Source organism: Salvia splendens, chromosome 13 (assembly GCF_004379255.2).
Source record: "Salvia splendens isolate huo1 chromosome 13, SspV2, whole genome shotgun sequence".
NCBI lineage: Eukaryota > Viridiplantae > Streptophyta > Magnoliopsida > Lamiales > Lamiaceae > Salvia > Salvia splendens.
The window spans coordinates 7,913,812-7,985,900 of NC_056044.1; the positions used below are offsets into that span (position 1 = coordinate 7,913,812).

General features: G+C 38.2%; 4 protein-coding genes and 1 pseudogene across 7 annotated transcripts; 3 read left to right on the forward strand and 2 right to left on the reverse strand.

The window, feature by feature from the left end:
* The first annotated feature begins 9,113 nt into the window (after positions 1-9,113).
* LOC121761969 (protein SPIRRIG-like) lies at positions 9,114-18,969 on the forward strand. Of its 2 annotated transcripts, none has more exons than XM_042157686.1 (7): positions 9,114-9,758; positions 11,123-11,192; positions 11,310-11,395; positions 11,844-11,979; positions 12,068-12,124; positions 12,641-12,814; positions 18,607-18,969. In XM_042157686.1, the coding sequence occupies exons 1-7, from the start codon at positions 9,562-9,564 to the stop codon at positions 18,784-18,786; spliced, it is 900 nt and encodes a 299-aa protein (XP_042013620.1). In that variant the 5' UTR covers positions 9,114-9,561; the 3' UTR covers positions 18,787-18,969. The 2 variants fall into 2 exon arrangements, with proteins under 2 accessions (XP_042013620.1, XP_042013621.1); XM_042157687.1 differs by having other exon boundaries at positions 12,641-12,815; positions 18,561-18,777.
* Positions 18,970-19,185: 216 nt separating this feature from the next.
* On the forward strand, positions 19,186-34,950 carry LOC121761968 (protein SPIRRIG-like). The gene is made up of 13 exons (XM_042157685.1): positions 19,186-20,469; positions 20,589-20,654; positions 21,986-22,100; positions 22,380-23,545; positions 24,087-24,786; positions 24,871-24,973; positions 25,076-26,175; positions 26,303-27,953; positions 28,104-31,151; positions 32,048-32,356; positions 32,505-32,811; positions 32,907-33,053; positions 33,408-34,950. The coding sequence occupies exons 1-13, from the start codon at positions 20,302-20,304 to the stop codon at positions 34,584-34,586; spliced, it is 10,059 nt and encodes a 3,352-aa protein (XP_042013619.1). The 5' UTR covers positions 19,186-20,301; the 3' UTR covers positions 34,587-34,950.
* An 862-nt stretch (positions 34,951-35,812) lies between these two features.
* On the forward strand, positions 35,813-43,574 carry LOC121760429 (annotated as a pseudogene).
* LOC121761686 (serine/threonine-protein phosphatase 7 long form homolog) lies at positions 40,157-41,925 on the reverse strand. Its single transcript, XM_042157321.1, has 2 exons — positions 40,750-41,925; positions 40,157-40,682 (listed from the first exon to the last, which is right to left on the reverse strand). Exons 1-2 carry the CDS (start codon positions 41,604-41,606, stop codon positions 40,574-40,576), a joined length of 966 nt encoding a protein of 321 aa, XP_042013255.1. The 5' UTR covers positions 41,607-41,925; the 3' UTR covers positions 40,157-40,573.
* A 210-nt stretch (positions 43,575-43,784) lies between the features above and the next one.
* LOC121762113 (protein transport protein Sec24-like At3g07100) lies at positions 43,785-52,081 on the reverse strand. 3 transcript variants are annotated; one of them, XM_042157884.1, is made up of 14 exons: positions 51,929-52,080; positions 49,508-50,731; positions 49,282-49,417; positions 48,933-49,123; positions 48,018-48,125; positions 47,736-47,939; positions 47,309-47,540; positions 46,719-46,868; positions 46,401-46,557; positions 45,980-46,107; positions 45,497-45,819; positions 45,245-45,418; positions 44,347-44,587; positions 43,785-44,202 (listed from the first exon to the last, which is right to left on the reverse strand). In XM_042157884.1, exons 2-13 carry the CDS (start codon positions 50,693-50,695, stop codon positions 44,354-44,356), a joined length of 3,225 nt encoding a protein of 1,074 aa, XP_042013818.1. In that variant the 5' UTR covers positions 50,696-50,731; positions 51,929-52,080; the 3' UTR covers positions 43,785-44,202; positions 44,347-44,353. The 3 variants fall into 3 exon arrangements, with proteins under 3 accessions (XP_042013818.1, XP_042013819.1, XP_042013816.1); XM_042157885.1 differs by having other exon boundaries at positions 45,245-45,819; positions 47,736-47,795; positions 51,929-52,081; XM_042157882.1 differs by having other exon boundaries at positions 45,245-45,819; positions 51,929-52,081.
* Between the last annotated feature and the right edge of the window lie 20,008 nt (positions 52,082-72,089).

Sequence of the window (72,089 nt, forward strand, 5' to 3'; positions counted from 1 at the left end):
ATGGTGTTTCCAACACTTTCACGAATGCTATCGACCTGTTTCGCAACTCTTGTATCTTCCGATCTAGGATTGCCTCTGGCCTTTCCTCGTAGCTCATGTCGGGGTTTAGGATCACTTTTTCTTGACAAATCACATGCTTGGGGTCAAACACGTACATTCCCAAACTGGGAGGTAACGCCAAACTGGGAGGTAACGCCAAACGATACGCTACAGGACCTACTTCATCGATAAACTCGTACGGTCCTACAAAGCGCGATTTCAACTTGCCCTACATTCCAAACCTCACAACTTCTTTCGTCGGGGGTACTTTCAAGAACACTTTATCACCAACGTAGAATTTGATTTCCGTTCGACGCACGTCAGCATACGACTTTTGCCTATCTTGAGCTTTCTTGATCCTTGCGCGGATTTGATGCAAAACTTCGGTCATTTCCTTTATAGCGTTGGGTCTTAACATCTTCCTCTCGCCAACTTCATCCCAATATAGTGGGGATTGACACTTCCTGCCATATAAAGCTTCATACGGAGCCATATCGATCGTAGTTTGGTAGTTATTGTTGTAGGTGAATTCAACCAACGGTAGAACAGTTTTCCAACTTTCCCCTCAATCTAAGACAATGGCTCGTAGCATATCCTCAAGCGTTTGAATCGTCCTCTCTGACTGTCCATCCGATTGCGGGTGATAAGCAGTTCTGAAGTTCAATTGCGTGCCCAAATCTCGTTGCAAACTCATCCAAAACTTTGATGTGATTTTCGTATCGCGGTCGGACACAAAAGTCTTTGGCACTCCATGCAAACGTACAATCTCACTCACGTAGATCTTAGCTAATTTTTCCGATCCATAGGAAATCTTTAATCGGTAAGAAGTGCGCGCTTTTAGTCAGTCGATCGATAATCACCCAAATCGCAGTGTTGCCCTTATGTGACTTTTGCAAACTCATCACGAAGTCCATGGCTATATGCTCCCACTTCCATTCGGGAATTTCGAGCGGTTGCAACTTCCCATATGGCCGCTGGTGTAAGGCATTCACTTGTTGGCACGCTAGACATCGTTCCACATGTGACGCTACGTCTCCTTTCATCCCATTCCACCAAAAACGTTGCTTCAAATCTCGATACATCTTCGTACTTCCTAGGTGAGCAGTATAAGACGTATTGTGCTTCACTTATAATCTCATCTTTTAGCGCCTCATCGCTCGGCACACCCAATCGTCCATCGTACGTCAAAACATTACCCGCCTCCTCACGATAATGATCGAGTTTCTCGGCTCTCACCTTCACACGAAATTCTTCCAACTTCTCATCACGTCGTTGGGCTTCTATGAGCTTGGTTCTCAAATCTGACTCAATCACTAGCGTCGCTATTCTTTCTCCTACTGTCTCGGGCGCTTTTACTATTTCCAACTGCATCTTATCGAACTCACGGATAAATGCTTCCTCCTGAGTTAGCAACAAAGCCAATTGAGGTTGGTCCTTCTTACTCAAAGCATCTGCCACTACGTTCGCCTTGTCCGGATGATAGTGAATACCACAGTCATAGTCTTTCAAGACTTCTAACCAACGTCATTGTCGCATGTTTAGTTCCTTCTGCTCGAGTACTTGAGACTCTTATGATCCGTATAAATCTCACATCACACTCCATAGAGATGGTGTCTCCAAATTTTCAGTGCGTGCACTACTGCTGCTAGTTCCAAATCATGGGTCGGAAAATTCAGCTCATTCGATCTCAACTGTCGGGAAGCATATGCTATCACTTTCCCATCTTGCATCAACACGCATCCAAGTCCTAGTTTCTGATGTATCAGTAGAGACGGCGAAGTCCTTGTTGGCTGTCGGCACCGTTAGAACAGGTGATGTGGTCAACTTTTCTTTCAATCGTTGGAAACTCGCCTCGCATTCCGGCGTCCAAACCTCTTTGATTCATTTCTTCAACAATTGTGTCATTGGTCTCGCGATTTTAGAGAATCCCTCGATGAAGCGTCGGTAGTAGCCCGCCAATCCCAAGAAACTGCGGATTTCACTCGGCGTTTTCTGCGATTTCCAATTTTGCACAGTCTCAGCCTTTGCGGGGTCTACTTGAATCTCATTTGCCGTCACGATATGACCAAGAAAGTTCACTCGAGTCAACTAAAATTCACACTTACTAAACTTGGCATCAAGCTTCTCCCTTCGTAACGTTTCCAACACAGTTTGCAGATGCCCTCCATGTTCCTCCTCGTTCTTCGAGCATACTAAAACATCGTCGATGAAGACTAACACGAACTTGTCAAGATACTGGTGGAAAACTCGGTTCATCCAGTCCATGAAGACGGCCGGGGCGTTGGTCAGCCTAAATGGCATCACTACGAATTCATAATGGCCATAACGAGTGCGAAAAGCAGTCTTAAGTACATCCTCTCGTCGGACCTTTAGTTGATGATATCTCGACCTTAAGTCCATTTTTTTGAAAATATGCCCGCTCCTCGAAGTTGGTCAAACAAATTATCAATCCTCGGCAGTGGGTACTTATTCTTCAAGGTCATCTTGTCGAGCTCACGGTAGTCGATGCACATCCTCATCGTTCCATCCTTTTTTCTTTACGAACAACACTGGCGCTCCCCACGGTGTCACACTAGGTCGGATAAAACCCAAGTCTAACAATTCTTGCAACTGAATCTTCAACTCTGCCAACTCTTTAGGGGCCATTCGGTATGGCGCCTTCGATACTGGCGCAGACCCTGGTTCCAAATCAATAGTGAACTCTAATTGTCTGTCGGGTGGCGGTCCAGGCAAAGCTTCGGGAAAACACATCGAGAAAATCTCGTACTACTGCCACGTCTTCCACTCTCAAATCCTTCTTTTCCTCTCCGTTCAAGTACACAAGATACGCCGGACGCCCTTTCCTTATCATCATGGTTGCTTGCAATGCGGAGATTATAGAGGGTTGTCGATTTAAAGAAATCCAATACAAAAATAGTCGGCTCGTCGCCAGGGGTTTGAAAAGAAATTTGCCTCTAGCTGGTGTATCACTTTTACGCATGTCTGAGTATAGAAACTTATTTCCCCGTGTGCATTCGAAAAGCTCAACCCCACCCTTTTCTCCAAGTCTAGTATCAAGAACTCGAGAATTGATCAAGCAGTCTTACTTGGACATGAACTGAATTCAAAATGGTAGCAACACTGCTGAAGGTGTCTTAATCAGAAAGGTTGCAGAATTAATCAAGAAACAAGAACAACACTTCTAGTTTGACTCTTTTATATCTCATCACCAACTTGCAGAAATTGGTTCGAAAAAAATATGGCAGGGTCTAAGTTTCATTGATCTTGATCATGTTCATTCTGGAAATTAAGGTTTCAAATAAACTCATAAAGATTGAGACTTTACTTTTGACGAGAGCTCGAAAGAATATGAGATAGGCCTTGAAAACAGGATGAAACTGAATCAGGTCTCAAATTCCATAGTAGGCTGCCAAATAAGATATTTCAATTGTCAAATCAAATTTACAAAATCAATGAATGATGGTTCACACATGTCATGACACGAGATGATCAATCGTGGGAGGATTTAGAAGCATAGACAAATGTCATGAGGTAGCACTGATCATGGTTCGACGACATCATGTTATTGAATAATGATGTCACATCAATGGATTCACAGGGTTGCAACCAACGTGAAGTGAACTTTTTTTAGGAAGATCGGCTAGATCAACCACGTTAAGGAAAAAAGAGACACAATAGCCTTAACTTGGTGTTGCAGAAAGAAAATCATTGAGCATGAAACAATATGTGTAGTGAAACTGAGCTAAAAAAAAATTTCACTTCTGCAAGGAAGAACTTGCCGCATGCATAGTTACGAAATAAAAAGGTGTACAAAAGTTCCAAGAAGAATATTCCATCCTTTGAAGAAACATGTTTGGGAATGGGATCGTACTGAAAGTCATAACTGCAAACAACTTTAGAAATGAAGCTCAAAGGCGGAAGTTCATAAAGTCAAAATATTGTCCTTACAAAAGATGAATCAAAGAAGACTACTAATCAAGATGTCCAAAGTTACAAAGACAAGCACAAATTTTCAAGAACTGAAAAATGAGTCTTGACTTGACATAGGAAAAAGAAATAATGAGCATTACTTGCAAGGTTTGAGTCAAACAGAGTCTTAAATTGAACAGGGCTCCCCGTTAATCGAAAGAACATAGAAAGAATTTCTTAGGATCCAAGTAAGTACTGTTGATTAAAATCATTCATTATAGCCACGAGGGTCACACTCTCTCGTTCATCTTTCTGAGGCCGAACATGGTAACATCGTTCTACGAAATTGCGGATTCCAAGTTGAGATTCATCGTGTCGTTACAACTAATAACAGTAGTCGAAAGCCATATCTTCATATATTCCTTGCACGTGATAATCGTCATTTTCTTAAAACGTTGTAGTTATACTCGCGCTCTCAACATGCTATAACGGTCGTTTTCACCGCATCGCTACTTTTGACCGAAGATCGGATTTATCTATTAGATCGCAGGTATGATCTCTACATCCGTTGTAGGATCATTTCGCATCTCTTCTTGCCTCGAACATTTTCTCGTTTGGAACATCTCTTCAATTTGCACTTCTTCTTTTCTTAAACTCTTTATCATATGCTACGTCCTTTCGCATTCTCCTTGTTCTTGTCATTCAGGGAAAAACGATTCTGAATTTGTAATCATTCGATAAAGTTCGAGTTCACACCACATATTTCCATTTGTCCTATCACTCGGAAAAGTGATATTGCAGTTGTCAACAACTAAATTCGATATCTTTTAATCTAACATACTTCTTAGGCACTCTATGTTCGCATACAAAGTTCATAGCGTCATTCCAAGAAATAGAAAAATTTCATGGTCCACTGGTCTCCATCCTCTATCTCGATACTCTAGTCTCGTATCTCGATAATTTGGAAATTTCGCCCCACTTTTCATTTTCGTTCGTTTTCATTGCTCGGGAAAGCAATATGTGAGTTTTCAAATTAGAACTACGGTCCGCGTGGTCAACTAGGTCTACATCTTCGGCACTCTAAGTTCACAACACATTTCATCATCTCGTAGATAGCAAAATATCACAACAAGTACTATAACACACGACATTTTCACATCTCAAAGCAAAACACTTTCACACTTCTCATTATCATTTAAAACTTTTGAAATAAAATTTTCTTCAGACTCTCACACTTTCATCAAAATTTTCACATCTCACTTTCAACTTTAGAGTAAAAGTTTTGACTCAAAACTCAAAACATACTTGAACATCCACTTTCATCACTCGTATAAAACACTCCATAGAATAACGCTTCATACTTCGCACCTCATAACATATATAACATCACACTTCCATAGCTAAATTTTCCAATCGAAAAGGAATTTTATTTTTTTTATTTTTTTTAACAACTTTCCACAACATAAACATTTTTTCCTCAATCAAACTCCTCTAGACAACGAGTCATTAATATTACAAAACATCAACCACAAAATCCTTTTTCCATTTTTTTTTCTACATATCAAACCATGCAAATCTTTCAAAACTCATAGCACATTTGTATTCCAAACAAAACACTCATGCACTTCACATATATGTTTGAAACAACATTCTTAGATTACTCATTTATTTTCTAAAAATTTTAACATTCTCAAAACAACTCATCAACTTTCGTCATTCATGTAAAACACTCCATCATCCTATGTTGACATGCTCACGTCGTAGAGTACTTTCACACATATAAAACATACTTAGTCATCATACTAGTCTTGCTCATGCTCCATATAATCACATCATAACAATCTCATGATCAACATACCACACGTGCTTAGATCATCTTGTCAATCATGCGCATACTTCACATAATCATATTATCACAACATCGTGTTCACATATATAACACGTGCTTAAATTTTCATGTCAATCGTACTCATATTCCACATAATCATATCATCAAAATTTAGCTTCACGTATAACATTCATTCACATGCGTACACTTGCCAAAACATCCTCATCATCATCAATTTCATACATCGATCTCACATTCTTTCAACAACTTAAAACATACCTCACTTTCTTTAGTTGAGCGTGATGCTTTGGATGTTGAGCCTTCGTGACACTTCCAGTTTAAGGTTTACCATTCTAGACTTAAGGTGAAAGAAGACTCTCGGACCAGAGCGAAAGAACGAAGCTCTGATACCACTCTGTCACGACCGCCCATACTAGGGGTGTTACAAACGAGGCGATCGTGACCTAGGGTCAAACATTTAAGTATAGCATTTAAGGATAACAGTTCATAATAAATGCTCAATTAGCTTAAAAGAATAGTATTTTAGTTCAAAAATATATATAGCAGCGGAAATAAGGTTTCAAAGAGAGTCAAGGATGACGCCTATGTATGAAGACACAACGCATCCAAATTCCCTATGCCGACTCAACATCCACCGCAACATCCCGCTCAACCTGCACATAGGGAAAACACATGCAGGGCTGAGTACTTGTTGTACTCAATGGGCTCATGCCGAAAACATTTTTAATAAAAACAGTTATGTCATCCATACCAGTGATCTCGAGTTTTATGTAGTTAAGAAATATCACGAGAACACAAAAATATTTCAAAGTCTGGCCAGACAATCAATCTCCCCACTTTCTCATCAATCATTCAATCACATTCTCTTTCCATAGTGCGACGAAAGTGTGGCCACACTATTCGCCCACGAGACCGGCCGACTAGCAAGGACGGCTCACGATCCCACCTGTGTACACTAGCCTGATAGGGTTTGCGGCCCTACTCAGACCCGAATTCGTTTAACATAGCCCTATAGCCTAATGGAGCGCACTCAGACGAACTAGGCATCAGGCACAATCTCATCATCAAAACAAACATAGCATGACATAACACTTTAAACCACCCTTATTACACCATAATCATACTTTTGAAATCGTAAAAGAGTTTAGTAAAAGAAAGCCCACCTCGTTCTCTTAGCAATTCACACCCCAACTTAGCAACTCTCGATCCTCGAGTTCACGAGTACACAACACCCTTGTCAATGACAACACAAGTCAGCCTCACACAACATCATCTTACTATGCATGTCCTATCGCTTCTCTCTCGTCGTTTTCCTCAATTTCCCAAACCCAGCATACGTCACATAGGTGTAAGACACGCGTAACACATTTCAACTGATCACAAGTGATTTCAACATTTAAACACGTTTCTTGGACATACATGCATCATATAACACTTTTAAATCTTGAAACTAGGTGTCATTTTAATAAGGCAGAAAACTGGCAGAATTGCGCGACCGTTTTGTAAAAATTACTATAAAATCACCCAACCTCAAAAGATGCTAAATTTTGGTCACAATACAGAGGACACATTCAAGTTCATCCATGAAAATTTTCATATCGAAATCACGCCATTTAGTCAGTCATTTCACATATTGAACTCTCTGGTCAGAACATATAATTTCTGACAGTATTGCGCAGTAAATTTCAAAAATTCACCAAAAATTCATCCTTCCTCATATGATGCTAAAATTTGGTCACAACACATTAGACACATTCAAGTTCACCCAGTTAAAATTTCACACCGAAATCATATCATTTGGTCAGTCAAAACATTTATGCAACTCTCTGATCGGAACATAAAATTCTAGCAGCACTGCGCAGTTCATTTGAAAAATTCACCGTAAATTCATACGATGTCCAATAAGGCTGAAATTTTCACAAGACTTAGAAGACACTTAAAATTATATCTAGTTCAAGAATCACATCAAACGGAGGTCATTTGGTTAGTCAAACAGATTTCGAAACATTCTGGCCGAGAACACACGTTACTGGCAGAATTGCGCAGTCGACTTCAAACATTTTTCAAAATTTCATTTTTCGACAAAAAGGACTGAAATTTATACGAGACACAGAAATCACCTTGAAATTTACTCAGTAAAATTTTCGTATCAAAATTCGACCGTTTGATGGGTCAAATACAGATCATAAGTCACTGGTCGTGCATCACAGATTTCTGGTTCAAGTTCGAAAATAGGGTTTTTTAAAACTTCCACAACACAAACACCGATTTTTCATGCTCGAAAACACATAATCATGCTTACACGTTCCTCATACACATATTTGCACATAAACTCATATTATTCACCAAATATTTCAATCCAACACACATGATTTCAATCAACAGCGCAAAATCAAACAAGTTCTTACGAAACACACTTTCCCTCCCGTTAAACTTGCGATCTATCAAACCTACACCCTCTACATGCATGTAGGACTCAAGAACATGGTCAAAACGGGTATGATGATAGAAAGTGAACAATATACCTTCTTTGACACAAAACGAATCGGTAGAACAAACGTTGACACGATTCGTCCCTCTCCCTTCACCGCTGCCACGAATCCGCCATCGCGGATCCGCCACCATCGGCTCCTCCTCTCTCTTCTCTCTCTCGGATTCTCGATTTCGAAAGAAATGAAATGAAATGAAAGGAGGTTGTATTTATAGAAAATATTTTCATAAAAGACAAAAATTCACGTTTTCGTTTCGATGTGACGCGTAATTAATGCGGCGTTGAAAAACGTGCCTGATGTGACGCGATTCTTATCCAATTGAAAACGTGCCTGATGTGACGCGATTCTTATCCAATTGGAAAACGTGCCTGATGTGACGCGATTCTTATCCAACTTTTCATCTCGATTTGTTGTCGAAAGTGTATTTGATACGTGGTTTATTCTTTCGTGTAGGTAACGATTTAACTGGTCGTTACAGCTATGACTGAGCTATTGCTGGGCTATTTGCTTGTTTTGATGATGTGACAGGAGGATTGTTAGTGCTAATGATGTGGCAGTGGCTAGGCTATGGCCGGACTATTGCTGGGCTATTCCTATTGTGGATGGCCTTATAACATTTGGCCATACATTTCCTTTTGGCAAGATATCACTAGGGAATTTTTTCAGCTAAAATAACAGCATCGATCGATCTCCATAAAGCCACGTGGCACATTTATAAATGTTGATCTAAGCTGCCTACGTGGAATATCACGAATTTTAGAAGTAAGAATACAGTATGGTGTTTATAGAGAGAATCAAACTTATAGATACAGCGACAGAAAGAAACGAGCGCGAGAATCCGTCAGGAATCAATACAGAAAACACGCTGCCATTTTCTTTTCTTCTTCCCTTTTGCTTTCAACTCCCAATTTCTAGGGCAAAATCTATGATTCAAGACCGCCTCGATAATCTCTAAGAAAATTGTTTGACTGCCATTTTCTATTGCTCCCTTCCACTTCCCATCCCTCACATAAAATAGTATTTTTTTCTTCTGTTAATATGTACTACTACATAAATACCTCTGTTTCTACGGATCCTGCCCAGTTGATCACATTTTGTTTTTTGGCTGTGTCGAATCTTTTATTTGTTCGAGTAAATAAATCTGTGGGATGAGCTGGGAGATCCTTCTACACATAATTGAGATCTGATTGTTGATGTTTCGTACTAAAATTTAAATCTTGGCTCACGGATGAGAGAGCTGTCTTGTTCATCTGTTCCATTTAGTTGAGACATATGTTTGGAAATTCAAGTGGAAAGAAAGCGATGAAATGGGTATCATTGCTTAAAGACTTCAAGGAAAAAGTTGGTCTTTCCCCGCCTCCGCCGTCGGCCCCAACAACCCCGTCTCCGCCGCCCCCGAGAGATAGAATCAGCACCAATGCTAACGATTTGTCGCCGACCACCCCAGACTTTTCGTCATTGCCTTCAAGGTTCGATTTTTATTCAACCAAGGAACTTTGACCGAGCTCGCTCTTTTATTTTTCTCTCTCCGTTTTATGTTGTTGCCAAAATGAACTAAATCAACTGCAGTATTGTGAGCTCAAGGAGCTACCAACACATTTTTAGGTGTTTAGAGTAATGCGCTATAATGGGCTGAATACCTCTTTCAAATATCTTTTTGGATTGTATTTGAGTCTGTTTGTTGTTGATGAGATAAACCGCTTAACCAGTGTACTAAACGTGACCTGTTATTTTTAGTGCGTAACGATTGATGATACCTATTATTTTCTAATACTCCCTCTGTCCCAAGGAAGATGACCCATTCCTTGGGCGGCATGGAGTTTTATGCCGTTTTATTTTGTGTGTTAAATGGAGAGAGTAAGGTAAGAGAGAGAATAAAGTAAAGATAGAGGTGTTTCCATTTATAGTAATGGGTCATCTTGGATGGGACAAACCCAAAAAGGAAAGTGGGGCCATCTTTAGTGGGACGGAGGGAGTACCATTTTGCATTCCCCATTCCCTAAACTTTTTAACTTCTAATGCATTGTAAGGATGCTGAGATATATAATTTGCTAACTGGCATGAGAGGCTTAGGGGAGTGAGAGTGATAGAAGGGGTAGAGGATCAACTGTGGGGAGCATCCAGGTTCCTTTTTGTATGCCTTTCTGTAAGTATCCCTTATATCAGGTTGTGATTTTCCTTTATGAAACTGATTTTGATGGATCCAGAATGTAATACATGTGATATTGGTTAGATGACATCTTTACACTCATATACTTAGAGGATCAAGGTGACATATTTATACTCTGTTTGTGGGGTAGAGTATTGAAAGAGCCAGCGATGCTATAGTCCCTACCTAGTTCAAGAAGAAGGCTGTGTTCTTTGAAATTTGGCATTATAGCAGATTATTTGGGAATCACTGTCCATGCAATATTTGACAAGTTAAAGAATCATGTTGAAGAGATTGAGGATCAAGTTAATAATTTATGTTTGACATTATTCCACAATGGAGCTTAATGTTTTCATGAATCTAATATTTGGTACTCTCAAGTCTTAAGTTCTGGCTTTAGTTGATTTTTGAGGTACTAGATGGAATAGTGGTTGATTGAAAACTGGAAATTTAAGTTCCAAATATTAAGAAGAGTGTTTATTACTACGTTTTTGTTTCCTCTGGTAGTTTTTTTTTCATACTGTATTCCTCTTATACTATATTTATTCTTCTAAAGCCTCCACATTGTTTGCCTTACTATTTTTGTATTTTTTTTTGAGTCTGTTTGTATCATACTTGGCTGTGGCCTGTGTGAATAGAAGAAAGGGATAAAATTCTTGCTGAATTTTTCTTTCCTTTAATCAGAGACAAAGATGAACTGGAATTGGATTTCAAGAGATGCTGGGAAGAGTTCCGTTCCTCCAATTCTGAAAAGGTGTGTCACATGTCATAGGATGTCTCAATGTTTATTTATTTTAGTTGTGTTTTACTGCTGCAAATACTAATGCTATCAATGCTGTTGATATATTCATCATTTCATTTTCTGTCTCAGGAGAAGGAGAGGGCCTTGACTTGGACTGTAGAATTTTTTTGTAGATTAGAGAGAGAACACAAAAATGTCGCCCATTTATTTTCCATGTAAGAGAGACTTTTCTTCTTCACTTCATTTTCATGTAAATACATTTCAAAATGCATTTGACTGGATGCAGATATCTACTATCTGGATATGCTAAATATTGCGTTGCTGCCAATTTATTCTAGCTTTTTGAAGAACTAACTTCAACAGAAGTTTGGTGTATATATTCTAGAAAGTTTAAATGGAACACTACTACGGGAATGATACTATAGTACAATGAAATCAACACACCATAGAAACTACTTCCGAAATCTGTCAGTAATATTATATAAGACATGTTTGTTACCTTCTCTAACTGTTTACATAATTCCTGGAGATGCACAACATACTAAAATTAATACGATAAATCATTATGTATCTTATCCACTACATATTTTTTTCTCTTGCTCTTAGAGACTTTTGAGGCCAGGATGATGTTTATATTTGATATCTGGGCTGCAATTAATACAGATTGGTAGAGACACACATTTTTTCGTTTGTTGTGGGAAGGGCTTTTGTTACTGATATAGACAAGCTGAAGCTTAGCAGTAAAACAAGAGCTTTGGAAGCTGAGAAAGTTTTATTATATCTCTCAGAAATTACGAAGGTATTTTCAGACGTTTACCAATATAAGGTATTCCTATTTTTGTGGGCCATGTTCTTCAATCACAACTTATGCCCATAGTTCGCTGCAGGATGGCATTGCACCTGGTGCAAATCTATTACATGCAGTGGAAGTCCTTGTATCGGGGGTTTGTTCACTGACCCATATGGAGAGTTCAATTAAATAGTTTGGGTTTTACTCTCTTTGATGCTTCATTTGAATATTTAGGATAAGTCAAATTCATGATTTCTATGTCTTAAGTTGACACAAGTTACATGGATATTGTAAAAGAATTAAAGAACCTGGGTAAATATTCCATTTTCAAAATTGCCAAGATTTTGCACTCCAGGCAACTTGTCAAATTTAATCAGTTCCCATTCTTTTGGATGAAGACCTGAATAAAATCTGATACATAAATGTTATGGCTCCATTCATGACATTGATATCAAATAGCCAATGTCAGTTTGTGTATTCTGTATGTGGCAAATTAGGCTTTAATATATGTTAATGGAGTGTAAACTTTCCCCATGTTTCCCACTGAATTACGTGACTGAAGATAGGCTTTGGGTTATATTTACTTGTGCAAAAAGTGGACTTTGTTTATTGTTATCTTTATAAGTCTACTTGTTTGTTACTCATGTTTTTGATGATTTTTGGATTGCAGCCAGTTGATAAACAATCATTTCTTGATTCTGGGATCTTTTGCTGTCTTATTCATGTCCTAAATGCTCTTCTTGCTCCTGATGGTGACAGTCATTTTAAAAAGTCAAGTCACAGTGAAGCCTTGTCAACATTTGTAGAAAAAAATGATGAAACCAGACCTGCTCGCAAGCTTGAGGTTGTTTTTTCCACCGTTTTGTTTTTGTATTTTTATTTAGTTTAAAGAATTACTTTAAATTGAATTTTGAAGTGCTATGCGACTCCATTTACATTTTTTATTCTTTAGCACGCACTAGTGAAGTAGTGAAAGTGGTTTTCTAAGTTCATTTGTTAGCTGTGCTGTTATAGGTTCCAAGAAATCTTGTCTTCACTAGGGGCTAATAACCTTCTCCATTTCTGCTGAAACTGTAAAGTACTGTTGGGAAATAAACACAGGCAATCACGAATATGAAAGAGAATGAACACAAGAAATTGTTAGCCCAGTTCGATACAATGTGTATCTACGTCTGGGGGCGATGCCAAGCCAGGGATTTCACCATATAATTTCAGAATAAGCATAATTTAACAATGAGGGAGCACCTCTATTTATAAGCAACTAGAGAACCCTAATTCTAGTCAAACTAGGAAACATATATTACAAGGAAAAAATACTTCAAGGAAACAAATCCTAAACATGGTAGGAGATAAATTAGGCTCCATAATTAACAATCTCCCACTTGGAGACTAACAACTCCTAAACAACCATTTCCTTGTGATCTCATCCCTTCATCCGCTTAGCATCGCCTAACCTTCTCTTCAAGTTCCAAGGCCAATTGAAGCTATGCATAGCTTCAATTTCTCTAAGGTCACCACCTTAGTAAACATGTCTGCAGGATTCTCACTTCCAAGTATCTTCACAAGTTGCAGGATTTTCATCTCCACTAGGTGTCGGATGTAATGATACTTCAACTCCACATGCTTTGTCCTAGAATGAAACGCTGGATTCTTCGCCAAGAAAATAGCACTCTGACTATCACTGTAGAGTATGCTACTCTTGTTCTCCTTCCCAAGTTCATCTAAGAAACTCTGCAACCACACCATCTCCTTGCTTGCCTCTGTCGCAGCTACATATTCAGCCTCCGTAGTAGACAAAGCAACGGTCTTCTGCAACTTAGAAGTCCATGAAATAGCAGTACCACTATAAGTAAATACATACCCGGTTGTGCTTCTTCTTCCATCAAGATCATTGGACGCCAAGTCTGCATCCACATAACCTGCCAGCTCGACATTCTTGCCATTGAAACATAAGACATTTTCTGTAGTACCTCTCAAATATCGAAGCATCCATTTAACTGCTTCCCAATGTTGCTTGCCCGGATCACCCATGAACCGGCTCACTACTCCCACTGCTTGTGCAATATCAAGCCTCGTACACACCATTGCATACATAATACTGCAAATTGCTGAAGCCTAAGGAATTTTCTTCATTTCAGCACGTTCTTCTTTTGTACTCGGCGACTCCTTCTTTGACAGCTTAAAGTGACTGCCTAAAGGCACACTTACTGGCTTCGAATTATCCATGTTGAATCTTTCCAAAACCTTACTAATGTAAGCAGCTTGCGAAAGATACAATTTTCCTGCCGCCTTGTCACGCTCGATTCTCATGCCCAAAATTTGATTAGTCCAAGATCTTTCATGGAGAATCGTTCAGACAATTGTCTTTTCAACTTATCCATCTCCTTTTGATCACCTCCTGCGATCAACATATCATCAACATATAATAACAGGATAAGATAGCTCTAGTCAAACCTCTTGTAGTAACAACAATGGTCAGCGTAGCATCTTTTATAGCCAATCTCCATCATGAATCCATCAAACTTCTTGTACCACTGCTTTGGAGCTTGCTTTAAACCATACAAGCTCTTCTTCAACTTGCACACAAGATTTTCTATTCCTTTTACTACGAATCCTTCAGGCTGTGTCATGTACAACTCATCCTTCAAATCACCATGAAGGAATGCCGTCTTTACATCCATCTGATGTAACAATAGATTTTCTGCAACTACCATACTCAACACTAAACGAATAGTAGTTAGTTTCACAACAGGAGTGAACACATCTGTATGATCAATACCGTATCGTTGCTCAAATCCCTTGACAACCAGCCTAGCCTTGTAGCGCTTGCTACCATCAGCTTCACATTTAATTCGATAGACCCACTTGCAATGCAATGCCTTTTTCCCTTTAGGAAGTTCCACAAGCTCCCATGTGCCATTCAGGAGAAGAGAGGCAAACTCATCATCCATGGCAATTTTTCACCTTCGTTTATCAGGGCCTTCTCCTACCTCTGCATAACACTCGGGCTCACCACCATCAGTAAGTAACAAATAGAAATTAGAGGGCGAGTACCTATCAGGTGCACGTCGCTCTCTAGTCGATTTAGGCAGCGGAATAGTCGGTGGTGGAGTGCTTGGTTCTTCTTCAAGCACCTCTTCAGCATTCTGACTCTCCTTGCTCCCACTCGAGTTTGAGATGTCTAGCTCGACCACTTGTGGATCAGAACTGCTGGGACTCGACGCCTCCAATCTATCCTTGTACAATACTTGTTCATTGAAAATGACATCTCTACTGCGAATAACCTTACGGTTGCTCATCCCAGAGTCTATAACCGAACTCATCGCCTCCATAACCAATGAACGTACACTTAATATATTTAGCATCCAACTTACTTCTCTCAACGGAACTAACATGAGCATAAGCAACACAACCAAAGATGCGTAGGAAAGATAGATTTACCTCTTTTCCTGTCCAAACTTCCTCGGGTATCCGAAACTCCAAGGGAACTGATGGACCTCTATTAATTAGGAATGCAGCTGTGTTGACTGCATCTGCCCAAAAACACTTTGGCAATCCACTTTTCAATCTCATGCATCTTGCTCACTCGTTCAACGTTCTGTTCATGCGCTCTGCGATTCCATTCTGCTGTGGAGTTCCTTTCATAGTTTTCTCCATGCGGATTCCATTCTCGGCGCATAACTCCTTGAACTTTGCAAGTTCATATTCTCTTCCATTATCGGATCTTAGACACTTCACCTACAGTCCGGTTTCAGTTTCAACAAGGGCTTTCCACTCCCTAAAAGTGTCAAACGCATCGGATTTACTCTTCAGAAAATAAACACATAGCTTTCGAGTAGAGTCGTCGATGAAAGTCATATAATATTCAGATCCTCCTAGGGACTTCACAGGTGCTGGTCCCCATAGATCCGTGTGGACCATCTCCAACTTCTGTGTCTTCAATTTTCTGCCTCCTCTTGAGAAACTCACCCTTTTCTGTTTCCCAAACACGCAATCCTCGCACAGGCCAACTTCAACAGTTTTCAGGCCAGGCAGTAAACCTCTTGAGCACATTATCTTCATCCCTTTCTCGCTCATGTGGCCAAGACGACAGTGCCACAAATCTGCATTATTTGCCTCACTTGCAATATCAATGCAATCTTTGGAGTTAGTTGTGGTATACAACGTACCCTCCTTCTTACCTCGAGCTACTATCATAGCTCCCTTGGTAATCTTCCAATTGTTGCAGCCAAACGTCACGGTGTACCCTTCTGCATCAAGCTGACCAATCGAAATCAAACTTCTCTGCAATCCAGGAATGTGTCTGACTCCATTCAGTATTATCACGGATCCATTGGACGTCACTACCTTCACGTTTCCCTTTCCCACGATATCTAAGGGCTCGTCATCAGCCAGATGTACCTTCCCAAAATCGCTAGAAACGTAGTCTTTCATTATCTCCACATTGCTGCAGGAGTGGAACGACGCTCCAGAATCCAATACCCACGATTCCATCGGACTACTGACACTCAAGACCAACGCCTCGCCATCGTCATCAGACATGGTAGCGTTTGCTGTCTTCTTGTTCTTCTGATCCTTATTCTTATACTTCTTCGATGCCTCACACTGATTTCTAAAATGCCCAAACTCATCACAATTCCAGCATTTAACTTTATCCAAATCCTTCTTGGATTGACTCCTCCCTCTGGAATTTGATCTTCCACGATTTTGCTTTCCCTTCGATCTGCCTCTCTGTTCTGTATTCAGTGCTGATCCCGATGTAGAAGATCCTGATTCTCTCCGGCGAACTTCCTCATCAATCATCAGATCTCTTACTTTGTCAACTGTTAGGTTTGTCTCTGTAGCAGTAACTGCTGTCACTGTGCCAGCCCAACTCTCAGGCAGAGATGATAGCAAAATCAGGGCACAAATTTCATCATCGAATTTTATATCAACCGAGTTCAGTTGCGAAGTAATCATGTTGAACTCGTTGAGATGATGTTGCACCAGCTTTCCCTCTTGCATTCTAAATTTAAACAATCGTCTAATCAGATGTACCTTGTTTGCCGTTGATGGTTTCTGATACATGTCCTCCAAGATCTTCATCATCTCCTTTGTCGACTTTGCTGCAGTCGTGTGATAAGCCACATCATTGGACAACGATAGCCTAATCGCGCTCATAGCTTTTCTGTCCAGCAGCTCCCACTCCTCCTGTTCCATCTTTTCAGGTTTGGTTTTTAAAGGCTTCCAGAGATCTTTACCGTACAGGTAATCCTCAATCTGCATCTTCCAAAATCCGAAATCAGATCCGTCGAACTTCTCTACAGCAATTTTCTCATCGATCCCCATCGTGATTTCTGCCTCTTAAACCCTAGGCTCTTGATACCAGTTGTTGGGAAATAAACACAGGCAATCATGAATATGAAAGAGAATGAACACAAGAAATTGTTGACCCAGTTCGATACAATGTGTATCTACGTCTGGGGGCGATGCCAAGCCAGGGATTTCACTATATAATTTCAGAATAAGCATAATTTAACAATGAGGGAGCACCTCTATTTATAAGCAACTAAAGAGCCCTAATTCTAGTCAAACTAGGAAACATATATTACAAGGAAAAAATACTTCAAGGAAACAAATCCTAAACATGGTAGGAGATAAATTAGGCTCCATAATTAACAAGTACCTCCTGCATGTTGAATATTTAACTTTCTCTGTTCTATGACAATTTCATTCTTAATTGAAATCCACATATATTACTATGAACTAGAAATCAGATGATTGTTTTTTCAGATAAGTTCAAGTTTTTCTCAGGCAAATTACAGGAACACAAGCTGTTGACTATTCCCTTTTAAGGAGAATAAAATAAAAATATGAGTGAATGAATCTACATTAAAACTTACTACTATATCTATGTCATTTTTGCAAACTGCTCAGCATAGTTATGAAAAGTATGCGACTCGTGTGTCTCATCATGGTGAGAGCAGTTATGTGCCATAGAATCTAGTCTTGAATCTTTTGATTAAGTGAAATGCAAGTTTGATAAGAATCAATGTCTTATGATGTCCTTTTATACTAATACCTAAATTACTTTCAAATGAAGCTGCATGAGTTGGAACATTCCTTATAAAGCTCTTTTTTTTCTTCTGATGTCATAATCTTCACCATGCTGGGCATTGTTGCTCAACCTTTATGGCCTGAATAACCAATATGATTGCTTTTCATTTCTATTTTCTCATATGATGTCTGTAATTGGGTTATAATGCTTAGTAAAGAAGAATTTCATCTGATTTTCATTACTCTTATTATATACTGCAGTGCCCATAGTTTGCTTTTGTTCTTTATGTTTGTAGCAGTAGAACAAATTGTGATTTCCCCCCTTTTTTTGCATGTTCATTTGTTGATTCTTTGAATTGTTTGTCATTGTTGCCGACAAAATCAATATTTATGCTGTGGTGCCCCTTGTTTTCCACTGCATTTATTTGGTTCTGTAATTTGATGCTCAGTATCCAAAATATTAGATTTCTCATCACTCTATGTGTCAAAGTATTATCAGAAATCCACTAACTGGGTATTTGGTTTCCTGGTTATCTTGTTGCTTAATATACAAGGCCTTTTATTTATGAGATATCTTACTCTGTCAAACTTTTTGGTCAGGTTGAAGGCAGTGTTGTACATATTATGAAAGCATTGGCTAGCCATCCTTCTGCTGCTCAAAGTCTGATAGAAGATAACTCACTTCAATTACTGTTTAACATGGTTGCCAATGGTTCTTTGGTGGTGTTTTCTCAATTCAAAGAAGGTCTAGTTCCTTTGCATGCCATTGGACAACGATAGCCTAATCGCGCTCATAGCTTTTCTGTCCAGCAGCTCCCACTCCTCCTGTTCCATCTTTTCAGGTTTGGTTTTTAAAGGCTTCCAGAGATCTTTACCGTACAGGTAATCCTCAATCTGCATCTTCCAAAATCCGAAATCAGATCCGTCGAACTTCTCTACAGCAATTTTCTCATCGATCCCCATCGTGATTTCTGCCTCTTAAACCCTAGGCTCTTGATACCAGTTGTTGGGAAATAAACACAGGCAATCATGAATATGAAAGAGAATGAACACAAGAAATTGTTGACCCAGTTCGATACAATGTGTATCTACGTCTGGGGGCGATGCCAAGCCAGGGATTTCACTATATAATTTCAGAATAAGCATAATTTAACAATGAGGGAGCACCTCTATTTATAAGCAACTAGAGAGCCCTAATTCTAGTCAAACTAGGAAACATATATTACAAGGAAAAAATACTTCAAGGAAACAAATCCTAAACATGGTAGGAGATAAATTAGGCTCCATAATTAACAAGTACCTCCTGCATGTTGAATATTTAACTTTCTCTGTTCTATGACAATTTCATTCTTAATTGAAATCCACATATATTACTATGAACTAGAAATCAGATGATTGTTTTTTCATATAAGTTCAAGTTTTTCTCAGGCAAATTACAGGAACACAAGCTGTTGACTATTCCCTTTTAAGGAGAATAAAATAAAAATATGAGTGAATGAATCTACATTAAAACTTACTACTATATCTATGTCATTTTTGCAAACTGCTCAGCATAGTTATGAAAAGTATGCGACTCGTGTGTCTCATCATGGTGAGAGCAGTTATGTGCCATAGAATCTAGTCTTGAATCTTTTGATTAAGTGAAATGCAAGTTTGATAAGAATCAATGTCTTAAGATGTCCTTTTATACTAATACCTAAATTACTTTCAAATGAAGCTGCATGAGTTGGAACATTCCTTATAAAGCTCTTTTTTTTCTTCTGATGTCATAATCTTCACCATGCTGGGCATTGTTGCTCAACCTTTATGGCCTGAATAACCAATATGATTGCTTTTCATTTCTATTTTCTCATATGATGTCTGTAATTGGGTTATAATGCTTAGTAAAGAAGAATTTCATCTGATTTTCATTACTCTTATTATATACTGCAGTGCCCATAGTTTGCTTTTGTTCTTTATGTTTGTAGCAGTAGAACAAATTGTGATTTCCCCCCTTTTTTTGCATGTTCATTTGTTGATTCTTTGAATTGTTTGTCATTGTTGCCGACAAAATCAATATTTATGCTGTGGTGCCCCTTGTTTTCCACTGCATTTATTTGGTTCTGTAATTTGATGCTCAGTATCCAAAATATTAGATTTCTCATCACTCTATGTGTCAAAGTATTATCAGAAATCCACTAACTGGGTATTTGGTTTCCTGGTTATCTTGTTGCTTAATATACAAGGCCTTTTATTTATGAGATATCTTACTCTGTCAAACTTTTTGGTCAGGTTGAAGGCAGTGTTGTACATATTATGAAAGCATTGGCTAGCCATCCTTCTGCTGCTCAAAGTCTGATAGAAGATAACTCACTTCAATTACTGTTTAACATGGTTGCCAATGGTTCTTTGGTGGTGTTTTCTCAATTCAAAGAAGGTCTAGTTCCTTTGCATGCCATTCAGCTTCACAGACATGCCATGCAGGTAACAGAATACTTCATCTGGTGTTGGAACGACTGGTTTTTGTACATAAAACATCTTGAAGCATGACCTTCATTCTGCCCAAATTAGTCAACTGATGACTCACTTGCTTATTGTTGCAGATCCTCAGTCTTCTTTTGGCCAATGACAATGGTTGCACTGCCAAGTACATACGCAAGTATCATCTGGTATATATATTGGAACCCAATCTATCCTGAACAGGCACATGTCCATTTTCCTTTTGTTCGTAGACCATATTATGTCTTTGGGTTTGTTGAGTTATAAACACATAAGAGGGTGTAACTATTGTATTCTCCTTGAAATAATTTTCATTGTTTGTTTGTTAAAACTTTTTAATTACTGAGAATTGGTAGTCTCTTGAATTAGTTTCTGAGAGTTAACCAGTTAATTTTGATCTTTTTGGGGCCAGTTTGAATTGATAGTCTCTTGAATTAGTTCCATCACACAATGAAACTTTGACAACTATATTCTTTTTTGTCTATCTACTTTATCAAATTGTAGGAATACCTTTTCTGTTGTAAAACGACAGTAAATGATAAATTAATTAATGCCCTGGGGTATTAATGACCTATATATATATATATATAATTAATGACCTATAATTATATGTATATATATATATATATATACAAAGAATGAATCTTTTCTTTGGATATTAATGCCCTGGGGTATTAATAACCTATATATATATAATTATATATATATATATAATTAATGACCTATAATTATATATATATATATATATAGGAGCGTTATTTTCCTATTCATCCCTTAGATCCTTTATTCTTCTTAATATGGGCCGTTAGATCTCATTCATCAACAGTCCAGATGATCTGCATTATTACACTATAATGGTGCATTATTAGTCGGTGTGCATTATTCAACTGATAATCTGCATTATTACACTATAACGGTGCATTATTAGTCGGTGTGCATTATTCAACTGAAAATCTGCATTACTAAATGACACGTGGCGCCAATCTAACCGTCGGATGACAAAATCGTGGGGCTGAGATTAAAAAGAACAAAAAACAAAAGATACAAAAAGGAAATGAATATATATATACAAAGAATGAATCTTTTCTTTGGATATTATATAATTATGCTATTTCAGTAAAGATTGTGATGATTATGGCTTTATAGTTTATATTCCGACAGGAAGCACTACCACCTAATACTAATATGACCAGACTCCCTCCCTCTACAGTCTACATGTGTAATTTTTCAAATATGTGGACAAAAGTTTTGATATTTTTCATATTATACCTAATTCGGCTGTATGCTGAGCCATTGCTGTTGCAATTATAAAATGACTGCAGGCACAAACTTGTTTATGGCAGAGTTGGTATACATATGAAGGGAAAATACCAAAATGTTGCTAAATTTAATCCAAATGTTGTTCTAAGCTCATTTGCTTTTTTTGTCAACTCTTTTATTGACTCCCTTAATGATATATAACCTAGCTTTGATTATAAAGCTGCTTCTTTCTTTTTGGCAGATTAAAGTTCTTCTGATGGCCGTGAAGGATTTCAACCCTGATTGTGGGGATCCGGCCTACACTATGGGCATTGTAGACTTGCTTCTTGAATGTGTTGAATTATCTTACAGACCTGGTAAGGTTGTATATATTATATTAAAAACTGAAATGAACATAAAATACTTTTTTCTTCTTAATTATAATCTGAAAAGCTGCATTTTTCGAATTATCCAAAACATGGTTTGCTTGCTTTATTACAAAAAAATGATTATGGACTAGTGTACTTTTTTAGTGAGAAGTGTAGTGTGGCCCAACTTGTTATCATTGAGTCCGACGCGTACACCGAATTTCTCAATTGACTTGGATTTAATTTTCTTCACTTTTATTATCATTTTTCATTTTTTATTTTGTGCAGAGGCTGGTGGTATCAGATTCAGAGAGGATATTCACAATGCTCATGGCTACCAGTTCCTGGTTCATTTTGCCTTGACTCTGTCAAAAAACAGATCTGGCCAGACTTTCTATTCCATTACATCTGAAGATTCAGCCAGTTTACTTGCAGATGAGGGAGGGGAGGGGAAGAGCTCAACCGAAGATATAGGATTAAAGAACTCGCCACACAGTCTCTCACCAACGCTTTGTAGACTCCTTGATGTCATTATTAATTTCGCCCAGATAGGTCCCTCGGATGTTTCAGAAATATCTGGAATAAAAGCTTCAAAAAGTTCTAATATAAAGCCGAATGGGCATGGCAAAGGCCATACATCATCTAGTGATAGACCAGTGGATGACATTTGGAAGAAGGATGAAGGCCAAGTAGGAGATTTAGAAGCCGTACAAATGCTGCAGGACATTATAATTAAAGCAGAAAGTACAGAACTGCAGACCGAAGTATTGAATAGAATTTTTAAGATATTCTCAGGTCATCCTGAAAACTACAAGTTGTGTCAGCAATTGAGGACTGTTCCCCTCTTGATCCAAAATATGACTGGTTTCCCTTTGTCTCTACAAGAGATAATCTTGAAAATTCTTGAATATGCTGTTACTGTAGTGAATATCATCCCTGAACAAGAGTTGCTTTCACTTTGCTGCTTATTGCAGCAACAAAAATCTACTGAATTGAATCATACAATTCTGTCCTTTCTCGTGAAACTCTTATCATTTGATCAACAGTACAAGAAGATCCTTAGAGAATTTGGTATGATGGAGTTTCTATTGGATGATCTGAAGCAGCACAAATTTTTCTTAGGGGCCGAGCAGCTAGCTGGTGTCCATGGTGAACTGGAAAGAAATACTAGCCCAAGCTGCTTCAAGAAGGACTTGGATAGCAAGGGTGCAATTCTTTCTTCTCCAAAACCCTTAGAATCTGGTTCTGGGAAATTCTCTCTTTTTGAGGTAGAGGGGACAATCACTGCCGCTTGGGATTGTTTAGTCTCGTTGCTAAAGAAAACAGAAGCTAATCAAGCATCATTTCGTTCTGCTAATGGGGTCTCTATTATACTTCCTCTTTTGGCCTCTGATGTACACCGCCCTGGTGCCCTGAGAGTATTGTCATGTTTGATTGTTGAGGATGTTAAACAGGTGAGGAAGTTCTTTTTTCATTCTTCTAATCTTTTAGTACCTCGTTGGTTTGGTTTCAAACTTTGATGAAGTTCTTGTCTCTATTGTTAAACTTAGATAACAGATGCCCTTCCCCAAGTTAAATTATGTGTTTTGATATGTTCAAATTCTAAAATAGTTAATGGGAAAATTGACTTATAGCTATATTGACCCCTCATATTAGTATAATTATGGCATAGGGTTTTCCTCAAAGATAACCGTATATCCATCACAACATTCTTACATTGTTAAAATCACTATGTTTTCATTTCCTTATGTTGAGCCAGGGTTGAAAGCATTCATTGAGATTCATGGCTGCTCGTGGATGGCGTTTTCTGAAAGTTCATTGATGTCAAGGCATTATAATGTCTTGGTCATGTTGTAATAAGTCATCTCTAATGCTTGCAGTTATTATTTGTCATATGATATGATCCAAATGAATCATATTTCAAGAAACCAATGTGCTTTTTTAATTAGCTTAGTCTACTGTATTAATTTGACATTTTTTTCTATTTTCTGTCAGGCTCATCCGGAAGAATTGGGTACCGTAATTGAAATTTTGAAAAGTGGAATGGTTACAAGTGATTCGGGATCCCAATACACACTTCGGGATGATGCAAAATGTGATGCTTTTGGAACGTTATGGCGCATATTAGGAGTTAATGGCTCCGCTCAGAGGGTTTTTGGTGAAGCAACTGGGTTTTCTCTTTTATTAACCACACTTCACACATTTCAGAATGACGGTGAACAGAAAATCCAGCCATCGATATCTTTAAGTGCCAAGGTGTTTACATATATGATGCGTGCCGTGACAGCAGGGGTTTCTGGTAACTCGGTGAATCGGATGAAACTGCACACAATAGTGGCATCACATACCTTTTCTGATCTTTTATGTGATTCTGGACTCATTTGTGTTGACTATGAACAGCAAGTCATACAATTGTTTCTTGAACTTGCTGTAGAGTTAGTTCTCCCACCATTTTTAACATCAGATGCAGCAGCAGTAACTAGCGAGATGCAAAATGAAACAGCTAGTTTTCCTTTGATTACACCATCAGGTTCTTTCGTCCCTGACAAGGAACGTGTGTACAATTCTGCTGCTATCAGAGTGCTCATACGCGCCTTATTGCTGTGCACTCCAAAGGTGCAACTGGAATTGCTTAACCTTATTCAAAAACTTGCTTGTGGCAGCTCCTTCAACAAAGAAAACCTCACATCTGTAGGTGCGAATCCGCTAAGTCAAGTTTGAATCCGTTATTCTGCTGATTGTAGTGTCACATGCACTAATTTTGTTCCTCTGCTGCTAGGTTGTGTGCAGCTTCTCTTGGAGACAATTTACCCCTTCATTTCAAGTGCTTCTCCTTTGGTTTCTCATTCTTTGAAGATTGTTGAAGTTCTTGGTGCCTATAGGTAATGCCAATGACTAATTTGGGCAGGAATGCATCTGTATTTTTGTTAGGTCATTGTATAACAAACTTTATTAACCTGCGGTTGCAAAATTTTGATTGACAGGCTATCAGTACCAGAACTTAGAATTCTTATCAGGTATATATTTCAAACGAGAGTAGAAAGTTCTGGTCGTTGTCTCGTTGAAATGATGGAGAGATTAATCCTTCTAGAGGATATGGGCTCAGACGACGTATCTCTTGCACCTTTTGTGGAGTTGGACATGAGCAAGACTGGACATGCTTCCATTCAAGTGCCATTAGGGGAAAGGTCATGGCCTCCGGCTGCTGGTTATTCTTTTGTTTGCTGGTTTCAATTTCGAAATCTTCTAAAATCATCAGCAAAGGAGAGTGAAGCTCCTAATGGATATTCTAGAAGGCGCACCTCATCAATAGGACAGCAAGTTCTTCGAATATTCTCTGTTGGGTCTGTTGAAAATGGAAGTACTTTTTATGCAGAAGTACTCTTGCAGGATGATGGACTTATAACTCTTGCGACAAGTAACACTTCCTCCTTGACTTTTTCTGGGATTGAAATGGAAGAGGGTAGGTGGCATCATCTTGCAATTGTGCATAACAAACCAAATGCTTTGGCTGGTCTGTTCCAAGCTAGTGTAGCTTATGTATATGTTAATGGAAAACTGAGGCACACTGGAAAACTTGGATACTCTCCCTCTCCTGTGGGTAAGTCTCTACAGGTAAATATTGGGACACCAGTTGCCTGTGCAAAGGCTAATGATTTGTCATGGAAACTCAGATCTTGCTACCTTTTTGAAGAGGCACTCTCACCAGGTTCCATATGTTTTATGTACATTCTTGGAAGGGGATACAGAGGACTTTTCCAGGATAGCAACCTGTTGCAATTTGTTCCAAATCAGGCATGTGGAGGTGGCAGTATGGCTATCTTAGATTCTTTAGACACAGACTTGTCTTTGACTGCTACCGTGCAAAAGCCTGACAATGCTGGCAAACAAGGCGTAACTAAATTGGATCAAAGTGGAATTGTTTGGGATTCTGATAAATTGGGAAATTTATCACTGCACTTGTGGGGTAAAAAACTGATATTTGCATTTGATGGGACGAGTACAGAAATGTTCCGAGCATCTGGAACTTTATCCATGCTCAATCTAGTCGATCCTCTTTCAGTTGCTGCTTCTCCTATAGGGGGTGAGTGACTTTTTAACTGTTTAATTAATTTGTAAGATCACATGGCATGTCCAATCATTTCTAATATACTGTTGCTTTTATTTTATACTAAAGTTTTTTAACAATGTTTTTTTTGGATTCCTTTCAGGGATACCACGCTTTGGCAGACTTGTTGGAGATATATATGTTTGTAAGCAATCTGTCATAGGTGATACTATACGCCCCATTGGTGGCATGGCTGTTGTACTTGCACTTGTTGAAGCTGCTGAAACAAGGGACATGCTTCACATGTCGTTGACATTGCTTGCTTGTGCTCTTCATCAGAATCCTCAGAATGTTAGAGACATGCAGAAGTACCGGGGATACCACTTGCTAGCTCTTTTTCTTCAGCGCAGAATGTCATTGTTTGACATGCATTCACTTGAGATCTTCTTCCAAATTGCTGCATGTGAGGCTTCATTCTCCGAACCAAGAAAAATTGAAGCAGTGCATACTAACCTCTCACCTGCAGGCATCATTAATGAGTCCAGCTTTGATGATAATACTATATCAAAGTTTCGTGATGAATTTTCGTCAGTTGGGTCTCCAGGGTATATTGATGATTTTTCTGCAACAAAGGATTCATTTAGTCATATATCGGAGTTGGAAAGTACATATATGCAGACAGAGACATCCAATTGCATTGTTCTGTCTAATGCTGATATGGTTGAGCATGTGTTGTTGGATTGGACCCTTTGGGTGAGAGCTCCAGTCCCAATCCAAATTTCTTTACTTGGATTTCTTGAACATCTTGTCTCCATGCATTGGTACAGAAATCACAATCTGACAATTCTTCGCAGAATTAATCTTGTTCAGCATTTGCTGGTTACCCTGCAGAGGGGTGATGTTGAAGTGCCAGTGTTAGAAAAATTAGTTGTTCTGCTGGGTGTCATTTTGGAGGACGGGTTTCTTCCGTCTGAACTGGAGCTAGTTGTGAGATTCATGATTATGACATTCGATCTTCCTGACCTAACATCTCGTAATCATATTATGCGAGAAGCAATGGGGAAGCCTATCATTGTAAGAAACATGTTACTTGAGATGCTAATTGATCTTCAGGTGACAATTCACTCAGAGGAGTTACTTGAGCAGTGGCATAGAATGGTTTCGTCGAAATTAATCACTTATTTTCTTGATGAAGCTGTTCATCCTACCAGTATGAGGTGGATCACGACCCTTCTGGGTGTGTGTTTGACATCATCTCCTACATTTGCACTTAAATTTCGCTCCAGTGGAGGTTATCAAGGTTTAGCAAGAGTGCTTCCTAGTTTCTACGATTCTCCTGATATATATTACATTTTGTTTTGTCTGATATTTGGGAAGCCTGTATATCCGAGATTACCAGAAGTACGTATGCTTGATTTTCATGCACTCATTCCAAGTGACAGTAGCTACGTAGAGTTGAAATTTGTAGAACTTCTGGAATCTGTTATTGCAATGGCAAAATCAACATTTGATAGGTTATGCAACCAATCAACACTTGCCTATCAAACTGGCAATCTTTCTCATGTTGGTACTAACCTTGTAGCAGAACTCACGGATGAGCATGTAGATATATCTGGGGAGCTCCAAGGTGAAACTCTTATACACAAAACTTATGCTGCTCGCTTGATGGGTGGAGAGGCATCAGCGCCTGCTGCTGCCACTTCAGTTCTCAGATTCATGGTTGATCTTGCAAAAATAGGTCTTCCTTTTTCTGTTGGATGCAGACATATGGAGTTTCTTGAAAGCTGCATTGACCTCTATTTTTCCTGCGTCAGGTCTCAGACATATTTTCATACCTACCCTCTAACATAACCAATAATATGCAGCTATTAATTACATTTGATGCATGTTGTATATGGGATCATCAACTTATTGTGGCTTTAGCTGATTTATTTGTTTAACTAAGTTTCTCTTTGTAAATCCAGGGCTGCGCATGCTGTGAGGATGGCCAAGGAACTCTCTGTAAAAACTGAAGACACGAATTTGAATGATGGTGAAGAGGATAGCTGTAGCTCTCATAATACTTTCTCTAGCTTGCCTCAAGAACAGGAACTTTCGGTAAAGACCTCTATTAGCATAGGGAGCTTTACCCAGGGGAATGTTAGTGCTAGTTCAGACGATATTCCTGTTTCCCCAAATAATGTGGCTAGTGAAAAACCAGATGTTAATATCTTAGAAACACAATACCAGCCAGTGAAAGAAGACACACAAGCTGTAAGGAATTTTGATGTTGAAGCAGTTGAGCAGGCATCCCATGCCACTTCTGGCAGCAATGAGTTCCGTTTTCATGATAAAAAAAGCACATCAGATCCTAGTCCTCAAAAGGATTTGCACAGTACTTTGTCTTCCACTATGCTGGAATCTCCTGTCATGTCTAAAAATTGTAATTTTTTTATCTCACCGACCCCTTCTTCTCCAGTTTTAGCTCTGACATCTTGGCTTGGGAGTTCCAGTCGAAATGATCTGAAATCCCAGTCCGCACGATCCATGGATTCTATTGTATCATTGAATGATAGCAATCATACTCCAGACTTAAAGCCTTCTGATCATACTAAACCTAGTACAAACATGTTTGCGATCAGTCCAATGCTTCTGCTGGAAGTGGATGATTGTGGCTATGGAGGTGGTCCATGTTCCGCTGGTGCCACTGCAGTTTTAGATTTTGTAGCGGAAGTTCTTGCTGATTTTGTCACTGAGCAAATGAAAGCTGCATCAGTTGTTGAGACCGTGCTGGAAAATGTACCTCAATATGCTGACGCTGAATCAGTTTTAGTTTTTCAGGGCTTATGCTTTACTAGATTAATGAACTTTCTTGAGAGACGCCTCTTACGTGATGATGAGGAAGATGAGAAGAAGTTAGATAAAACCAGGTGGTCCTTAAACCTGGATGCACTGTCCTGGATGATAGTGGATCGTGTATACATGGGAGCTTTTCCTCAGCCAGCTAGTGTATTGAAGACGCTGGAGTTTTTGTTATCCATGTTGCAGTTGGCAAATAAAGACGGACGGATTGAAGAAACAATTCCAGCGGGCAGGCTCCTTTCCATTGGGAGAGGAAGCAGACAACTTGATACTTACATACATGCTCTCTTTAAGAATACAAATCGTATGATACTGTTCTGTTTCCTTCCATCATTTTTACTCACCATAGGGGAAGATGATCTTCTTTCACGTCTGGGTCTGATGAACGAGCCCAAGAAAATATTGTCTGTTTACACATCACCAGTGGAAGAAGGGGTTAATGTTTTCACCGTGTTGCAGTTACTGGTTGCTCACAGGAGAATAATATTTTCTCCCAGTAATCTTGAGACCGATCTGAATTGTTGTCTCTGTGTAAATTTGATATCCCTTCTCCACGATCATAGACAGAATGTCCAAAATGCAGCTGTTGATATTCTCAAGTATCTTTTGGTACAACGAAGGGCTGCACTTGAAGAATTTTTAGTTTCCAAACCTAATCAAGGATCTTCGTTCGATGTTTTGCATGGTGGTTTCGATAATCTTTTGACTGGAAACTTATCTGGATTTTTTGATTGGTTTCATAGTTCTCAGTCAGTTGTTAATAAAGTGTTGGAACAGTGTGCTGTCATTATGTGGGTGCAATATATTACAGGGTCAGCAAAGTTTCCTGGAGTTAGGATAAAGGGCATGGATAGTCGCCGTAAAAGAGATATGGAAAAAAAAACAAGGGACACATCAAAAGTGGAGCATAAACATTGGGAGCAGGTGAATGAACGGAGAATTGCACTTGAATTGGTTCGTGATGCCATGGCTACTGAGTTGCGTGTTATCCGTCAGGATAAATATGGATGGGTGCTTCATGCTGAAAGCGAGTGGCAAACTCACCTCCAACAACTTGTACATGAGCGAGGAATATTTCCGATCAGCAGATCTTCTATCAATGAGGAGGAGCCTGAGTGGTATCTTTGCCCCATTGAAGGTCCATATAGGATGCGGAAAAAGCTTGAACGGTGTAAACTAAAGATTGATACAATTGAAAATGTTCTGAACGGAAAATTTCTGTTAGGGGAAGGAGAACTGTCCAAGGATAAAATTGAAGATGAAGATCATGCCTCTGATACTGAATCAGATTCCTTTTTCAATCTATTAGCTTCCAAGCCAAACGATGAATCTTTTAGTTCTGAATTATATGATGCATCAACTTTCAGAGAATCAGAAGATGCTGGGGATATAGCTTTTTCTGGAGTTGGATGGAACGATGATCGAGAGAGTAGCATAAATGAAGCAAGTCTGCATTCAGCTACTGAATTTGGTGTCAAGTCAAGTGCTGGATCCACTCAAAGAGCTGAAAGTGTTCCAGGAAAGTCTGATTTAGGCTCCCCAAGGCAATCTTCTTCTGCAAGAATTGATGATGTCAGAGTGGCAGAGGATAAATCAGATAAAGAACTAAATGATAATGGTGAATACTTGATCAGACCTTATCTAGAACCTTGCGAAAGGATCAAGTATAAGTACAATTGTGAAAGGGTTGTAGGCCTTGACAAACATGATGGCATATTTCTAATAGGAGAACTGTCCCTGTATGTCATTGAGAACTTTTATATTGATGATTCTGGGTGTATACGTGAAAAAGAGAGTGAAGATGACCTTTCCGTCATTGATCAGGCTTTGGGTGTAAACAAAGACTTATCCATTTGCATGGATTCTCATTCCAAATCCACTATGTCGTGGAGTGCTACTGCAAAAGCCTATACTGGGGCTAGGGCCTGGGCATTCAATGGTGGTGCCTGGGGGAAGGAAAAACTGGGTAGTAGTGGTAATGTGCCTCATCTTTGGCATATGTGGAAGCTTGATAGTGTCCATGAGCTTCTAAAGCGTGATTATCAGCTACGGCCGGTTGCTATTGAGATTTTTAGCATGGATGGTTGCAATGACCTATTGGTTTTCCACAAAAAAGAACGAGAAGAAGTTTTCAAAAATCTGGTGGCCATGAATCTACCTAGGAACAGCATGTAAGTTATTCAGCTTTTCTGGCTCGGTGGCTTCGTACTTCACTTTTTACCTGGATTTTCATTACTGCATCTATTGTCAGCCTGTTGATTATGTTACATTGTTACTATATCTTTTGACCAGCTATGGGTCCGTTATGTTTGTATATACTAATATTTTTTAGAAGGGGATTGAAGGTAAGTTTTTACTCTATCTTACAACAACATTAAGAAAAATAGTTTAATTAGTTGTTAGACTATTTTGTATGACTTTTATTTCTGGAGATGTGTATTTCATTGTGACCATAGACTTTGTTAACCAGAGCATGGATCGATAGATATTTTGTTATACGTTAGATCATTAAATATTCTCACTGAAACTGCCTTGCAAAGAAATTTAAAAAGTTTGGAGCTGTATTGGCTTTAGCTCTCTAGAGAATGCTTCTGATTATTCTTTGCTGAATTGGTGGCTGTATGGATAGAGATACAATTATGGTCCTATGGATTTGATTTCCTTCAGAAAATCTTGCTGGATATGCTCTTTTCCAGGAATTAGTTCTCCCATGCCCACTTTGATTCTAACAAAAAGTATTTACTAGGATATATGCCTGGTTACAGTACTCTGGGAAGGGTGATGCCTATTTACTTAATACTCTGTTTATTGATATCACTGTCTAAAAGTATCCTGCTATATATATTGGCTAAAATGATTTTACTTCTACTTTGTGTGGCGATTTCTCATAATTGTAAGCCTCTTCATTTAGTTACTTACTATCAGCTTGTCTGAAACAGCTTTTATGTAATGTTTTTTGGTTATATTATGTGAATAGATATTTACTAATCGTTAATGGTGCTGTTATGCGTACTATCCTCAATAAAAAAAAGTTTGAGCTAACATTCAGGACATATATAATTTACAGGTTAGATTCCACAATCTCTGGATCAACCAAACAAGATAGCAAAGAAGGTAGCCGTCTTTTCAAGGTTATGGCGAAGTCCTTCTCCAAGAGATGGAAAAATGGAGAAATTAGCAATTTTCAGTACATTATGCATCTCAACACACTTGCTGGCCGTGGATACAGTGATCTTACGCAGTATCCTGTGTTTCCGTGGGTGCTGGCAGATTATGAGAGTGAAACTCTTAATTTCTCAGATCCAAAAACCTTCCGGAAACTTGATAAACCAATAGGTTGCCAATCATTAGAAGGAGAAGAGGAGTTCAGGAAGAGGTTGACAGTGATTTTATTAATTGTTTACTCCCCAATCTCGTTGTCCTCTATCTTCATTTCCCACTCCTCTTTCCCATTCTTGAAATATAAATAATATTTTCTAATATGCTCTCTCTCTCTCTCTCTCTCTCTCTCATGTCACATACAGATACGATAGCTGGGATGATCCAGAGGTCCCCAAATTTCATTATGGTTCTCATTATTCTAGCGCGGGGATAGTTCTCTTCTACCTCCTACGCCTGCCTCCCTTCAGCATGGAGAACCAAAAATTGCAGGGTGGACAATTTGACCATGCTGATCGTCTTTTCAATAGTATACAGGATACATGGTTGAGTGCTGCTGGAAAAGGCAACACTTCTGATGTCAAGGAACTAATTCCAGAGTTCTTCTATATGCCCGAATTCCTGGAGAACAGGTTCAAGCTTGACTTTGGCGAGAAACAATCAGGAGAGAAGGTACATGGAAGTATTTCAAAATGTTGGAGGAGTTGGTTCCCCAATTTGACATTTGCCCTTGCATTAGTTTATATGACAGGCTGAATATTGTACAGGTTAGCGATGTTGTCTTGCCACCATGGGCTAAGGGCAGTGCTAGGGAGTTCATCAGGAAGCATAGGGAAGCTTTGGAGTCTGACTACATTTCAGAGCATCTACATCACTGGATTGATCTTATTTTTGGGTATACACAGAGAGGGAAAGTGAGTATCCTAGAATATTCTCCATGATTGTGCTGAAATATATTTTTTGACTTGTTCAATCACTGTCTGTTGAGTGTTGCCTATCTTGTCATGTTTTTTATGACCTGAGTATTTGTATAGTCTTACATTTACTTCATCTTGTATATCTTGTGGGTTACTTCTTTGCATTAAAGCATTTCCTCATTGGAAAATTAGAAGGATTACTATTTGAATGGAGGCCATGCATTGTACAGTATGGATATTTTGGTAGATGCATCATCTGTCTTCATGTGTAAAACTTCTGCTGTTAGGTTATTTACGTTGTATTCATATATTTGTTGTTTTTTCTTCAAACTGATAATGTTTGCTTCCCAGGCTGCTGAAGAAGCTGTTAATGTCTTCTACCATTATACATACGAAGGCAGTGTTGACATCGATTCAGTTGCAGATCCTGCTATGAAAGCTTCAATACTAGCACAGATAAATCACTTTGGACAAACACCAAAACAGCTCTTCTTGAAGCCCCATGTCAAGAGACGAACGGATAAAAGGAATCTCCCTCACCCACTTCGGCATTCTGAGCTGCTTGTTCCTCATGAGATTCGCAAGAGCTCATCTCCTATATCCCAAATTGTGAATTTTGGTGACAAGATTCTCATTGCTGGTCCAAATAATTTGCTAAAACCAAGAACATTTTCTAAAAATGTCGCATGGGGTTTTCCTGACCGGAGCTTGAGATTTGTAACCTATGATCAAGAACGGGTTCTTTCTACTCACGAAAATCTTCATGGGGGTAACCAAATCCAATGTGTTGGTGCGACCCATGATGGTCAGAGTTTGGTTACCGGTGCTGATGACGGCTTGGTCTGCGTTTGGAGACTTGGCAACGATGGACCTCGTGTAGTTCGACGCCTACAGTTGGAGAAGGCTCTTTGTGGTCATACTGGTAAAATCACCTGCCTTCACGTTAGCCAGCCTTACATGATGATCGTGAGCGGGTCTGAGGATTGCTCAGTAATAATATGGGATCTGAGCTCTTTGGTTTTCGTGAGGCAGCTGCCCGAGTTTCCTTCACCGGTGTCAGCAATCTACATGAATGACCTGACCGGAGAAATTTTGACTGCAGCAGGCGTGATGCTCGCTGTTTGGAGCATTAATGGCGATTGCCTTGCAGTGGTGAACACCTCACAACTCCCATCGGATTCGATCCTCTCCATCACAGGTAGCACTTTCTCAGATTGTATAGATAAACAGTGGTATGCATCCGGCCACCAAAGTGGTGCAGTCAAAGTCTGGAAGATGGTTCACTCTTCCAGCGAGGAGTCGACCCAAGACAAACAAAATACTAGCCCCGGAGCTGGTCTGGGACTTGGAAGTAAAGTTCCCGAGTATCGCCTAATCCTACATAAGGTGTTGAAGTCCCACAAATTCCCGGTGACGGCCCTTCACCTGTCGAGCGACCTAAAACAGTTATTGAGTGGGGATTCGGGAGGCCACCTTGTTTCATGGACGTTACCCGAGGAGAGCTTGAGATCCTTGATGAACCATGGGTGATGGAGCAAGCGAGTGGTGGCGGGAAAAATCTTCTCAGTTGCCTCCTTTGGTTTGCAGGCAGATGGGGTGGGTGTACTGGAATGTCTTAGGCGAGGAAAAACAAACCGAGATTGGCATTGCCGGTGTGCTGCAAGGACGAAGGAGAGCTCAACCTCTGAGACGTGGCGACGTGATCGGAGGGTGGTGGAGGTGGGTTGCAACAAGAGTGGGGCTTTTCTGCGTGAAGGTGTGTGGTTTTTGACACTGTAAAATTATCTTGTACAGATATCATATGTATCAAAGTGTATGAAGGAATTGTAAAGAGTTCAAATTTTTCTGTAATTCCAGATGAAAATGAACCTTGGCCGGTTCGTATATTAATATATATCACGTCTCTCTAACCTTTTTTTATTGGTAAGTAAATGGAGTATACTTTAAAGAATGTGTCACTCGACTCAAACTTAAAACCTTTGGCTTCATGTATATTCCATTGCTAACTAATTAGCAATTCTAAATTAAGACTAATTTTTACCCTTAGATTAGAAGATCTAGTAGATGAGATCATTTTTATATATAGTAGTTAAAATTATCCACTTTCCCTCTCTTCAAAATCATTTTAAAACTTTAAATTCTAGTTCTCTTGATTTACATTATTATTTATTATATAAAAAAAGTATTAAATTAAAGGTAATTTTATAAAGATTTCAACGAGATCTCAATTGCATGTTCCGATGATGATCGGATGATGAAATTTATTAATTCTTATTTCAACTTTCATATATGTTAATAAACAGATTTTATATCAATAAATGCATCTAAATGTTTCAATATAGTGCATGTACAATATCAATACAATTGTGTTCATAAGAAAAACTACGAAAATTATTATATTATGACAAATTGACAGTTTTACCCTTTATTAATATTTTGGGTACTATTTCTAGAAATTTGTGAGATTTAATCTTATCCATTCATTTTAACATCTACGTCCATTTTAACATGACCCCATTATATTATTATCAGCGACATGCTTCTTCATCAATTTGGACGTCACGTAAATTAGTAACGTAATAGACAGAAAAAATGATTGGAATATAATTAAACAATCTCGAGAAACAATTATGTATATCTGAAATAAAAATAAAGTTTCAAAAAAGTAAACATATTTAGAATATATCAAAATATTATTTTAATTTTATTATTGTTCCGTCCATAATAGAAGAGAATAATGGCGACAGTAACCATACATGCAGTTGAGCTCCGCTTCAACCTCGCCACCATCACCATCACCATCACCATCACCATCACCATCACCTCCCTCTCTAACCACATTCCCACTTCTCAAACTCCCGCGGAGACCCACCAATCTGCGCCACCGCCTTGTCTCATTCACCCATAAATTAATTCCTAGCGCCTCAAACAATTCTTTAGACGAAACTTATGCTTCCCTTCTTGATCACTGCACCGCCCAAAAATCGCTATCGCATGGAAAAACAGATTCACGCCCTCATAATAAAGCGTCACAATGTGGACGATTTCACCTTCTTGGCCACCAAGCTTGTGTTATTCTACGGAAAATGCGGGTCCTTGTCGGATGCCGAAGAACTGTTCGATCAAATGCCTCAAAGAAGCATTTTTGCTTACAATGCAGCTGTTTGTTTGATCGGAGGAGTGGGAAAGGTGATGTTGTATTGTGGAATTTAATGATTTCTACTCATGGTTTGATGCTTTTAGGAGAAATGCTGAGTGCTGCCTGTCACGCCCACCACATACACTTTTGTTGCTGCTCTTCGGGCCTGCAAAGAGCTCTCGTCAGGGGTTCAGATTCACGCTCTTATCTTCAAGTATGGTCTTTGCTGGGATAGATACGTTGCGAATGCTTTACTAGTTATGTATTCAGAATGCAGTAGAGTAGATGAAGCTGAACGAGTTTTCGTTGACACTGATGATGGGGATAGTGTTTCTTGGAACTCCATGTTAGCTGCCTATGTGCAAAATGGCCTTTATGATGAATCACTTGATTTGTTCCGTGAAATGACAATGGACGGATGAAGATCTGACGGGGTTGCAGTTATCAGTCTCTGTCAGCCTCTGGTAGATTACTGAAACTGTTGAACGGAATGGAAGTTCATACCTTTGCTCTGAAAAATGGATTCGACTTGGATCTTCGAGTTGGAAATACGATCATAGACACGTATGCAAAGTGTTGCAAGACAAGATTTATGGACTCTGCTTTCCGTAGGATTCCCCAAAAAGATTTTATTTCCTGGACAACGATCATATCTGGCTATGTTCAGAACAATGACCACATGAAGGCCTTGGATTCGTTTAGGGAAGTGCTGAACGAAGGCATTTGTACAGATAGATTGATGATTGAAAGTGTTCTCAATGCTTGCCGTGAGTTGAAAAGTATTTCAGGAGTGAAAGAAATCCATGGTTATGTAGTGAGGAGAGAATTATCCGACATTGTAGTGCAGAACACTATTGTGGATGCATATGGAGAGTGTGGAGAAGTGGATCACGCAAGAAATACTTTTGAACTGATTGAAATGAAAAATGCCGTTTCTTGGACAAGCATGGTTGATTGTTACGTTCAACATGGACTTACAAGGGAGGCACTTGAAATTTCTCATCGAATGGTAAGACAAGGTGTTGAGTTAGACTCCATTGTAGTTCTGAGCATTCTCTCAGCTGCTGCCAATATATCAGCATCGAGAAAAGGTAAGGAAATTCATGGGTTTGTGGTTAGGAGATGCTCACTTGTAGATATGTATGGGAGCTGTGGTGCTGTAGATGATGCACGTAAGGTATTCGATTGTGCAGAAAGTAGAGATTTAGTGTTGTGGACGAGTCTGATTAATGGATATGGAAAGCATGGTCAGGGGAAAATGGCCATTGAATTGTTTAGAAAGATGGAGGCCGAGAATGCGAGTCCTTATCACATCACGTTTCTGGGGTTTTTTCTATTTTTGTTCTAAAATAGAACTTAGATTCCTCGTTTGTTCTAGCGTTTTTTTTTGTTCCGGATTTGGGAGAGACGCATGACCCTCATGCGTCTCTTTTTAATGAGACGCATGACGATTATGCGTCTTTCATAGAGACGCATGAGGGTCATGCGTCTTTTTTTCCGTTTTTTTTAACGACGCATGAGGGTCATGCGTCTTAGGTATAGACGCATCTCCCTCATGCGTCTATTGTTTTTTTAAAATATGCATGAGCGTCATGCGTCTCTAACTTGCTTAAATCAGTACCCACGGCAGAATAGGCAGAATACGCGAGAGAAAGAGAGGAAGACAAAACGTGCGATTTCCTTGGCGATGTCTTGGCGATTCCCTTCATATTTCGGTAAGTTTCCTTCAATCTTTCAACATTGCTCCCGTATTTGTTGTTTATTTGCATATTATTAGGGTTTTTGATAAATCTATTGTATACTTACTATATTAGGGTTTAATGAAAAAAATTGTCTTTAATTGTTGTTGGTTTGTATATATATTTTTGCAGAAATCATGCAAGTATACGTGAGTTTATATTGGGGTGGTAGAATATATCAACTTTCTCAAGTGGGTATTTGTTATGATCCTCCTCGTGCGAGAGCTTCCATCGTATTGGATTCATGTGTCTCATTATCTGAATTAGTTGCAATGATATGTGTTAAGATAAGAATAGATTCAAACCAACACTTCATCGAAATATCTTGGAGGCATTGTTTCTTGGGTACCGGTACGAGTTATGTATGTACTGCGGTTGACAGTGATCAAAGTGTGTTTTATATGTTCAATGCGGCTCTAAATTCTACTCGGCATATTGAATTATTTGTTGAGTATTCGTATGTTGGAAATGCCTTCATCCCACCAATTGTTGATCATGGTGTTGGATCATCTACGAGGTTTGAACCTTTGAGCATGGATTGCGGTATGAATGAGCAAACAGATGTTGCAGATGCTGCTGATGTTGGATTGAATACTCAAGAGACTGTAGAAGAGCATGATGATGTTCATGTTGTACGAAGAGACCTTGATGATCCAGAATTGTCGTCATCATCGTCTGATGAGATTTTAAGTGATGATTCTGGTGCTGACTCTAGTGATGAGGAGGTAGTGTATAAACCCGTCGTGCAAGGTGAACAACCACTTCCAGAATACGTTCACACCGGGTTGAAATATTTTCGCAGACTGCCTAGTGGTCCTTCTGAGGTACCTGAAGTTGGTAATGAACGCAGTACCATGTACTGGGATGAAGAACACCCATATCGGATTAATGCGGGAACAAAATTTGATAGCAAGCTGCATGTGAAGACTGCTATTACTATGTGGAGTCTGAGGCAACACCGGCAATTTAGGGTGGTTGAGAGCAAAGTAAGAAGGTGGCATGCCGTGTGCAAATATCCAGCAGAGAGGACAGAAGATGGGACAGCTATTATCAGCGAGACCGACGCTGAAAAAGCGAATGAATGTCGGTGGAAAGTTTCTGTTACACACATGGCCCATGATGATATGTGGGAGATTAGGAAGTGGTGTGGACGACATAGTTGTGAAGGCCATCGTAATGATAGAGGACATGCTAATTTTTCATCACCAATGATTGCTTTGTGTATTCGACATCAGTTGCTTAAAAATGCTGAGTTCAGTGCCGCAGCCGTAAGAAATTTTGTTCATGACAAATTTCATGTGGTAATCAGTTATAAGAAGGCATGGTATGCACGGAGAAGGGCTTTAGAGATTGTATTTGGTGGATGGGAGGAGTCATTTAGGGATTTGTCAGGCTACATGCTTGAACTGCAGTATAGGAATCCAGGCACAATCGTTGAGTGGAGGCATAACGAGTTGTTAAGCCAGGGCCGTACTAAAGTCTTCTATTATGTGTTCTGGGCACTTGGGCCTGCTATACATGCTTTCCAGGAGTGCCAACCCGTTTTAACAATAGACGGGACTCACCTTCGAGGAAGATTTAAAGGTAAGCTTCTTGTTGCTTGTGGTGTTGATGCTAACAAGAAATGTCTGCCTGTTGCATATGCTGTTGTCGATGAAGAAACTGGCGACAGCTGGGAGTGGTTTTTGGATCATGTCAGAATCCATGTGGTGAAGTACGAAAGGGAGGTGTGCATCATTTCGGATAGGCATAAAGGAATCCTAAAGGCTATGCGTTCTGATGAATGGAAAAAGCCGCCGATATGTCACCACAAATTTTGTTTGATCCATGTGAGGAAAAATATCTTGACTAAACCCGCTGTTCGTATCTTCGAGGGTAGTCCTTCGAGGAAAAATTTTGTCACCACATCCTGATGTTGAGAAGCGGGGTACTCCATGACATCACCGTTGTTCGTATCTTCGAGGGTAGTCCTAACAATTTCTCGAATCTGGCACACTCGGGGGTCCATTTCGTCTTCCGTAGTTAAATGGAAAACCCGCTGAAAAGCCTCAACCTAGACAAAAAATGATACCAATATCAATAAGAAACAATCTATATCACATGAAAACATATAGTTTAATATAACAAACTTACAAATAGTCTCATCGAAGCAGTCGACTCGTTCATCCCAGCAGTGGACCGTGCCCCAGGCTGAGCCAGGTACGTCACGGTAATCCTGTTATACCACGCCATATAACCCGGGCTCATGGGAATATCCAAGGACATCGGTGCGGCGTATTCGGCAGCTTGGAACCTTTCGTACCTCATGTCCCACTCCCCAATGTAGAACTGATGCGTGTTTGCCCAGTTGTTGCCCTTCTTACCACGCCGATCATTCTTGCCTAAATGATCGGCGTTCCTTAGCATCCTGTCTACATTCTGCGGTATATCCTGATACCGATTGAACTGTCGTCGCACTCGTCCAGGCTCATGGGCCTCGACATAGGCCCAACATACCAAGTAGGTCTCGCACAGAGAACATCCAGTCACATCATTGCAGTAGTCAGGCAGTATGCAATGTGCGTATGGCGTTCAGATAAACTACAAAACAGCAATGCAAATGCCACTGAATAATTCCGTAATAAGTTCTTAAATGAAGTCTAAACCGAAATAATACTCACCTGGCCAGGTCTAATCAGAGATATTTGGTCACGATAATGCTCAACCGAGTGTCTAGGAGCATTTCCTATCTGCGTTGTTCCTTTCCACCTGTACATAAAATTGATGTAAGCAAATAACCCAATATAAATTAATAAATAAATATTTACGTATATACCTGGCGCCACATGGTGTATATGGCTCGTGCACAACTGGTCCAATGAACGCAGACCTCAATGTGGGCATGCTTTCCCACGCCCATAGCTGCAGAAGCATCATAGGCCCACCCAACTCTTTTCTCTTATCCATGGAAGCCTTGCACAGATAATGATAAAGGTAGGCCAATGCCGCACTTCCCCAACTAATATTCTTCACCTCTTCTGGATCCCCAAGCCCATTCAACCACATAAATGGCACCTTACACCCCGTGGTGTCCGGTAGAATGAGACCTCCTAATAAAATTAGGGCATGGATACGTGCCCTTTGGATGTATACGTACATAGGTAGGTCATCACCCAGAGGCATTCTTGTCTGGTTGATCAGTGCGGTCATCAGCAAACCGCCTTGCTTTGTCTCTGTGGAAGTATCTGGTATCCATCCCAACAGATCGCGGCACTTGCTGGTCCAGTCAGAAAAGTTGTCATGATAGTCACGCCCTGTGAAAACGCGACCATCCGCCCTCAAGCCCCAAATGGCTTGCACATCTTCCAAGGTGATCGTCGCCTCACCGATCGGTAGATGGAAAGTGTGCGTCTCCGGTCTCCAACGCTCAATCGACGCCGTGATCAGCTCGTTGTCCACCTTCATGGGCTTCCCACAATCGATCACGCCTTTGAAACCAAAGACGTCAAGCCAATATCTAACATTCTCGTGAATTTCGACGTCCCAAGTCTTGCTTTCTGTCCTTCGGACTTTAAATACTTGGGTTGTGCCCTCTTTCATGAGTTTATGTGAAATGTGATGTTTCTGCAAATTTAGCAAGGACGGGTCTTCGGGTCCATATAATAATTGCCCACTAGAACTTGAAGTCTCCATCTAATCTAAGTACATATTCACGAAACAACAATTACAAACTAACATTTACAACACAAATTACATATCCATTCAAATTCATCTTCAAAATAACAACACATCATAAACCAAATGATTGATTCACTCCAATTCAACACCATTCATGCTTTATAAGGCCTAATTTACATATAGCTACTAAATTAGAAGGTTAAATTAAAATATGCAATTCAACCTATACTTTATTCTTCAATAACAACCAAAATCACAACACCAAACATCTCTAATATATGAATAACTATACAATAGAATGAATTTAGCCACTAAAATCCATTACAATTAACTAAACACCAAAAAATCGGACAAAATTGAGCAATTTGTTATAAACCCTAATTTACAAAAATTAAGGGAAATCTAAACAAACTATGCAAATTAACAACAAATAAGGAAGGAATGTTGAAGGATTGAATGAAACTTACCGGAAAACGAGAGGAAATCGTCGGATTCGCCAAGAAATCGCCGGAAGTCGCCTATCAGAATTCTCTCTCGCGTGTATTCTGCCCGTCTGCCTCTCGCGGAACTGATTTAATTCGAAATAGAGACGCATGAGGCTCATGCGTCTCTCCCTAAGACGCATGACGCTCATGCGTCGTCTATTATATTTTAAAAAAACAATAGACGCATGAGGGAGATGCGTCTATACCTAAGACGCATGACCCTCATGCGTCGTTAAAAAAAACGGAAAAAAAAATAGAGACGCATGACCCTCATGCGTCTCTATGAAAGACGCATAATTGTCATGCGTCTCTCCCAAATCAGGAACAAAAAAAAAACGCTAGAACAAACGAGGAAGCTAAGTTCTATTTTAGAACAAAAATAGAAAAAACCCCACGTTTCTGGCAATTCTGTGTGCTTGCAGTCATTCTGCGTTAGTTTATGAGGGCCAGAGCTTTTTCAATACTATGCGTTATCAATATGGCTTGGAACCATGGCCTCAACACTACGCTTGTTTGGTTGATCTCCTTGGACGAGCAAACCGTTTACAAGAGGCTCTTGAAATAGTCGAAGCCATGGAAATGGGGCCGACAGCTGCTGTCTGGTGTGCCCTTCTTAGCGCTTGCAGAATTCATTCTAACATGGAAGTAGGAGAAATAGCTGCGAGAAAGCTTCTTGAAATGGAACCTAAGAATCCGGGAAACTATGTGCTTATTTCCAACATGTTTGCAGCAGCAGAGAGATGGGAAGATGTTGAGATGTTGAACAAGTGAGAATGAAAATGAAACTTAAGGGGCTTAAAAAAGACCCCGGTTGTAGCTGGATGGAGATTGGAGATAGGCTGCATACGTTCATCACGAGGGACAGATCTCATCCTCGGTGTGAGGAGATCTATGAAAAACTTGCTGAGATCACTGAGAGTTTAGAGAGAGGTGCAGGTTATAAAGCAGACTAGTTATGTATTGCATGATGTGGAGGAGGTAGAGAAAGTGAGGATGCTTCATGGCCACAGCAAACGGCTTGCTCTAGCATATGGCCTGCTTACGACTCCCCACAGAACACCTCTCAGGATCACAAAGAACTTGAGAGTGTGTGGCGATTGTCATACTTTCACAAAGCTCGTCTCCAAGCATTTCCAGAGAGAGATAGTTGTGAGAGATGCCAATAGATTCCATCACTTTAAAGACGGTTCTTGCTCCTGCAAAGATTTTTGGTGAACCTTCAACGTTTTGGCAATGCCAACGATTACAATGTCTCTGTTCATGCTCTCGAATCTCTCGTAAGCTGGCATGGATCGGGACATCGATTGTGGATAGGAGGATTTTATTTCCAGGTACGAATAGTTTAATTAATTGCAGAGAAAGTAATTTTCTAACTTTTTAGTACACGGATAAAAGTGTTGCTTCATTTGTTTTGCTTATACTAACTATACCATCTTCCATATTTATTTTTTCATGTTAATGAAATGCCATCAACATTGTATATTGTTGCCACTCTTAACTCCCCTGCAAAAGTATTTGAGCTTCAAAAAAATAAAGAAAACATGTTTGTTTATATTATTGTGATAGTGGATAATATTAAAATCATGTCATCTCAACATTTACATGTACCCTTTCCTATATATGAAAATTGGTAAAGTATTCCTTAACAAGCAAAATGAAAATTGTCTCAACTCTAAACAAAAGGCAAAAGATCAACATTACACGCATATTCCACATACAACAAAAATGCTTAAAAGAATATTGTTAATATATATGTAAGTACACATCTCAAAATCTGGCTGTCTATTACAAAAATAATTTGGCATGAGATTACACTGAATAAGTAAAAATTCATAAACCAAAAAAACAGTCTAGCTAAACAGAGATGATGAAAATAATAATGGATTATCTCTTGCATTTTCCAAAACTAGCTGCTACTCCAGAATCCATTTCCAACACAAAGCCAGCATATATTTCATCTCAAAATCCAGTGATCCACAATTTGGAGACATACATGGACATCTATATCTTCTTCTTTCCTTTATTTGACTTCAAAGGCATTCGCTTCACAACCTTGACCGTCTGGAGTTTGAGGGGCGAGCTACTCTTTGCTTCGCAGTTCTCACATGACCGTAATAACAAATTTCCTGTCATTATCAATCGAGACAGTCAAGAAATCAAGGGGGGAGAGAGAGAGAGAGAGAGAGAGAGAGAGAGTATACCATAGCCATCCCATCCCAAACCAAGAAGAAGATAATGGAAATTTTGGAATTACATTATAAGATCATTACCCAATTATTATGCATTTTGTTGAACTTGCCGATAAAGTAGCGACATCCAGTCAGCATAACCGTTGGCACCACCTGTCTGGTCCTCGACAAGACTTGTGAGTAGAAAGAAACCTTCTCTAGGTTGATCACCCTGCCTCACAAGATGGCATAGCTGAAAATATGACGGATCACTCTTCCTATATTGATTAAGAATCTCCATGATCTTTCTAGACAAGTAGTTGTCTCTTTGAGAAAGGCTAACCTGGATCCACAACCAAAGAGGAAAGTATCTTACAACAGGATACAAAGGCAAAAGGAGAGAGCTACATCCAGAAAGAAAATACTGAAATATGATTTCACATAAAAATTTGTATTCAATGTCAGTTACAGAAAATTGCAATATTTAAATCGAAGACAATTGCGAGACAGCTGAGTATGAGTGATGGTCAAACAATGGGCTAGAAACACTTCAGGTTATTACAAAACCTACTACTAAAATTCTGTGCAATTTTACATGTTATGCAATTTTGGTACAAACAACATACCAGCAAATATAGTCCATTTGTGTAAACCAGAACTTCAAAATAAACAATTTAATACATCACTTATAATTTAATGGCCATGTTTTGCTTTTTTAAGAAATTATGTTACTATTTTTCATTTGTAAATTAATTTTACCTTAATTTACAATTCAGTTACTCTTTCAATTGCATTTAATTTAGGCAAATCATAGTTTATAAAAAAAGAAGAAACCGAATGATAAACATATGCAAGTTACAAACTGAGTTACTAAACTATGACTATACAGTTCGATAGGGTACACATAGGAAAAGTAAACAGACAATGCTTGTGTGCGCAGGTAAAGTACTTGCAATTCGGAATTTATGAGAATTTATATAAAATGGTCAAGGAAGTTCACCTTTGAGAAGTCTGTGGCAAAATATTCCCCAACCAAATTTTTAGTTATGTCAGGTGAAAGTGCTTTTCCAAACCATACAACGAACCGGAAACCATCATCAAAGATATAGAGACCTCTGGTGTCTAAGCTCTCTACAGTTAGTGGAAGCCTCTTTTTGATGTCAAATTCTTCAGTCTGAGGAGACATAGGCAATAGGTAAGATACATACCAAATCATACTCCAACATAGGAAACAAGAATGCAATAAACTTACTTTTACAAGATACTCATCCACACGAACCAGGTTAGGATACAGAAGTTCCAGCAAACTTTTAACTGGTAAAGCCATCATGGTGTAAGCCGCAGCACTTCGCTCATCAAGCTGCACATCAGAATACCCACCACGGAGGGGTAGTGACTTGCACAATGCTAGTCCATACAATGGTAAGAATTTTAGTGACTCGGGGTAGATCATCCTTCCAGACAAGCGATGCTGAACAGCATAAAGATTTCGATATTCCCTTAAAGCTTTGACAATACGATGTTGAATAGCATTCCGGGCTTCTTCTAACTTGGATGACAAAGTCTTTTCAATTGCTGCAGATGAATTCACGATAAATTCAAGCCAATGTTTGTATATGGGCATTAAAAAGAACAAAAAAAATACAATTATATCTTCTCAATTATATTTCCTTCTGATTGTGGGGAGGGGTTTGAGGAATGTACAAGAAGATGACTCAAAAACAACCATCCTTACCTAGCCTGGAGAGCAAAGAAATCATTGCTCCAGTGTCAGCCAGGCGGTACATCTCTCCCAGATCTGCAACAACTGGAGCAGCTGCAGTGTGTACCCTAATACGCCTCTCTCCAGAAGATGATGTATATCTTAGCAAAGGTTAAGGCTTTTAGTTCGCTTTCGCTAACATCTCCAGTTGAAGGTTATGAGGATGGCCCTAAAGATTCCTTATGCATATATAGCTACTTATTTAATACTAACATGAATGTGGAGTAGACAGCAGAAGCAACTTCACAAGAAGAAAAGAAGGGATAATAGAACGGCAATAGTTCTCCAAAAAGAAGACGAATTTTCCTTGCATGTTATTGAAATACAGAAAGTGTAAGTTACAAGAACTTGCAAGATATTAAATACTACTGAAAAAATGGTTAGATAAGGATACAGTAATGCAACTTGAAAGTAGACCGTCGGGGTAGTCAGCAGTGTCTCTTCAAGAGACAATTGTGCTGCATAAGCTTTATCACAGTCAACAGCAGGAAGTGCAAGTAAGTCTGTGGATCTTAGCATAAAATTCCCATGGTAAGATGTGAAACGTACTCCTACAGACAGAGAAGAACAAAATGAAGCACAAGCTTGCAGCATCAGAAGCTTATCCAACAATACAAAAAATAGCTGCATTGTGACAGAGAGAGAGAGAGATTGACAGACTTTCTAGCAACTAGTTTTCATCAAGTTATCAAAGTGCTGCTTAAGAACCTACCTTTTCCACATCTTATCCGCATGACTGCTTCCCATGCAGTTTCTCTGGTAAGATCTCTGCTTAGCTCATGTTTCAACTTATCTTTATGGATGCTAGCCTGGAAATTTGGATAATAATACACCTGACCGCCAGTATACTTTGCCAGTGTTCCTAGGAAACATCAAATATGGCAGAGTTAAAATGAAATGTAACCATCATGTAGCAAGTCAAGGCATCGGACTAGTTAGTTGGTTATATCAAGGCCTAGCAGCAAGTAAAAAAAATACTTCCTCCGTCGCCAAAGAGTATGAACTATTTCTTTTTTCGTCCGTATCTAAAGAGTATGAACTTTCTAATTTTGAAAAAATTCAAACAACATACTACCCCTACACATCATTTTATTTACAACTTATACCATTATCATTAACACTTATACCATTATAATAATGCAGACCCCACTCTCCACTAACATTATTTCCACTACCATTTCTCTCTCTCTCTCTTACTTTTCCCCTTATTTATTAAAACCCGTGCCGAACCCAAAGTTCATACTCTTTGGGGACGGAGGGAGTATTAAAGGTTCTAGTTGGTTGAAGGAGTGTACAACATACCCAAAGATGCAATATCCGTGTACTTATCACTGAATGCATAAACATTTACAGCTATCTGGTACTTAGTGAAATCAGCAGCCATCTGTTTATAAAATGAATCTTCAGGTAATCGTATAGTATGCTCTTTATCTGTCCCATAAATTCGTATATCATCCCCACGCAGCTTAAGATGGCCAGCACCAAGAGATGGTAGAGTATTCTGGAAAATTAACAATTTACCGCCGAGTTGGCTCTGACAATTGAAATAGAAATTTTGTTAGTCTAACTAGAGGAGAACAGCTTCCATAGGTACAACCCTTGAACATTAAACAGAAGATTAGTAACATGAATGTCAAATAGGAGAGGCATTAGCTATAGTTTTATTTCAAAATCTAGTTCTTAGTTACTGATCATGTTTTAAATGGTGCAAGCTACAGAGGAGACTCACCATAACCAAGAATGCGGCTTTCAGAGCCGGACCAAATGCGGATTCAACATTCATGTTCTCCTGGAACATAGAGGGCAAACTATCAAGGAATGCCTCCACCACACTCCTAGATTCTGACAAGTTGACTAGAAGATCATCTGGTAATGGAACAAATACATCATCCAAATCTGAGATAACCATCATCTGAGGCTGCGGCAATGATGACTGATGCAAGCGAAAGCCACCACTGTTATGTTAAGCAGGATAAAACTATAAACAAAATTCTTATGCACAATCATTTACCTTCATGTTATAGAAATGTATGGTGCTGTCATAAGTTATAAAGCAAATCTGTGTTCGTGTAGAACCAGGTAAGTTGTCCAGACAAGACCTAATAGTCTGTGCCATAACCTGAAATACATTATTAGCATTTATTCAGTTAGTAGAAGAGCTGACAAATAATTGGGATATAGTAGTAACTGTTTTATTGTTCCTGGAAGAAAGTAAATATTTCTTCAACCAATTTGAGTGACAGAAAACATAATAAACTAGATGTCTCAGAAATTACATAATATCGAAATAGCATAAGTATTAAAAACAGAATAAGTTTCGAAAAGCCAAATAAATTGTTTCATATCACCCACTAAATTGTTTAGCTTAAAACATCCATCAAAGAACCACCCTATTAACTAAACAATAGCTAAATAAACCCCTGAAAATTAATTATCAAGAAAAAGGCCATTCACGTCCACCGAGAGTGTTCGACTGTTCGGACATTAGAACTGGAACAGCAGACTCTGAAGATAATTTGCACATGCAGAGTAGCTGAATCTCAAACGGGAAATTATGTTGAGAACAATAACATATTCTAAGATAAATATCAAAAAGTACTTAGAAAAACAAATATAGTCAGAACAACAAACTCTGGGCCGCTAGCATTAACAAAAATTAAAATTAGATCCAATTCTACTTTCACTCATACCAAATGCTTCGATTAATTATAGAAGACAAATATGGCATAGTAACTGTACCGAACCTATAAGCTCTTTGTAAAATCAAAAGATTAGTATCTTGAATTCCAATACAGGGTAATGACTAATGATAGATTAGCTCTTATACATCTGCTAGGCCGTAGACCTGTTAACCATACACCAAGGATTATGCAATTGCAATTTGCAACCAACATTTTAGTTGATTAATCAACACAATAAAAGTTACCTCAAGCATTCCACTTTTAACAGCAGATATTGACACATCGATGAGGAAAAAATACAGTGGCGGCATTGGAGGGCGGACCATGTACTCAGCTGGAGCGATAAACTCAACACTACCCTTTATAAGTTCAGGCCTTTGATCCAAATCAACTCTTCTGCCACTAGCATCCACTTGGGCAAAATAATCACTTGGAACTGCACATAAGAAGCTACCGGTTAGTGGTAAACAGTGCTGCACCTTATGGAATTATAGAATTTAAGGAAACCAAATGAAATTCCCCTGAGATTTCTTCTAAGTTTTCCAAAGACTTTTACGACCTAGTATAAAGTCTGTGAATGATTTACAATTTTACCATCATTTAGCAATGAGCATATATTGCATCTCCACTTTCTTCCATTGTCTGTGAACGTGACATATGGATTCACATAAGTACGACACCTTCTACATCTAATGATTCCTGTGGCAAAATTAACTATTGGAACTTCCTCCTGAAAGTAAATTAAGTTGCAATTAAAACAGATAGATTGTAAATGACTTATTTATACATATGTGAAATCAAGATCTTAATAAAGACTAACCCCAGGAGGAGTTTCTGCCAGAGGGCAAACAACAGTCCCTATAGGCAAATGCCACCGCGATGCCAATGATTGAGAATTCGGTATGCCACTTGTTGTCAGTCGCAAGAATCTAGATTTACAATTCATCTGGTACATGTCAGAAAAAGACTTAGGTTCCACATCACCGTCTAATGGCCTTGGTAAGGCCGTGATATCAAGTCCAGCATCAAACGATCCTGGTATGGATCCAAGAGAGAGCGAACTAAAATCTTCAGCCAAACCCTGTTGAGCAGCAACTGGAGGTGCTATGCCATGTTGCTGGAACTGGTTCCCTGGATAGATGCCAGATGGAGTTGAAACGGGTGGAATGGGAGCATAACCTCTTTGTTGAGCTAGAAGAGAAGTTGGGGGCGCTCGTGGAGCATAGCCCCCTTGTTGTAAAGGAAAGGAGGCAGACTGCAAAGGTGGACCATAACCTCCTTGTTGCAATTGAAAGGAGGCAGGCTGCATAGGTGGATCTTGGGAGACAGAATTTGGTTGCATATTGGCATAACCTGGATAGATACCCCTGCCAGCAGCATAAGATGTCCCAGTTGGTGGCGAAGAAGGCTGGGAACTAGGCCTGGGAGCTGAGAAGTGTTGATCTGCAGGAGGAGGGATATTTGGGTTAGGTTGTCCAGTTTTTAAGCTTTGAGGCGGAGACCCCATGGATACCAAAGGTGGCTGGGGCTGTGAAAATATAGAAGCAGGGCCTGGAGGAGGTCTGGTTGGTGGAGCAATAACAGGCCTTCCTGTAAGAGAGATGTGAGGAGGTGGTACTTGACCAGCTGAGGGCATTGGGGGGTTTGGGAAACTCTGAAATCCTGAAGTAGGTGGGCCACCAGAAGATGGTGGAGGAGGTGGGCGGACAACTTCACTAGGTCTACTTGATGGAGGGGGTCTAAAGGCAGGGGCCTCCGTTCCAACCAGAGGTCGCCCAGAAAAGGGAGGTGCTTGGAAATTTGATGCTGCGGGAGGCCCAGGCCTAAAGACGGGTGCTTCTGATCCAACAACAGGACCAGATGATAAGAAAGGTGTTGAAGATCGCTGAGAAGCAAACGGCATTGAAGATTGCTGAGAAGCAAATGGTGTCGAAGATTGCGGAGAAGCAAATGGTGTTGCAGCTGGTCTTAATGGATAGTTTCGAGGATTGGGATTTTCGGTCCCCATAAGCTTTAGCTTGACCACTAAGGAAATGGATGATTTCTGCAAGTCAGGAAGCACAAGTCACAAAATGCATAAGAAACAGAAGATAACTTATATACACGGCGAGAGAAGCTGGGCAAAAAAATCAGTTTTTATATAATTCCCGTGAAAAGGATAAGAAACAAAATGATTTATCACTTAAAGTATAAGATAAATGCGATGACGGATCCTAGAGGAGCAAAAGGTCATACACATCATGATAATCTATTCTCTAACAATGTCAAAAGGTTTTCAATTCTTTGTGCTGAGACACAAAAAGCAACCTTAAGACCGGCTATCCCAAACCTACCTAAAGGAGTATATGAACCAAGACCTATTGCCTGATCATAAAATGCAAAAGTAGATGCATACATACTTTTATCTAATAAGATGTAAAACTTAAAGATAATCGAAAGAAACATATATACCACAGCCAGCAATACAATGCATTGAACAATTTTCCAGAGAGAGGTATTTGTTTCTCTGTTTCTCAGTAATAGTACTTAGACTAGCTGTCTTTACCCAGCCTCACCATAAATAGAGCTAAATGCGCACGACCTTCTAGCCTCCGGTAAGCCCATTTTGGAAGTTAGAAGGTGAGGGATGACCGTGCTATCAATTCCACAAAGTTACAGGCAAAGATGCTGAGCAAAGGTGCAATTAAGGTAAGTTTTACATTCATCCTTCAAACACTAGGGAAAACATGCCAAGTGTATAATCATGATGCGACACCATTCAATCCAAAGGACCACCCCGTGAGCTAAAAGTACCGTATTAACAAGAACAATGTGCATCTGTATAGCCCTAGGATAACTTCTAACTGGTAACCTACCAACTAAAACACAACTTTACACGACCGAGTTCTGCCAAAGCTCTCCACAAATCCAAATTCTGCAAACCCAGCCTAATAAGCTTAACCAAATTAGTTCACAGACAGACGGCAGATGATAACTGAAATTTGAAAATCCAAAATTCGGTGTTGACTGCGCGAACTCACGCATGACATATGCACTCAATCTCAGTTAGGAAAAATGGACATAGCCAATCAAGATCGGGAACACTACCTATCCAAAGGTACAATTACAGTGATTCAGGATAACAGTAATCTGGCGAGTGAACACAAAAACAAAATCGAAACTTGAATTAAAACAAAGAAAGATTCGCCACTCCAACAATCCACCAACACATTTAATCGATAAATTCTGTAATTCCGAATACCTGATAGGAGATCTAGCAGCGGTTAGCGCAATAGCAGAATCGCGAGCAGGCGATCAACGATGGGAGAGTATAATTACTTTCGCTCTTTTAACTGAAGACAAGACAGTGAAAATAATACTTGCAGCCACATTTTCTCAACTACAATATTCCAAATTTCACATTAGATTTCATTTCGAGTAATGCCAGTGGCGGATCCAGGAATTTATATTCGGGGGTGCGACTTGCGAGTCATATGATAAATCATTATATAACATACCAAAAATAAAAATTAATACTAAAAGCAATATATTTTGAAATATACAAATTTTAGCGTCATACATTTCAAAATACAAAAATAAACTACATTATATCTAATTTATTTTTCTTCAAAACGATTCACTATATCATCATCGGATACTTGTAGAAACACATCTTTCTCAATGAAAGTGACCAAACAATCGTTCAAAGGTTGAGTCAAATAGGGGGACATTATACATATATTATTAATATAAACTCCGAATTTATATTTAAATATATAATACTACTAAAAAGTCCACAACAGAAGCTAAGGTAGCAATTTTGCAATGAGATTTTCTACAATTTTGGACAATACACCAACAATATGAAGTGAATTGTTGATTAAAAAACAACACAACCGATAATTTCCAAGAAAGCATAAAGGGCTTATCATTCACTACATTGGCTCTTGGGCAGAGGAGCCATGGGCTTCTGACGAGAAGCATCAGAAGGAGTAAAGGTTGGATCTTTCTTGCATAAAAAGAGTGATTCTGCAAAATTGGCACACGCAAATCTTCGCTGAGCATTAAGAAGAGGGAAAAACAAGAAAGCTGAAGAGAGAGAGAAAGGAATATAAATCAGTTGAGAAATGGATTCTGCTACCTAAGTTTGAGGTGGAGGAGACGCCGCCTCGCTTGGCTTCCAGCTCCAAGAGGGCTTTACTACTATGTTCCGCCATTGTTTCTGAAACTGTGCAGAGGAGACGGAGAGATAGAGAGTAGGCGATGGAGGTAAAATACATAATACTACTAAAAAAAAAAAAATTTTGGGGGTACACTCGTACCCCCAATGTCCCCTCTCCCTCCGCCACTGAGTAATGCTAAATGGTCATAATATGACCGGCCATAAAAATAAAATATTAATAAAAATGTGTACATTTAATGTTAATTTTACTTGAAACTTGTTCATCTTAAAAATATCACTTTTTTAAGACTAATTTACCCTTGTGCATAAATAGGGAGTAGAGTAAAATTAAATAGGGAGTATTTATCTTGGAAATATTGAATAGTGTAAGTGTACGTTTCTTTTGCATATTTCTTTCCGGTTTTTCTTTTTTTATTTTACTTTTATTTATATTTTATATATTATTATTTAATTTTTTCTATATAACTACTTTTAAATTAGAATATAAATATATTCATGATATTAGAATTCTATAATTCTTATTTAGATTCACTTACTAATGAAATAATTTAAACTATATTATATTTAACATGAATTCTAAATAAATAAATGTAAACATTATAATATAAAATTATTTTATATAAAATTAATTAAAATATTTTGAGGGAAGATTGTTTTAATATTAAAAGTATATATTGAAAATATATTATTGTTAAATAATATACTAGTATAAAATTGATGGTCGGAGATTAATTGAAATTTTTAAAATAAATTTGTGTAATTAAATTAGTAACTTAAGTGTAGTAAGGGGACACTTAATAAGAAAATATTTAATTAACTCTTATTAAAATAGAAATAGTGCAAGTAGTTTAGGATGAGCAAAAAAAATGTTAATAGCATTAGACGGATGTAGTAGTAACTAGTACTTTCTTCGTCCTATACGAATATGCATTCTTTCCTTTTTAGTCCGTCTCCAAAAATATTCTCTTTCCAATTTTGAAAACTAATGAGTGTGGGACTCATTCCTAATTACAATACTTTAATTTCTTTTTTCTCTCTACCTCTCTCTTACTTTATCAATTTTGCATTAAAACTCATGTCAAAACTAAAATAATAATAGGATAATTGCGACCGTAATATACTAGCTCATAATATTACATGGCACCATGTTGTAATATACTATATATTAGCAATTATATAATAATATTATTTTGTATTTTTAATACTATTGTTATTGGTCTTATTAATATAGCCTATAGTATGTATTCGTAACAAAAATTTAAATGTTTGTCATACAATGAAACTACTATATAATAATGTTTGTCATACAATGAAACTACTATATAATAATGATAGTACAATGCTACTAATATATCATTACAAATTTATGGCCAACCTCACCCTATTAGTACCATGACGGCATGACCTTTAGATGTGTTTTGCGTAAAAAGTTTATCCATGTTATCCATATAAGTTAATATTATTACTACTATGTTTATGTTATTATTATTATTATTATTATTTTTATTATTTTTATTATTATTATCAAGTTTAGTTATTGGTATATAATTGTATTGTGTCCTATGATAGTTATTTTGGCAATAATTAGTTATAGTTATTTTTGTAATGTAATTACATTATATTAGTACTCCGTATATTTTACATAATACATTATGGGAATATATTAGTAGTATCTTAAATATACAATTATTTATAACATTAATATGTGACATATATAAATGAAATTAAACTTTTGATTTATGATACAATTATAATTTATAAGTAATTTTATGATATGCAATACAATTATATAACGCACATTCATGAAAAATGGCTAGCAAAATTAGAATAGCTAGGAGTAACATTGGTATAAGATTAGTTAATCTTATTTGACTTGATCGTAAAATATATTAACTATATGCAACCGTACATACTTATTAGCATAATTTATTTATCATATAATGATATCTTTTACTAAGATATGGTAGGATTTATTTCTAATAATATTCATATATATATATATATATATATATATAGAGTCGTGATCATATGATAACCCCTAAATATCGTAATAACCCTATAACCAAATCTGGACCACACATATTTCTAATCATGCGGTTGAGATTCAAACTTAGATTTACTTCATAAAAAAAAGCGCGGGGGTAAAACTGTCATTTCTCTCATTTAATTTCTGAATTTTGCCAAATATCACGTAAAATGATAGGTTTATTGCATAGAATGATAGTTTTGAGATTCAAACTTAGATTTACTTCATAAAAAAAGCGCGGGGGTAAAACTGTCATTTCCCTCATTTAATTTCTGAATTTCGCCAAATATCACGTAAACTGATAAAATGATAAAATGATAGGTTTATTGCATAGAATGATAGTTTTGCCGGGTAGAATGATACTCTGAGTTGATAAAATGATACTTTTGACTGACTGAAAAAATGATAAAATGATAAAATGATAGGTTTATTGCATAGAATGATAGTTTTGCCGGATAGAATGATACTCTGAGTTGATAAAATGATACTTTTGACTGACTGATAAAATGATAAAATGATAGGTTTATTGCATAGAATGATAGTTTTGCCGGATAGAATGATACTCTGAGTTGATAAAATGATACTTTTAGCTTATAAATGTTAGGTTTACTGCATAAAATGATAGTTTTGCCGGATAGAATGATACTTTCAGCCGATAGAATGATAGTTTTGCCGGGTAGAATGATACTTTCAGCCGATAGAATGATAGATATTTTTGGTGTATAAAATGACATTTTTGTTTAATAAAATGATACTTTTACCTGATAAAATGATAATCAAAGCGGATAAAATGACAGTAACCTTATAAAAATGATACTCTGAGTTGATAAAATGATACGTTTACTGCTTTGTAGGTTTGTATATTATGTATTGTGCCGATTGTATTAGGTTTATTGCATAGAATGATAGTTTTGCCAGATAGAATGATACTCTGAGTTGATAAAATGATACTTTTGACTGACTGATAAAATGATAAAATGATATATGTTAGGTTTATTGCATAGAATGATAGTTTTGCCGGATAGAATGATACTCTGAGTTGATAAAATGATACTTTTGACTGACTAATAAAATGATAAAATGATAGGTTTATTGCATAGAATGATAGTTTTGCCGGTTAGAATGATACTCTGAGTTGATAAAATGATACTTTTGACTGACTGATAAAATGATAAAATGATATATGTTAGGTTTATTGCATAGAATGATAGTTTTGCCGGATAGAATGATACTCTGAGTTGATAAAATGATACTTTTGACTGACTGATAAAATGAGCGAAATTCAGAAATTAAATGAGCGAAATTCAGAAATTAAATGAGCGAAATTCAGAAATTAAATGAGCGAAATTTGGATACGTAAATTTTATCATGAACGAAATGACATATTTACCCCACGCTTTTTTTTATGAAGTAAATCTAAGTTTGAATCTAGATCATGTGATTTTAAAAATGTGTGGTCCAGATTTAGTTATAGGGTTATTACGGAAATTGTGGTTATCATTATAATGCACCCCTATATATATATATATATATATAATTTGTTTTAAAGTATAGAAGATTGTGCATAATAAAGATTTATTAGTAATTTTTCTTGGAAATAATATTTGTCATTATTATGGAGAGAGAATGTTGTATAAATAAATTTTAAGTGAAATATTAGTAATAGTTTTCGAAATAGTGGGAAAAGGGAAATTACATAAAATCACACTTAGAATTAACTATTACTAATAATTTATAATATTAACTTTTATAATTATTTACAAAAATGCCACAGTGTGGTTGGCCACATTATGGCTGCAAAGCGTTTCATTTTTCATTTTCCAATCAGACACTAAAAATTCCGTCACAAAATTTAAATCTTAAATTTATTTATAAAATTTTCATTTCATCATTACTTTATTTCTTTAATTTTATATAATTATTAAATTATATTTATAAAGTAAAATAAAATAAACCAAATAAAATACTATCGTGAATCAGAATCATGTAACTTGACCTCATTTTTAGGAATCATACTCCTTTCATCCTATAAAAATATGAGAAATTGATATCTCATGGGAATTAAGACAAAATTGGTAAAGTAAGAGAGATGATGAAAATGATAGTTAAAGTAGTGTTTGTGGATACTCACATTAGTAGTGTTTAATAGAAGTATAAGTTGTAAATAAGTTGATGTACAAAAGTAATAAATTGTGATAACTTTCCGAAAATTGAATACACATATTTTTATAGGACGAACGAAAATAGAAATTGCACATATTTCTATGGGACGGATGGAGTATTACTTTCCTTATTTTTTTATTATTGAACCAAACATAAGATTATAATAATTAGAAATTAGACCACTTTCCTAGGCTACAAACAATGGCATACAAACGGAGCCTAAACGTATACTAACGAGCGTGATGTTTATGGATAATGCCCACATAAGGTACGTAGAATATCATTTCTCTATCTATACTTATACTTTATATACCAAAAATCACAATAATATTATAAACTGATCTTTATTCCTATAACTCTGATGAGTCTTGAATAGTTGTGTTTGAAAACTCTATATGGGTCCTTATGACTAAGTGCAAATTATCATGAATTTTCCTTACCTTTGGTGTTCACCTTTCTGGATATAATAAGATTTAGGCATGAATTTTCCTTACCTTTGGTGTTCACCTTTCTGGATATAATAAGATTTAGGCTTAACTCTGAGTATTATTCCCTTTGTCTCATATTAATTGACATCAATTTCTTTTTTCGTTCGTTCCTTATTAATTGTCACTCTTACTTTTTACTACTTTTGACAATGAACCTCATATTATACTAACTCATTCTACTCACATTTTACTCCCTCCGTCCCATGCTACTCGCACTTTTCATTTTAGGCCGTAAATTTGGGATTGATTTTTTTATGTAATTAAAAAAGAATTTTAGGTGTAATGAGACATCACTTAATAAAAGAGCTCTTAAGTTAAACTAGCATATTAATTAAATGCAATAATTCTAACTTAAATTATAAATAGTGTAAGGACTTTGTGACGAGCCGAAAAGCAAACGTGCGAGTAGCACGGGACGGAGGGAGTATTATAAAAAGAATATATAAAGTATGACTCATATTCTATTAATTTTTTCAACTCACTTTCCACTACATTTATTAAAACTTGTGTCAAGTCAAACGATGTAGGGGAATTAGGGAGTATTGAGCATTCAGTGTGTTTGGTACAAATTTTGTTGGCCCTATAGATAGGCACCAACCCGCACTATAGCCTTACTTTTTATTCCTTTTGAAAATAGTGATAATTGTAACAACATTGAAATTCGCATCAAGAATTGAGATTGGAATACCATTTCCATCCCTGCTTTTTCGAATCCCCCCTCCCAACTCCAAGGGCATACTTGTCCGCTCACAATAAAATCTAAATAAAGAAAAGCAAAAAGTAGTATTTCACACTTGTCAAAACTTGGCCTATTTCATGGAACCAAACACCTATGGAATGGTTTAATTATGCGGGCACATAAGCCACAAGCATCCACTACGATGTCTCCATACCGTCCCTTAAACTACTATTTGAGGGTCCAACTGTACTTTTTTACTCCATCTCTTGACTAAGGGACGGAACCTGCAACGCTCCATCCCTTAACCGTCCCTTAAATTACTATTCATTCAATTTATTTTTTATTTATATTTCCAACATAATTCAATTAAAACAAACACACTTCATTAAAATTAAAATAACATTACAACATAAAATAAAAATACAACTTAAAATTTAAAAAAAACATAATTAAAATCTTAAAAAAATAAAAATGACATAATTTAAAATACAATTTTATATGGACATCCTTGAATGTTTTATGTTTCACTTTCGATGTGGGACAAAATCATTCTTGGATGTCTCTATAAAAGAGAAACAACCAAAAATGATTTTGTCCCACATCGAAAGTGAAACATAAAACATTCAAGGATGTCTCTATAAAAGAAGAACAACCAAGAATGATTTTATCCCACATCGAAAGTGAAACATAAAACATTCAAGGTTGTCTCTATAAAAGAGAAGCAATCAAAAATGACTTTGTCCCACATCGAAAATGGAACATAAAACATTCAAGGTTGTCTCTATAAAAGAGAAGCAACCAAGAATGACTTTGTCCCACATCGAAAGTGGAACATAAAACATTCAAGGTTGTCTCTATAAAAGAGAAGCAACCAAGAATGAGTTTCATAAATTTGCAAGCCCATCAAATATATGTGGGCTATTACGAATTTCTTGTATTTATTTATTTGTAAAAATTATTTTTAAATATAAAAACAATTTTATAAATAAAAAATATATATTTTTAAATTCTATTTTAAAAAAAATTGATTTATTGCGCCAGCGTGACGACGCCCACGAGTGGGCGTCACGCATGGCGCAGGGGCGTGACAGCCCGTCCCGTGTCTCGCAGGCACTGGCCGCGGGACGGGACGGCGTGTCGCAACGCGTGGCGCGAGCGTGGCGCGCCGCGTAGTGGATGCCCTAACCAGCTTTCATTTCTAATAAAATCATCTCAAACAAAGTAAACGCGAGAAAAACTTTTCTATTTAAGGAATACCAAGGTGACAATCCTATTTGGTAATCCCTTCGTTCCGCTTAAGATGACACGTTTTCCTTTTTAGTTTGTCTCAACTAAGATAACGCATTTCCTTTTTGGAAACTTTCTCTCTTCAATTAATATACCTAACCACTTTTTCTCACTCCTATTAAAATGTTCATCTTTCTTTCTCTCTCTAATTTAATACTTACATCCACCTTTTCTCTTTCCAATTAAACATTTTAACCAATAACTCCTAAAATCCCGTGCCGCCCACAAAATGCGTTATCTTAGCCGGGACGGAGGGAGTATATCCTATCAATAAATTTTTAACAAGTGGAAATATATATAGCACGAGAAAAAAAATATCTAGTCTAGATATACCATTTGACATAATGAATTGGTATGCCCAACAAATAATTATTTGATAAGTGGAAATCTAAAAAAGTTATATTCCAACTATACATAACAATACATGGAAACTAACGAATGTAAATCTACATTCAATTATTACTTTAAATTATGTAAAATTTTCCAAAATATTTTGAACCTTGATTAAATACTTTCAACTACATATTGAATCTAGGGGTGAGCAAAAAAAACCGGAAACCGAATATCCGAACCGAACCAAACCGAAATTTTGAAATTCGGTTCGGTTTTTTCGGTTTTTTCGGTTCGGTTCGGTTCGGTTTTAAAAATAAAAAAAAAAAAAACGGTTTTTCGGTTCGGTTCGGTTCGGTTCGGGTGAAGGAAAAAACTGAAAAACCGAAAAATCGAATTATATATGTATTCTATTAATTTAATATATTATATTACATATAATATATATATTCTTTTAATATATTCTACTATATAATATATATTATATGTATTATTAATTTTATATTATATATAAATATTCTATTAGTATATATAAAATAAAATAAAATACACATATATAAATATATATTTATATTATATTTATTTTTTTTCAGGTTTTTCGGTTTTTTTTCGGGTTTTTCGGTTTTGTTCGGGTTTTTTCGGTTTTTTAAGTTCGGTTTTCGGTTTTTCGATTTCGGTTTTTCGGTTATTTGGGTTCGGTTCGGTTTAGATTTTGAACTAAATTCGGTTTTTCGGTTTTGGTTCGGTTTTGGCAAAAAACCGAACCGAAACCCGAATGCACACCCCTAATTGAATCTAATGGGAGTAATATATGCGTACAGTTATGCCTTTGCAATTTTTTTGTTTTAAAATTTTGTGCATGCTGCATAATAAAGTATAAAAAATTAAAAGTAATTAATACAGTAATCTGTTAACAAAATTTAAACTAATATGTTAAAAGAATTTAAATTCATAGCCACACTTCATTATTTATGTAGAATACACGATACTATATACACAAACCTATAGTCAACATAAATAATAAAGTTTGGCTATTAAATACATAAACAATAAAAATACTAAATATGACAACATACTATTAACTTATATAGAAATTTCTCCATAGTCTATATATAATAAAGGGTTAATTGCCTAAAAAATTACAAACTTTGGGAAAAGTTTGGTTTTTCCCACAAACTATAAAAGTTGCGCTTAAAGTTACGAATTTTATCAGATCGTGCAAATTTCCCAAATTACCCGACCTGACGACATATTTCCGTTAAAAACTCATCTCACGTGGCATGCCGGAGGCGTGACTTGGCAAAATTTCTAACCGGGCACAAAACGACGTCGCTTTATGCTTTTTTTATTGAATCTTCTTTACACGTCGCCGATTTCATCCCTAAACCGTTTGTCGACAATTTCACTCTTGTCGATTACATTTTCTGTCGATTGAATCTGGGTTGCTCTTTCAAAATCAGCCAAAAAGAGGTTATATTACCTGAGTTCAGAAATTTTGCCAAGTCACGCCTCCGGCATGCCACATGGGATAAGTTTTTAACAAAAATATGTCGTCAGGTCGGGTAGTTTGGAAAATTTGCACGATCTGATAAAGTTCGTGACTTTAGGCGTAACTTTTATAGTTTGTGGAAAAAACCAAACTTTCCCCAAAGTTTATGACTTTTAGGGCAATTTACCCTAATAAATACATATATACAAACACATAATATATATATAAGGTGTTTCATTTTTCTATATATTTATATATTTAATCCTTTTTCACAATTATTATCAAAGTCATCTTACATATAAATGGAGAATAATATCACGTCATCTATATATATATATAAAATCTAGAAAAATATAAAGTGTAATTACTATAACTTTAATTGTTCACATTGAATATTAAAATAAATTAAACGAACAATAGAAATAACTATACGTATAAATTAAATTAACTATATAAAGAATAATAGTGAAAATTAAATTAACTATACGAATAATTATACTATAATTAATTTAATTTATGTGCTGTATATTAGTGTTATTATAGTTAATAAAATTTATACACTATATAATCATTCATACTAATTAAATTTTATAATATTCTATGTTAACAAAATTAAAATTATAATTATAATTACCTTTTGTGTGTATTTAGATTTTTTTTATATGTAATAAGAAAAAAAGGTAAACTTCTACTATCTTAAAACAGGTGATGTGATTATTTTTCGGTATTTACGTGTAAGATAATTAAATATTTAAATACATAGAATGATAAATCACTCTTCCGTATAGATTTATTGTATGCGTGTATATATTGTATTTATTATACGTGGAATATGGAGAAACAATCTATATAAATAAATTAATAGTATGGACTATGGAGAAATTTTTTATATAAATTAATAGTATGTTGTTACATTTAGACAGTTACAATAAGATAATTAAATATTTAAATACATAGAATGATAAATCACTCTTCCGTATAGATTTATTGTATGCGTGTATATATTGTATTTATTATACGTGGAATATGGAGAAACAATCTATATAAATTAATAGTATGGACTATGGAGAAATTTTTTATATAAATTAATAGTATGTTGTTACATTTAGACAGTTGCCATTGTTACATTTAGACAGTTGCCATTGTTACATTTAGACAGTTGCCATAGTATGTTCTTAAAACAGGTGATGGGATTATTTTTCCGTATTTACGTGTAAGATAATTAAATATTTAAATCCATAGAATGATAAATCACTCTTCCGTATAGATTTATTGTATGCGTGTTACATCTAGGTGGAAATTAATATTCTATTGTTGGAGTGTCATTAATTGCCAACTCATTTCTTAATGGCCAACTACAACTAATTTAAAACTATATAATAGTATGGACTATGAAGAAATTTTTTTATATAAATTAATAGTATGTTGTTACATTTAGACCGTTGTCATTGTACATATATCTAGGTGGAAATTAATATTATGTGTCGTTGGAGTGTTATCAATTGCTAACTCATTTCTTAATTGCCAACTACAACTAATTTAAAACCATAGGAATTAAGAGATCTAATGGCCTATAATTTGTCATGTATAATTTCATTTTTCATATTTTAATATTAAAAAGATAAGATTAACTACCACATTTAGGGTTTTGAATCGCAATGTCAACATAGTGTATTAAAGATATTAACACAATGCATTGAATATGTCAACACAATTTAATATTAACATTGTACACATATTAGGTTGACATATTATGTTATCTATTTTCGTATAAAGTTGTTTGTCGAAGATATGAAAATTTATGATTTTTTTTAAAATTTTGACATCGGAACATATGCATGTAAGATCTCGTTGGAATCCTTATAAAATTATCTCTAATTTGATATATGTTGTGTGAAAAAATAATTTAAATTGAGATAGTTATAATTATTTAAATTTTTTTTAAAAGTTGGTTATAACTAACTTTTTGTTAATTGATATTGATACCATAATTGATTTACATTATATTGACACCCACGGCTTAATAATCTTATGCCTTGATTTAATGATCCAAAGCCTAATAGCCTATCATTTAGTTGTAGTTGACAATTTAAGGATGAGTTAGTAATATAAGGCCATCCGCATCGCGTCTCGATGCGGTCTTGGGACTGCATCGAGACAGCGATGCAATCCTCCATCTCGTCCCTTGTCCCGTCCCGGAGGGAGAGCTGGCGCGCCAGCACCACGTGGCGAGCGCTGGCGCTAGGCGTGACGCCCACTCGCCGGCCCGCGAGTGGGCGTCGTCATGCTGACGCAATAAATAATTTTTTTAAAATAAATTTGATTTTTCAGAAAATTTTTAAAAAAAAAACGGTAATATTACCGTTTAACGGTAAAAATAAATTGTATTTTTTTCATTCTCATTCTACACACAAACACACATCTATTATTCTCAAATAATTTCTCTTTCCTCTGCAATTTCTGTCAAAATGTCCGGCGACGGAAACTCTGGCGGCTCCGGCGGCCATGACTTGAACACGTTTGGCGACTGGGGGATGTACAATGTCTTGGGTGCTTCCGGTTCCGGTTTGTCGACGCCGGGCACCCAAGGCTCGTCGACTCCGGTGGCGTACCAAACACCATATTTTGATGTGGATGCATACTCTGGTCCCTCCGCCCCGAGGTATGGGCAATCGCAGGGATTATCCCAAATTAGGGAGAATTTTCTGGATGAACCCACTCCGGAAGGAGCACGAGGCGGTGGAAGCTCGGGGGGTCGCGCATTCGACGCCGAGGAGGAGGAGGACGAGGATGTAGGCCGTCATCCATACAGTCACAAGGATACGATGACTCTGTTCAACGCTTGGGTCAGCGTCTCGTACGATCCCATCGTCGGGAATCAACAAACCCGCAAGTGATTTTGGGAAAAGGTCACCCACGCCTACAACGAGAATAAGCCAAAGGCGGCCGCCGCCGCACCTTGAAGATGCTCCGTAGTCATTTTGACCGAGTCGACAGAGATGTTAAAATTTTTTGCGGGATCTACAAGAATGAAGCGGTGAATTACCAAAGCGGAGCCAGTGGAGCCGACATTCTGAGAGCGGCTTTGTGAGTCTTTAAAGACGACAACAATAAAGAATTCAAACATGTCGATGTTTGGGAGTCGGTCAAAGACGTTGAAAGGTGGGCTGGCGGTGTCCAGTCCAGCACGGGCTCAAGCTCGAAACGCACGAAGCACACGACGAGTGGCCAATACTCGTCTAGTGAGAGCGGGTCAGGCAAAGCCTCACAAGAGGTTGAGGTCACGACCACCGATGCAGGGGCTCCTCCCGTTCATGCCGTCGGCTGCAAGGGACTAAGGCGGCGAAGGTGGCTAGAGGTAGGAGGGGCCGAGGCGAATCAAGCCATGCGGGCTCGGGCTCAGGCTCGAACACCCTAATGTCCATGTACTTGATCGCCACGATGGCTGACACTTCCCGCATGACGCCTCCCTAATATCAAGCCCATCTTGCCGGAATTGAGTATATGATAAGACAAATTGGTATTCCGCCTCCAAGTAGCTTGAGTGCACCGCCACCGCCTTCGGGGGATGATTAGCCGGCGGAGTAGTTTTTATAATTTATATAAAATTGTATTTTATATTATGTATTTTAATTTTTTTAGGATTTTAATTATGTTTTTTTTTTATTTTTTTAGGATTTTAAATTGCAATTTTATTTTATTTAATGAAGTGTGTTTTTATTAATTGAATTTGTTGGAAATAAAAATAAAAAATGAAATTGAATGAATAGTTAAGGGATGAGATGGTTAAGAGATGGAGGAATGCACATGTTGTCTATTAGTTAAGAGATGGGGTGAAAAGTACAGTGGACCCATGAATAGTGAAGAGATGAGACGGTTAAGAGACGGGGATGCAGATGGCCTAACACAACTCGTTGTTTATATATAGACAGTTTACATTGTACATATATCTAGTTGGAAGTGTGCTATATTACTATATATATTTCCACTTGTTAAAGATATAGATAGGACATACCAGATATGATTGTCACCTTAGTATTTCTTGAGTAGGAATTTTTCTCCTTATATACACACCCTTCAATTGTTAAGTGAATCAATAACACCACCCTTTTCATGCACCTCTTCTTATTCTTCTCTAGTCACGATTTCTCAGGTATTGCTATCTTTAACAATATTTTTTATATATTATTCCCTCCGTATGCAAATAGGATTCCCATTTTTCCATTTTAGTCCGTACATGAATAAGAGTCCCGGTTCACTTTTACCATAAATGCTAAGGCCATCTGCAACGCTGTCTCTTATCCGTCCCTTAACCGTCTCTTAAATTACTATTCTTGGGCCCCACTGTACTTTTTACTCCATCTCTTAACTAAGGGACAGAACCTGCAACCCTCCATCTCATATCCGTCTCTTAACCATCTCTTAAATTACTATTCATTCATTTTCATTTTTTATTTTTTTTCAACAAATTCAATTAATAAAAAACACACTTCATGAAATAAAATAAAATTACAACATAAAATAAAAATACAACTTAAAATAAAAAAAAAAACACATAATTAAAATCCTAAAAAAATAAAAATTACATAATTTAAAATACAATTTTATATAAAATAAAAAAAACTACTCCGCTGGAGAATCATCCCCCAAAGGTGGTGGAGGTGCATTGAAGCCACCTGGAGGCGGAAAACCAAGTTGTCTTGCCATAAACTCAATTCCGGCAAGATAAGCTTGGTATTGGGGAGGCGTCATGCGGGAAGTGTCCGCCATTGTGGCGGTCATGTACATGGACATTAGGGAGTTCGAGGGTGCCCCCGAGCCCGAGCCCGCCTGGCTTGATTTGGCTCAGCCCCTCCTCCCTCTAGCCGCCTTCACCGTATTTCTCCCTTGCGGCCGACGACGCCCACGGGAGGACCCCCCGGCATCGTCTGCCGTGCCCTCAACCTCCTGCGAGGCAAACTCTTGTGCGGCGCTGCCCGAACCGCCCTCACTAGACGAGTATTGGCCCACCCGCCGTGTGCTTCGTGCGCTTCGAGGTCGAGCCCGAGCTGGACCGGACACCGCCGACCCACCTTTCCTCGTCTTTGACGACCTCCCAAACATCAACATGTTTGAATTGTTTGGCGGTGTCGTCGAAGTAGACTCGCAAAGCCGACCTCAGAATGTCGGCTCTCGTGGCTCCGCTTTGGTAATGAGCCGCTTCACTCTTGTAGATGGCGCATAATTTTTTGACCTCTCTGTCGACTCGGTCAAAGTGAGCGCGGAACATCTTAAATGTGTGGCGGCGGGACCCCTTCAGCTTAATCTCGTGGTAGGCCTCAGTGACCTTTTCCCAGAAGCTCTTCCGGGATTATTGATTCCCGACGATGGGATCGTACGAGACGCTGATCCAGGCATTGTACACAGCCAGCGTTTCCTTGGGGTTGTACGGATGCCGGCCTAGATCCTCCTCCTCCTCCTCGTCCGCCTCCGCCCTGGAGCTTCCACTGCCTCGGCCTCCTTCCGGAGTGGGTTCAACCGAATAATCCTCCCGAATCTGGGATAATCCCTGCGAATACCTCAGGGCGAAGGAACGGGCGTATGCATCCACATCAAAATGGGGTGGTTGGTACCCCCCGGCGTCGACGAACCCTGGGTGGCTAGCGTCGACGAACCAGAACCACCACCCAGGACATTGTACATGCCCCCCCAGTCGCCGAACGCGTTGATGTCAAACCCGCCGGAGCCGCCACCGCTAGAGTTTCCGTCGCTGGACATTTTGTGATGAGAGGTTAGATGAAAATTGGAGAGGAAATGGAGATGATTTGGGAAGAATAGATGTGTATTTGTGTGTGAAATGAGGATGAATTAGGATTATTTATAGAGTAAAAAATTAAAAATAAAAAATAAAAAAATAAAAAATGGTCGAAAAAACGATAATATTACCGTTTTTCGATTTATTATTATTATTATTATTATTATTATTATTTTTTTTTAATTCGATTTTTTTTAAAAAATGATTTATTGCGTCAGCGTGACGATGCCCACTCGCGGGCCGGCGAGTGGGCGTCACGCATGGCGCCGGAGCGCACCACGTCGCACGGGCGCGTGGCGAGACGGCTCGCCATCCGTCTCGGCGGGACGGGACGGGACGCTCGGCGTGCTGGGGACGAGACGGAACGCTGCAACGCGTCTCGCCGCCGTCTCGTCCCGGCGTGACGGGTTACGAGCCACCCGCGTGACGCGTTGCGGGTGGCCTAATAGGGTCACACCTTCCACTAACTCATTCCAATCACATTTTATTTAAAACTAATATATACAAGTGAGACTCTAACTCATTCCAATCACATTTTATTTAAAACTAATATATACAAGTGAGACTCATATTCTACAAACTTTTCTTCCACCCACTTTTATCAACATTTCTTAAAACCCGTGCCACCAAGAAATGAGACTCTTGATGACGGACTGAGGGAGTATTATATATTTCACAAATAAAATGACATTGTTTTCATGAAATGGTCCACATTAACTGCCGTTTATTCACATTTGTGGAAAAATTACAGTAATATTTAATTTTTATATTTATTTGAAACTTTCAAAATTTGTTCGGGAACCAAAAATACACACAAAATTTGTTTATTTATCATTAGTAGCCCTATTTTTAATATTACAAACGTATATTCCGTTAGTTCAGTCTTAAGTTTCAAATAGTAGAAATAGATAGAAACATTGAGTTTCAAGTAGTAGAAAGTAGAAAATAATATAATTGAAGATACTATGTAAGTACTTCAAATCACTTTGGTATTGAATAAAACTTTTTCTTATTTAACGTTGTCACTATACATTTGGAAAACTTAAATCGAATAAACTATTTACTTCTCTAAATAAAAATCACTGTAGGAATAAGGAGTTAAGATAAAAAAAATACTAGGGCTATGAGTCCATCCACAATAGGAATAGCCCAGCAATAGCCTAGTCATAGCCTAGCCACAAACTCCTCCTCCCATATCATCAACACTAAAAATCCTCCTGCCACATCATCAAAACAAGCAAATAGTCCAGCCTTAGCCTAGCCACATCACTAATAACAATTATATAAAAATGAAATAATAAACAATCACACAATATACGGAATTTAATTTACGAGACATATACATGAAACATTAATAATACTATTAAAATTTAAAAAAGTACAATAATTTAAAAAAGTACAATAATTTAAAAAAATTACAATAATTAAAAAAAAGTACAATAATTCATTCATCGCCTTCGTCGTCGTCTCCTCCGTCGCTGTCGCCACCCTGGCCTCCGCCTCCGTCGCCACCATCGCCGCCGCCTCTACTCCCGCCGGTCTCCCTCCGTGCCGCCTCCAACTCGTCCTGCATGCTCATGACGGGGTCCACCGCCGCCCGCCATTCGGCCATCGTCTTGACGCGTGAAGAATTTGAGATCCGCTGTGGATTGGCTAAGGGGGGATGCCGACTGGACCTCCTGTGAACCCCCGGCTGCCCCCCTCGCCTCCCGTTGAACCCCCGGAATACCTTCGTTGGTGTTCTCCATTTCTCGGTTTTGATCTTGTGCAGAAAGTAAGATAGAGAGAGTACTCGTTAAAACAAGTGGTGCGAATGAAAATGACGTGCAAACCGCGTATATATAGTGTTTCGAAAATAAAAAAAAAATCTGCTCGGCGGTACGCTAGGCGATCCGGGTGCTGCAATAGCGCCGAGCGGATCTCCCAGCGCACCGCCTAGCGCCGCGAAACCGCCGAGCGCTCGGCGGTTTTTAATTCCGAAATCCGCTGGGCGGTTGCAATGGACCGCCTAGCGCCGGCGCTCGGCTAGGCGGTGCGCTAGGCGCCATTGAGGATGGCCTGATCAACACCAAACCAGTCTTAAATTTTAAATGCCGAACAACATAATTATAAGATAACATGGAGTTCATTATAATGAACTAACGACAAACTTATCATTAGCTTCAAATTTTTAAATTATGCTAGATGACGTCTTTGTTTTCAAATATCTGAATTCCCTATGATGAACTACAAATAAAGTTGTAATGAACTCTGCGTTGTGTGATAATTACATGTTTGATGTTTAACGTTTCAAACTAGTTTGGTATATAATACAACCTAGTAGACTGTTAATTATGGAGCCTAATTTATCTCCTACCATGTTTAGGATTTGTTTCCTTGAAGTATTTTTTCCTTGTGATATATGTTTCCTAGTTTGACTAGAATTAGGGCTCTCTAGTTGCTTATAAATAGAGGTGCTCCCTAGCCTCGCCCCCAGACGTAGATACACATTGTATCGAACTGGGTCAACAATTTCTTGTGTTCATTCTCTTTCATATTCGTGATTGCCTGTGTTTATTTCCCAACAACTGGTATCAAGAGCCTAGGGTTTAAGAGGCAGAAATCACGATGGAGATCGACGAGAAAATTGCTGTAGAGAAGTTCGACGGATCTGATTTCGGATTTTGGAAGATGCAGATTGAGGATTACCTGTACGGTAAAGATCTCTGGAAGCCTTTAAAAACCAAACCCGAAAAGATGGAACAGGAGGAGTGGGAGCTGCTGGACAGAAAAGCGATGAGCGCGATTAGGCTATCGTTGTCCAAGGATGTGGCTTATCACACGACTGCAGCAAAGTCGACAAAGGAGATGATGAAGATCTTGGAGGACATGCATCAGAAACCATCAACGGCAAACAAGGTACATCTGATTAGACGATTGTTTAATTTTAGAATACAAGAGGGAAAGCTGGTGCAACAACATCTCAACGAGTTCAACATGATTACTTTGCAACTAAACTCGGTTGATATAAAATTCGATGATGAAATTCGTGCCCTGATTTTGCTATCATCTCTGCCTGAGAGTTGGGCTGGCACAGTGACAGCAGTTACTGCTGCAGAGACAAACCTAACAGTTGACAGAGTAAGAGATCTGATGATTGGTGAGGAAGTTCGCCGGAGAGAATCAGAATCTTCTACTTCGGGATCAGCACTGAATACAGAACAGAGAGACAGATCAAAGGGAAAGCAAAATCGTGGAAGATCAAATTCCAGAGGAAGGAGCCAATCCAAGAAGGATTTGGATAAAGTTAAATGCTGGAATTGTGATGAGTTTGGGCACTTTAGAAATCAGTGTAAGGCACCGAAGAAGTATAAGAATAAGGATCAGAAGAACAAGAAGACAACAAACGCTACCATGTCTGATGACGATGGCGAGGCGTTGGTCTTGAGTGTTAGTAGTCCGATGGAATCGTGGGTATTTGATTCTGGAGCGTCGTTCCACTCCTGCAGCAATGTGGAGATAATGGAAGACTACGTTTCTGGCGATTTTGGGAAGGTACATCTGGCTGATGACGAGCCCTTAGATATCGTGGGAAAGGGAAACGTGAAGGTAGTGACGTCCAATGGATCCGTGATAATACTGAATGGAGTCAGACACATTCCTGGATTGCAGAGAAGTTTGATTTCGATTGGTCAGCTTGATGCAGAAGGGTACACCGTGACGTTTGGCTGCAACAATTGGAAGATTACCAAGGGAGCTATGATAGTAGCTCGAGGTAAGAAGGAGGGTACGTTGTATACCACAACTAACTCCAAAGATTGCATTGATATTGCAAGTGAGGCAAATAATGCAGATTTGTAGCACTGTCGTCTTGGCCACATGAGCGAGAAAGGAATGGAGATAATGTGCTCAAGAGGTTTACTGCCTGGCCTGAAAACTGTTGAAGTTGGCCTGTGCGAGGATTACGTGTTTGGGAAACAGAAAAAGGGTGAGTTTCTCAAGAGGAGGCAGAAAATTGAAGACACAGAAGTTAGAGATGGTCCACACGGATCTATGGGGACCAGCACCTGTGAAGTCCCTAGAAGGCTCTGAATATTATATGACTTTCATCGACGACTCTACTCGAAAGCTATGGGTTTATTTTCTGAAGAGTAAATCTGATGCGTTTGACGCTTTTAGGAAGTGGAAAGCCCTTGTTGAAACTGAAACCGGGCTGAAGGTGAAGTGTCTAAGATCCGATAATGGAGGAGAATATGAACTTGCAAAGTTCAAGGAGTTCTGCGCCGAGAATGGAATCAGCATGGAGAAAACTGTGAAAGGAACTCCACAGCAGAATGGAATCGCAGAGCGCATGAACAGAACGTTGAACGAGCGAGCAAGATGCATGAGATTGAAAAGTGGGTTGCCAAAGAGTTTTTGGGCAGATGCAGTCAACACAGCTGCATTCCTAATTAATAGAGGTCCATCAGTTCCCTTGGAGTTTCGGATACCCGAGAAGGTTTGGACAGGAAAAGAGGTAAATCTATCTTTCCTACGCATCTTTGGTTGTGTTGCTTATGCTCATGTTAGTTCCGTTGAGAGAAGTAAGTTGGATGCTAAATATATTAAGTGTACGTTCATTGGTTATGGAGGTGATGAGTTCGGTTATAGACTCTGGGATGAGCAGAACCGTAAGGTTATTCGCAGTAGAGATGTCATTTTCAATGAACAAGTATTGTACAAGGATAGATTGAAGGCGTCGAGTCCCAGCAGTTCTGAGCCACAAGTGGTCGAGCTAGACATCTCAAACTCGAGTGGGAGCAAGGAGAGTCAGAATGCTGAAGAGGTGCTTGAAGAAGAACCAAGCACTCCACCACCGACTATTCCGCTGCCTAAATCGACTAGAGAGCGACGTGCACCTGATAGGTACTCGCCCTCTAATTTCTATTTGTTACTTACTGATGGTGGTGAGCCCGAGTGTTATGCAGAGGCAGGAGAAGGCCCTGATAAACGAAGGTGGAAAATT

Coding starts and splice junctions, on each gene's coding strand:
- LOC121761969 (XM_042157686.1), top strand. CDS start 9,562: ATGTTTGGAAATTCAAGTGGAAAGAAAGCGATGAAATGGGTATCATTG. Junction 11,396..11,843: donor GTCGCCCATTTATTTTCCAT/GTAAGAGAGACT, acceptor CAATTAATACAG/ATTGGTAGAGACACACATTT. Junction 11,980..12,067: donor ATCTCTCAGAAATTACGAAG/GTATTTTCAGAC, acceptor AGTTCGCTGCAG/GATGGCATTGCACCTGGTGC.
- LOC121761968 (XM_042157685.1), top strand. CDS start 20,302: ATGAAAGCATTGGCTAGCCATCCTTCTGCTGCTCAAAGTCTGATAGAA. Junction 22,101..22,379: donor TGAATTATCTTACAGACCTG/GTAAGGTTGTAT, acceptor TATTTTGTGCAG/AGGCTGGTGGTATCAGATTC. Junction 32,812..32,906: donor AGAAACAATCAGGAGAGAAG/GTACATGGAAGT, acceptor AATATTGTACAG/GTTAGCGATGTTGTCTTGCC.
- LOC121761686 (XM_042157321.1), bottom strand. CDS start 41,606: ATGGAGACTTCAAGTTCTAGTGGGCAATTATTATATGGACCCGAAGAC. Junction 40,683..40,749: donor TATACACCATGTGGCGCCAG/GTATATACGTAA, acceptor TTTTATGTACAG/GTGGAAAGGAACAACGCAGA.
- LOC121762113 (XM_042157882.1), bottom strand. CDS start 50,695: ATGGGGACCGAAAATCCCAATCCTCGAAACTATCCATTAAGACCAGCT. Junction 48,126..48,932: donor TTAAAAGTGGAATGCTTGAG/GTAACTTTTATT, acceptor AATGTATTTCAG/GTTATGGCACAGACTATTAG. Junction 47,541..47,735: donor AAGCCGCATTCTTGGTTATG/GTGAGTCTCCTC, acceptor TTCAATTGTCAG/AGCCAACTCGGCGGTAAATT.